General features: G+C 48.0%; 1 protein-coding gene across 2 annotated transcripts; it reads left to right on the forward strand.

The window, feature by feature from the left end:
* The first annotated feature begins 11088 nt into the window (after nt 1-11088).
* On the forward strand, nt 11089-23646 carry TRAF6 (TNF receptor associated factor 6). 2 transcript variants are annotated; one of them, XM_054400367.1, is made up of 7 exons: nt 11089-11381; nt 17138-17288; nt 18473-18631; nt 19866-19937; nt 21589-21666; nt 22765-22869; nt 22939-23646. In XM_054400367.1, the coding sequence occupies exons 1-7, from the start codon at nt 11089-11091 to the stop codon at nt 23644-23646; spliced, it is 1566 nt and encodes a 521-aa protein (XP_054256342.1). The 2 variants fall into 2 exon arrangements, with proteins under 2 accessions (XP_054256342.1, XP_054256340.1); XM_054400365.1 differs by having other exon boundaries at nt 22765-23646.
* The last annotated feature ends 46703 nt before the right edge of the window (nt 23647-70349 follow it).

The raw sequence follows: 70349 nt of genomic DNA on the forward strand, positions 1-70349 counted from the left end.
AGAAGGGATTCTGCCGCTTGACTCTGCTCTGCTGAGACCTCACCTCCTGCCTCCAGCTCTGGGTGTCCCCAGCATAAGAAGGACACAGAGCTACTGGAGCAAGACCAGAGGAGGCCACAAAGATGATCCAAGGGCTGGAGCAGCTCTGCTATGAGGACAGGCTTAAGGAGACTCCAAGGGGACCTTAGAGCTGCCTTCCAGTATCTCCAAGAAGGCTACAGAGGGACTTCTCATAGGGTGTCTAGAGACAGGACAATGGGGAGTGGTTTGAAGCTGAGGCAGAGCAGGGTTAGACTGGAGCTGAGGAAGAAGTTCTTCAGTGGGAGGGTGGTGAGACTCTGGAATAGGCTGCCCAGGGAGGCTGTGGCTGCCTCCTTCCTGGGGGTGTTCAAGGCCAGGTTGGATAAGGCCTTGAGTAGCTGAGTCTAGTTGAGAGGTGTCCCTGCCCATGGTGGGGAGGTTAGAGTAGATCAGCTCTGAGATCCCTTCCAGCCTGAACCATTCTGTGATACTCTGATACTAATTGCAGGTATCACTTTGAGTATAATTCTTGTGTGTGTTGTACATTAACCTTCAGCTTTTCCCAGCAGCTGGAGATTTCTGGAGCTCTGCCAGGCTTGCTTGAATGAGAAGTTGTCAAGATATAAATGGCTTTAAACATAAAGCAATATTGCTTTCTGTTTAAAATACGTACTACTAGATGTAAAAAGATAACACGAACAATAGATACTTATGTCTGCTGCTTTGCCACTTGTTGAACCTACATGAGTTAATATATCCAGAAGAATAACTTTGGTATCTCAGTAGCATAAACTAGCTCAACAAATATGAAAAAAAAAATAGATTCAGGCAGTGAAAACTAATGATAGAAAGTTTTGAGTTTAAAGCATGTCAGAGGGAAAATAAAAGTTAAATGCAAGGTAGAGTGAAAAGGAGAAATGTCCTTGCAGTTTGTATCATTTCAGTGCTTCTCATTAAAAAAAAAAAAACCAAAACAGATCTGGGTTGTGTTGTGTGAGTGCTGGCAGAGTGTGAGAGAAAGGACTCCCATTTTGGACAGAAAGAGAAGTGATGGGGGTGTTGTGAACCCTGTGCTGATGGATTCCACAGAAGAGTAGGGATCCTCTTACCTGGTGAGTAATCTAATTTGTAAGCTCAGGCCTGGCTAAGAAAAACCTTTCCAACTTTATTTGCAGCTCTAATTTACCTCTCATTCACCACTGAGGGTGTGCACAGGAGCAGTTAGCACACAGTGACTGACATGAGACAAGGATCTACTGGAGAGAGTCCGATGGAGGCTACAAGGATGATTAAGGGACTTGAGCATCTCTCCTGTGAAGAAAGACTGAGAGACCTGGGGCTGTTTGTTCTGGAGAAGAGAAGGATGAGAGGGACTCTGATCACTATACATATCTGAGGGGTGGGTGTCAGGATGAAGGTGCCAGGCTCTTTTTAGTGGTGCCCAGGGGTAGGACAAGGAACAATAGGTACAAGCTGGAACACAGGAGGTTCCACCTCAACATGAGGAGAAAATTCTTTATTGTGAAGTTGCTGGAGCCCTGGAGCAGGATGCCCAGCGAAGGTTGTGCAGTCTCCTGTGGAGACTTTCAAGCCTTGTCTGGATGTGTTCCTGTGTGACCTGCCTGACGTGATCCTTCTCTGGTAGGGGGATTGAAGTTGATCTCTAGAGGTCCCTTCCAACCCCTACCATTCCATGAGTCCGTGATTTATTTAAAATGCATGTTTAATTGACAGTTTCTTTTCCCAGGGTTTCAAATCGTTTTACTAATGATAGCTACAAGCTTAATGCTAGTTGAGGTAGCTGGTAATTAAATCTAGCCTGGTGACCATGCCTTGTGGAAGTGATGTTTGCTCATCGTCATACTTCTGCCTGTATCTTTCTGAAGTGCTTCCTGCCCTGATGTTTACTTTGGTCCCCATGTTGCAGCATCTTAAATTCTCTCCTGATCTTCTGAGGGTTATAGAAAGGCACGAGGCATACCTCAAAGCGGTGTTAGTGTGCAGAGGAATGGAGAGCAGAGGCCAAGAGAGCAGAGTCTCTTTCCAAGTAAAGACTTGGCCAGTGTTGTTTTCACTCACAGCACTTCCCTTCTCTTTGTTCATCTGAACAATTCTCAGTGAAATGGCTCTAGAAGGTGGGGAAATGGCTCAAGTTTGAGGGTGGTTTTTTATTGGTTTGGGGTTTTGATTATGGAAAAAAACATGGAATGGGTCATCTTTGGAGGTCTCTAACATTCTGTAATTCTGTCATTCGTAGCTTGCCTCATGAAGGGCAACAAGGCTGGTGAAGGTCTAGAGCAAAAGTGAATAGTGGCAGAGGGAGTTGGGGAGACCTTGCTATCTACAACTACGTGAAAGAAGGTTGGAATGACCTGGGTGTTAGTCTCTTCTCCCAGGTAACAAGCAACTGGATGAGAGGAAACAGCCTCAAGTTGCACCAGGTGTGGTTTAAATTGGATATTAAAACCTCTTCACTGAAGAGTGGCTAAGCCCTGGAACAGGCTGGCCAGGGAAGTGGTGTAATGGCAGTCTCTGGAATTGTTCAGAAGTATGTAGATGTAGCACTTAAGGACATGATTTAGTGGGGGACTTGGTGGTGTTGGGTTGACAGTTGGACTAGATAATTTTGTAGGTATTTTCCAACTTTTATGATTCTATTCTATGAATATTTTGGTGTTTTAACAGCATAGGGCACTTCCACTGCTCTTTAAAAATGGAATTTGATTGGATGTACTTAACTAGGATAAAATGTGGTCGCCACTGGGAGTACGCTACAACCTAGTCTCCTAAGTAGCACATCAGCATAGGAATACACATGTGGTTAAAGCCTGACAGCATTCTCCTCAAGCAAAGAGGAATCATAGAGTGGTTTGGGTTGGAAGGTGCCTCCAAAGGTCATCCACTCCACCCCTGCTGCAGTCAGCAGGGACATCCTTAACTAAATCTGGTTGCCCAGAGCCCTGTCCAGCCTCACCTTGAATATCTCCAGGCACGGAGCCTCAACTCCCTCCCTGGGCAGCCTGTTGCAGTGTCCCAGCACCCTCCTGGTGCAGAACTTGTTGTTCGCATCCAATCTAAATCTGATCTGCTGTCATGTCAAGCCATTGTCCCTCATTGTATCACAGTAGGCCTTTGCAAACAGTCTCTCTGCAGTCTTCTTGTAGCTCCCTTCAGGTCGTGATAGGCTGCTCTTAGGTCTGCTTGCAGTCTTCTCTTCTCCAGGCTGAACATCCCCAGCTCCCTCAGCCTGTCTTTGTAGCAGAGCTGCTCCAGCCCCCTGATTATCTTTGTTGCCTCCTCTGGACCTGCTCCATCAGGTCTATCACCTGGAAAGCTTCAGAAACCCCCATTAACAGGAGCTCTTCATAGTGTCTGACCTCACACACACACAAATCCTAAGTCTTTTAGGGTTCACAAGTTGCAGTTATAAGTGGTTATGCAGAAGGCTTGGAAGTTTTTAACAGAGGAAAAAACGTTGTTTCAACAGAAGGCTTGCAGTGTGCTTGCTGACTTGGATAAGAAACCAGAATTTGGGTTTTGCATTTCCAAGCTGTGCCCAAATCTATTGCTTTGGCTTGTCTAGCCATTTGATAGCTTTGACATGCAAGTGTTTAAGAGGTGTTAAAGGAAGTTGCATCATTTTATATTTTCTGCTTGGATGAGGCAGCTGTGATGGCAATTCCAAACCTCCTGATGGAAACACCATGCTTATCAGTTGTCAGTAGACCATTGCTTAATATGCCTAGGAATAAGTGTTGCAAGTATTGCTTCATAAACAGATTATCCAAAAGTCACTTCACTGGTCTGTCAATATGATGACCCAGAAATTTGTATGTACAAAACTGTTCTCAGCAAGGCAGGGCAGGAAAAGTTTGGCTACCTTTTCTCTCCATATGGAGCTGAAGGCATTTCCCCTGCTAGCTGTATGCTGGCCAGGCTGCAAGCATCCTGGGGTGTATGAGAAGGGCTGTGGTGAGCAGGTCAAGAGAGATTCTTCTCCCCCTCTACTCTGACATGGTGAGGCCACATCTGGAATATTGTGTCCAGTTCTGAGTCCCCCAGTTCAAGAAGGACCTCAGGGAACTGCTTGAGAGAGTCCAACACAGAGCCACAAAAAGCTGAAGGCAGTGCAACATCTGCCTGTTGAGGCCAGGCTGAGGGAGCTGGGGGCTCTTGAGCTTGGAGCAGAGAAGCCTGAGGGGTGCCCTCATTCCTGCAGGACAGTGTTGGGAGGACAGAGCCAGGCTCTGCTCAGGGATGTCTAATGACAGGACAAGGGGCACTGGAGTCAAGCTGGAGCAGAGGAGGTGCCATGGGAACAGAAGGGAAAACTTTGTCACTGTGAGGGTGCTGGAGCCCTGTAGCAGGCTGCCCAGAGAGGTTGTGGAGTCTCTTTCTCTGGAGACTTTCCAAACCCACCTAGATGTGTTCCTGTGTGATCTGCTCTAGGTGCTCCTACTCTGGCAGGGGAGTTGGACTGGATGATCTGTGGAGGTCCCACCCAACCCCTAACATTCTGTGAGTCTGTGATTCTGTTTGTGAGCTTCAAATAAGAAAAAGGATTTGAATTAGGCTTCTGTATTGATTTCCTTATTTATGCAGCTACTCAGTGTGAATTTTGTAGGAAAGGGCATGTGGAAGTGAAGTGTGTTCAAATACCCACTGATCTAATCCAAGCCAGGATGCCACTGGCCTTCTTGGCCACCTGAGCACACACTGCTGATTGATGGTCAGTTGACTGTCAACCAACATCCCCAGGTCCCTCTCCAAGTCACAGCTTTCCAACCACACATCCCCAGGTCTGTAGCTTGGTGTTGTTGTGACCCAGGTGCAGGACCTGGCACTTGGCCTTGTTAAACTTCATAAATTAGCCTTGGCCTATGGGTCTAACCTCTCCAGATCCTGATGTAAAGCATCCCTACCCTCTAGCAGATAGAAATGGCCCCCCGGCTTGGTGTCATCTGCAAACTTACGGAAGGTGGTCTAGCAGTGCTTTGTTCAAGAAGTGCTTTGTTCTGTGTTCCTGCTCTTGGAGGTGCCACAAGAAGCAGAAAAAAAGTACAGAATCACAGCAAACATCTGTTTGGAAGAGGCCTTCAAGCTCATCCAGTCCAACCTTCCACCCAGCACTGCAGGGTCACCTAAGCAGCAGGTCACCTAAGCAGCAGGTCCACAGGCTGCTGGAGCACCTCTAGGGATGGTGACTCCAGCACTGCCCTGGGCAGACCATTCCAATGTTTGAGAACCCTCTCTGGGAAGAAGTATTTCCTAGCATACAGCCTGAAATTCCTACTGTATTAATTATATCTTTTACAATAATTGTTTTCAGCTGTGGTCGAGCAATCTTGCCTTGGTCAATGGTCTGAGTAACAGCAGTGTACACTTGGATTTAGCAAATTGTACCTTGCTCCACATCTCCAAATATGTGAGGAGGAAGGAAGGTTTTCCTCACAGATGAGATTAAATGAATAAGAAAAGTAGGAGGAATCCTATCTTATAAAAAGGAGATGGAGGGAGGTGATTCTGCCACTTTGCTCTGGTGAGACTATGTGGAGTACTGCATCCAGCTCTGGAGCCCTCAACAGAGGAAGGACATGGACCTAGTGGAGTAGGTCCAGAGGAGGGCCACCAAAATGATCAGGGGGGTTGGAGCAGCTCTGCTATGGGGACAGGCTGAGGGAGCTGGGGGTGTTCAGCCTGGAGAAGGCTCCAGGCTCAAGGCAGACCTACTAGCAGCCTGCTAGTACCTGAAGGGGGCTACAAGAAGGCTGCAGAAGAACTGTTTGTAAAGGCCTGCAGGCACAGGACAAGGGGCAATGGTTTGAAATGAGAGGAGAGGAAATTGAGATTGGATGTGAGAAGCAAGTTCTGTACCACGAGGGTGGTGGAACCCTGCAACAGGTTGACAGGGAGGTGGTTGAGGCCCCATCCTTGTGGAGATATTCGAGGTGAGGCTAGACAAGGCTATGAGCAACCTGCTCTAGTGGAGGATGTCCCTGCTGACTGCATGGGGGTTGCACTGGATGACTTTGGAGGTCCCTTCCAGCCCAAACCATTCTGTAAATGTACAAAAGTTAAAAACCTGCTTCTTAATCACCTTAATTTGCCTTAATGCCACTGCATTTCCCTATGTAAAAAGAGCAGTCAATGATGCTTGCTCTTCTGTCTTTTTTTTTTTTTTTTCCCCTTAGGAACCCCCTCCTCATATGCAGACAAAAAGCTCCATGTGGGAGTGAAGAGTATCACTGAATAAGGGGATTTTTGTGTGAGACTGGGATGTTGCCTGGTTGCAGTGACTCACGCATTAAAATGACTCTGGGGTAGGATTTTTTCGTTCTGTAAACTGAGCGCACAAACCTGCTGTGTCAGTAGAGAATTCAGAGGGACCAGAGAACACCACTTGCACTGCATTCAGAGCTACAAAGTCTTCAGCTATTGAGATTAGAGTGAGTGAGTCTGATCCTGTTTTCTTCCTGTTAAGAAGAAATATTTTGCAATAGTGTTCCTAGGAATAGTCCCAGGGAAGAGTCAGACACTGCTTTGCAATTAACCTGACAGCTGAGTTTGGGTAAAGCTGTTGTATTTTCCTCCTTGTGGCTTCCTGATGTCCTTTGTGACATTTCTAAAGGAGTTCACAGGATTACAGAATGTTAGGGGTTGGAAGAGACCTCTGGAGATTTGTGGGTCCAGAGGTTCCTCTTCCCTTTTTTAGTCTTACTAAAAATAAACCATTGTGGCTTAGAGTAATTAGAATGTTTCAGTCCTGGGCTGGTCTATGGATTCCAGTCTCCTTCATGCCAACAGGATGAGAGGAAATGGCCTCACCAAGGGAGGGTTTAGTGGATATTAGAAGAAACTTCTTCACTGAAAGGGTTCTCAAAGACTGGAACAGACTTCTCAGGGAACTGGTTAAATCCCCATCCTTGGAGATGTTTGTAAGATGCAGAAATGTCGTGTTTGAGGACATGGTTTAACACCAGACTTGGGCTGGAACTAGATGATCTTCAGGGTCTCTTCCAACTTAAACCATTCTATGAATCTAACTGTCAAGATGTGCTTTGAGACTCTGTACCTTAATGGTATTTTGGAAATGTCAGGAACGCTGCTCTTCATAAAATCATAGAATCAACCAGGTTGGAAGAGACCTCCAAGATCATCCAGTCCAACCTACCACCCAGCCCTAACCAATCAACCAGACCATGGCACTAAGGCTTCTCTTGAACATCTCCAGGGATGGTGACTCCACCACCTCCCTGGGCAGCCCATTCCAATGGGCAATCACTCTCTCTGTGAAGAACATCCTCCTAATATCCAGCCTAGACCTCCCCTGGCACAACTAGAGACTGTGTCCCCTCATTCTGCTGCTGGTTGCCTGGGAGTAGAGACCAACCCCTACCTGGCTACAACCTCCCTTCAGGTAGTTGTAGACAGCGATGAGGTCACCCCTGAGCCTCAGAATCAGAATCACAGAATCAACAAGGTTGGAATAGATCTCAAGGATCATCAAAGTCCAACCTGTCACCCAAGACCTCATGACTACTAAACCATGTCACCAAGTGCCACGTCCAATCCCATCTTCAGGTACTTCTCATACCTTTGTCTGCCTCAACAAAGGGTCACATCACATGTTTACACAGCAGAGTGGAGATGCTTTGATTCTGGCAGTATCTGACTTAATATGGTAACTTACTTTGGTTTTGTTTGGTAGATCTGCTTCTTAGGGGATTGGGGTGTTTTGGTCTGGGTAAGTGGAAAAAAATAGCCCATAGACAGCATGGGCAGTATTGCTAAGTGTTCACTGTGGAGGTAGCCTAAAGACACCTTTTATGTACTCTTGCTTGTGCCCAAAATGTACTTCCAGTAAATGTTATCTGAGGCTTTATGTGATGAGTATTTCTCTTGAAGTAGTCTTCAGGTGTCATATAATAAGTACCGAGCATCCTGGCCTGGATCAGGAACAGTGTGATCAGCAGGAGCAGGGAAGTGATTGTCCTCCTGGACTCAGCACTGGTGAGGCCACGCCTTGGGTACTAGGTCCAGTTTTGGGATCCTCACTACAAGAAGGATACTGAGGTGCTGAAGTGGGTCCAGAGAAGATCCAAGAAGCTGTTGAAGGGTCTGGAGAACAGGGCTGGTGAGGAGCAGCTGAAGGACCTGGAGAAGGGGAAGCTGAGGGAGACCTCATTGCTTTTCTACAACTCCCTTGAAAGGAGGTTGGAGCAAGATGGGGGTTGGTGTCTTTTCCCAAGTAGTGTCTTTTCCCAAGACAGGATGAGAGGAAGTGGCCTCAAGTTGCACCAGGGAAGATCTATGTTGGATATTAGGAAAAATTTCTTTGCTGCAAGAGTGTTCAGGCATTGGAACAGGCTGCCCAGGGAGGTAGTGGAGTCACCATCCCTGGAGGTATTCAAAACATGTAGACATGGCCCTTCAGGACAGGGCTTAGTGGATATAGTGGTGTAAGGTTAGTGGTTTGACTCAGTGGTCTTAAAGGTCATTTCCCACCAAAACAGTTCTATGATTTCTATGAAATAAACCCACTTGCCTGTCCTCCTCCCGTCCAACATTGTGTGAACAATGACCTGTGATGCTCAGATTCTGGTAAACGCAGCAAAAAGCGCCGTTTTGTGAGCTTGTGGTCAAAGGAACTCCATTCGTTCTGCAGCCATATCTGCCCCCAGCTGCAGTCATCTGCAGCAGTGATGCACATCAACAATCCTTGCAGTTCAGCTCTTGGTTAATCCTTAGCTTCCCATCCCTAAAATGCTTTAAATGATATAATGGTGTTAGGGTGAACACAGCAAATGAGCATCACAGGAGGCCTTTACATGTACTGCTGTGCCGAGGAGCAAAGCAGGGCTTCCATTCTTGTATGCCTGGCTCTGTGATCCTCAGCCTACTCAGTGTCCTGCACCTGGTGATAACCTCTTGTGTTTCAGAGAAATGTCACTTGTAGAAAACTAACCACAAGATGATTCTAAGAAAATGGTTGCAACCATTAAAAAAAAAAATGAGGAAGAGGGAAATTTATTGGACTTTGAGATTTCATCTTTGGTGTTTAGACCTTTCTTGAAAGCTCCTTCATTCAATATAGAAACATTGGCGGTCTGTGTGGGGATGCCAGCATGGTTGTGATTGTTTTTTTTAATTCTTTCTTTCATACCTACGAGCTCAAGCTGCTTTGGGAGCAGTATTTTAAAAGCAGGCTTTACTTTGCCATTCACTTGGTCTTGAGGGAAATGTGACTTTTATCTTCTGTTTTTATAGTTGTATTCCTTGTCCTTGCTGCCAGCTGGACTGAAGGAGAAAAAGGAGAGCAAGAACTCTGAGTAAGAGTAGTTTGTATGTTGCTTTTGAGCTGTGGAATGACAGAATCACAGAATGTTAGGGGTTGAAAGGAATCTCTAGAGATCATCCAGTCCAATCCCCTTGCCAGAGCAGGATCACCTAGGGCAGGTCACACAGGAACACATGCAGGTGGGTTTGGAAAGTCTCCAGAGAAGGAGACTCCACAACCTCTCTGGGCAGCCTGCTCCAGGGCTCCAGCACCTTCACCACACGGAAGTGTCTCCTCATGTTGAGGCGGAACCTCCTGTGTTCCGGCTTGTACCCATTGTTCCTTGTCCTGGCACTGGGCACCACTGAAAAGAGCCTGGCCCCTTCATCCTGAAACTCACCCCTTACATATTCATAGACATTGATCATATCCCCTCTCAGCCTTCTCTTCTCCAGACTAAACAGCTGCAGGGCTCTCAGTCTTTCTTCACAGCAGAAGTGTTCCAGTCCCCCCAGTCATCCTCATGGCTCTCTGTTGGACTCTCTCCAGCAGCTTCCTGTCCCTCTTGAACTGGGAATCCCAAAACTGGACACAGTATTGCAGGTGTGGTCTCAGCAGGGCAGAGCAGAGATGGAGAGAAGTACCTCCTTAGCCCTGCTGGCCACGCTTTTTTTGCTGCACCCCAGGATGCCATTGGCTCTCTTGGCCACAAGGGCACATTGCTGACCCATGGAAGTATTTGCTTTACCTCATCTGTACTTTGTTACTCAATTAAAAGGCCTGTTGCAAACTTCTAAAATGTTATTAGGGCTGCTGTATTTCATCTGCAGCACAGCATCTGCTTGCTTTGATCAGAAACCTCTTCTGGGAATCACTGCACCCAGTGACTGCAAGGAAATTACAGAAGTAAGGTCAGACAGGAAAACTTGGCACATGCAGATTTGTTTGCTTGAGGAGTGAGTGACCATGGTGGGGTTGAGAGGCCTCCTTGGTAAATACAGCAAAGAGAAAAAGTATTTCTCTTTCTATTTTTTCTTCCATTAATCAGGTAGTGAGATGAAAGAGATTACAGAGAGGTGTTTGTGTTTGAACTCAGCTGACTGGGTGCAGGGCCACAGCCTCCCTGGGCAGCCTGTTCCAGAGTCTCATCACCCTCATACTGAAGAACTTCTTCCTCAGCTCCAGTCTAGCCCCGCTCTCCCTCATCTTCAAACCATTCTCCCTTGTCCTGTCTCTAGACACTCTCATGAGCAGTTCCTCTACTGCCTTCCTGGAGGATGTCTTCAACTATTGGAAGGCAGCTCTGAGGTCCCCCTGGAGTCTTCTCTTCTCCAGGCTGAACACCCCCAGTTCCCTCAGCCTGTCCTCACAGCAGAGGTGCTCCAGCCTTTGGATGATCCTTTTGGCCCCCCTGTAGACTTGTTCTAACAGCTCTGTGTCCTTCCTGTCCTGGGGACATAGGATGAGTGGCAGTGCCTTTGAGCTGGAAGAGGGGAGATTTAGACTAGAGATTAGGAAGAAATTCTTGACATTGAGGGTGTGAGACTCTGGAACAGGTTGCCCAGGGAGGCTGTGGATGTCCTCTCCCTGGAGGTGTTCAAGACCAGGTTGGATGAGGCCTTGAGCAACCTGGGCTAGTGGGAGGTGTCCCTGCCCATGGATGATCTTTAAGGTCCTTGCCAACCAAAACCATTCCATGATTCTAGATGAATAGTTGACATTAATGTATCTTTCTTTTTTTTTTTTTGTCGCCTTGCAGAGAACTTCCATGTAGCACTCTCTAAGCTACTATGAGTTTGCTGTACAGTGACAGCAGCTGTGGAGGCCGAGAGGCGGAAAGCGGCTGCCGGGCAGCCATGGCCAGTGCCTGCAGCGCTGCAGCCAAGGATGACAGCGTCAGCAGCAGTGGCACCGCCAACCCCCCGAGCTCTTTGACAGAGGAAACACAAGGCTATGATGTGGAGTTTGATCCTCCCTTGGAGAGCAAATACGAATGTCCCATCTGCTTGATGGCTCTGCGAGAGGCAGTGCAAACACCCTGTGGGCACCGCTTCTGCAAAGGCTGCATTGTGAAGTCCATAAGGTAAAGGAGAATGTGGGAAAGGGGCTTTGGAGGAGGAATTCCCTTAGCAAATTTCTTCCTTTAGGGCAAGATAAAGTGAGTGGCACTGCTTGAGGTGCTGATAGAGCTGCCAGGTGATTTTTGGTTGCTTAAAAATGCTTCCTTAAGATCACAGAGTCATACAATGGTTTGGGTAGGAAGGGACCTCCAAAGGTCCTCCAGTCTAACCCCCTTACAGTCAGCAGGAACATCCTCCATTAGATCAGGTTGCCCACAGCCTTGTTGAGCCTGAGTTTGAATATTTCCAGGGATGGGGCCTCAAATCCCTCCCTGGGCAACCTGGGAGCACCCTCATGGTGCAGAACTTGTTCCTAACTTCCAATCTAAATCTGCTCTGCTCTCATTTCAAACCTGGCCTTGAACACCTCCAGGGAGGGGGCATCCACAACCTCCCTGGGCAACCTGTGCCAGTGTCTCACCACCCTCACTCTAAAGAGGACATCTCCAATCTAAATCTGCCCTCCTCAAGCTTCAATCCATTCCCTCTCATCCTGTCACTCCCAGCCTTTGTCAAAAGTCCCTCCCCAGCTCTCCTGTAGCCTCCTTGATGTACTGGAAGGCTGCTCTAAGGTCTCCTTGGATCCTTCTCTTTTCCAGGCTGAACAGCCCCAACACTCCCAGCCTGTCCCCATAAGGGAGATTCTCCAGCCCTCTGATCATCATTGCCTCCTCTAGACCCATTTCAGCAGCTCCATGTCCCTCTTATCTGGGGGCCCCAGAACTGGAGTCAGTGATAGAGATAAGGGTCTCAGGAGAGCAGAACAGAGTCATCTCCCTGATCCTGTTGCTCTCCCTGCTTTGGATGAAGCCCAGGCTTACAAGTCAGTGTCACTGAGTGTTGGAGCACATTGGTAGGAGGCCACATCTTAAACTGCAGGGTTTTTCCTTCTCAGCATGTGGCAAATTTCTTCCTTAGGTAGCTCAAACATCAGAGTACTTTGGTAGGAATGTAAATTCTTCATTCTGTGTGACCTACAGAGAAGCCTGGATTATTTCCACCCTTGCTTTGCACTCCTTTGTGTGAAGATCATCAACCTGTCTTCAGCGTTACCATATAACATTGGGTTTTTTCCAGGTGTTTAGCATGCAAAGTGGACAGTCCTTTCCTGATTGGTTTTCCATGCCATTTATCCATAGTTTACTCCATTGCTTTTTCCACATGGCTCATCATTTGTAGCTCACTAAATTAACAGTACACCAACAACTGTGTTTTCTGAGCGCAGTGTTTTGCAAGGTTTGTGGGCTTCTCTGAAGCTTAGATACTGGTAGAGCTAGATACTGGTTGGACTTGATGGTCTTAAAGGTCTTTTCCAACTAGAAGGACTCTATGATTCTGTCACTATTTTATCTGATGCTTCTATACCTGACCTCATTGCAGTTTTGTTTGTACAACTGAAAGTTGTATAAAGGCCTCCTCCCTGGGGGTGTTCAAGGCCAGGCTGGATGAGGCCTTGAGCAATCTGGACTGGTGGAAGGTGTCCCTACCCATGGCAGGAGGATTGGAACTGGATGAGCTTTAAGTCCCTTCCAACCCAAACCGTTCTATGAATCTGTGAATCCCTTTTAACTCTAAAAGGGCAATATTGCCTTGAGAACACAAGCTTCATTATTTGTTTCCCCCTTCTGATAGCAAAAGAGGAGGCTATTTGTGGCTTTAGGAAAAAATTCATGGTGTGTATTTGCAACATTCTTCTTGATATCACTTTCAGCAATATTCCTGAGAAAAAGGATGAAAATTTGTTACCTAGAAAATGCAGAATGCCACCAGTGATCACCCATGAAAACTGTCTTGCCTGTGGATTCTGCGGAGGAAATTGAGAGAGCTTCAGTTCTCTACTAACCGTATCATGAGGTCACCCTGCTCTCTTAGTCCCTTGCTGTCTTCACCATGTTCCTCCTCCTGCAAGAAAAGTACATCATGCCTTACCCACCTGCATCACTCAGTGCAGTGTGTGTCAGCTGGCTGCATGGAAGGAGGCAGAAAAACCCCAAACCTGATCTTGGCAGGTTTGACTCTGATCTTGTTCCCTAGGTACAAGCATTTTGCTTCCTGTCTGGCCTTTGCTTTGCATGTTCCAACCTAAATTCTTTGAAGAAAATCTGCTCAAGGCCTCATCCAACCTGGCCTTGAGCACCCCCAGGGAGGAGGCAGCCACAACCTCCCTGGGCAGCCTATTCCAGAGTCTCATCACCCTCATACTGAAGAACTTCTTCCTCAGCTTCCTCAGTCTAACTTTGCTCTCGTCAGTTTCAAACCATTCCCCCTTGTCCTGTCTCTAGACACCCTCATGAAAAGTCCCTCTGCAGCCTTCCTGTAGGATCCCTTCAGCTACTGGAAGGCAGCTCTAAGGACCCTCTGGAGTCCTCTCTTCTCCAGGCTGAACACCCCCAGCTCCCTCAGCCTGTCTTCGTAGCAGAGCTGCTCCAGCCCTTGGATCATCTTTGTGGCCTCCTCTGGACTCACTCCAGCAGCTCTGTGTCCTTCTTATGCTGGGGACACCAGAACTGGAGGCAGGATTGGAGGTGAGGTTTCAGCAGAGCAGAGCCAAGGGGCAGAATTTCCTCTCTTGCCCTGCTGGCCACACTCCTCTGTCTGCAGCCCAGCACACAGCTGCCTGTTGGGTTGCATGAGGGCACTGCTGGCTCCTGGGAACCTTCTCAGCTACCAGCACCTCCAAGGCTCTTTCTCCAGGGCTGGTCTCAACCCACTTTGCATCCAGCCTGGATTTGTGCCTGGGACTGGCCTGACCCAGCTGCAGGACCGTGCACTGTGTCTTGCTGAACCTCATGCAGTTATCACTGGCACACCTCTGAAGCCTGTCAATATCCCTGTGATGGCATCCAGAGGATACTGTACATAATAAGAGCATAACGTCCATAATCTCACATGTGCTTGTAAGCACTGAATTGCAGCAAAGGCCATTAAATTTGGGAACTCCTTACTTGCTGTCTTTAGCAGTTGCAGGGGTTTTTATTCTTTAACTTGGGTGTTTCTGAAAGAAAGCAAATAAATCTTTAGGCCTTCTCCTGAGATTATGATGTTTCTGAATCCTGAGGGTAAATGAATCAATACATTAAGTACACTGAGCTTTAGAGGTTTCTGCTCACCAATCATTTCCCAGGCAACAGAATTTTCAGGTAGATAACTGAGGGGAAAATGATTAAACTTAAAATTGCGTGTCTCATTTCCAGTCTTGCGGTACTGGGTCAAAGGTTGGACTAGATGATCTTCCAAGATCTCTTCCAACCAAAGGTATTATGTAATTCTGCAATTTTTAGATCATAGAATCACAGAGTGATTTGGGATGGAAGAGACCTTAAAGATCATCTAGTTCCAATCCCCCTGCCATGCTCAGGGACATCTTCCACCAGACAGGTTGCTCAAGACCCTGTCCAACCTGGTCTTGAACACCTCCAGGGAGGGATCATTATCAGCTACAATTATCTTTTTTCCCAAATCTTTCTGCTACTGAGCTGCTGCAGAGCTTGGTTAGAATTTATCACAGGACTGAGTGAGAAACTGCAGCAAACTCATGCTCAGAACACATCATCTTATAGCAGGTAGAGAAAATTCCTTCTCAAATCCCAGGCGTTGCAAATGGTTTCTCTTCCTTTCTAAACTCAGAGTATTTGCTGTGCTCAGGTTTAGGTCTCTTAAGCAGTTTGAGTGACCACAAGCCTTTGCTTTTTTTTTTTTTTTACACCTCTTTCTTGGTTTACTTCATTGCTATCAAAGGTGTTGACTGAGTGAATGCTAAACACATGTGGACAGTTTTTTTTCATCTTGGAGACTACAGATCATCACTGTGATATTTCAGATGTTTAATTGCTGGCCTGGATCAGCAGTAGTGTGACCAACAGGATTATTCACCTGGACTCAGCACTGGTGAGGCCACACCTTGGCAGGGCTGCCCCTGAAGTGTTTGCCAACTCTTCCAGCTGCTAGGCTAAACTGCTCAGGTTTTTTGTTTAAAAAAAACCAAACAACAGAACAGATTTTTTTTCTTCCAATGAAATTATTCTGGCTTCACTTTGCACACCTAAATTTTAATGTCTAGTTGAGAGGTGTCCCTGCCCACGGCAGGGAGGTTGGAGTAGGTGATCTTTGAGGTCTCTTCCCACAGGAGCCGTTCTGTGATTCCATTATTATCCTTTGACTAATCAGGGTGACTGCAGCCAAGTTGCAACTATGAAAACTGCTCTGCAGCTTGCCTGCAGAGTGAGGGAACCTTTTTGGGTTGTGACAAAGATCAGCATGCTGATGGGATTTTCCTTTTTTTTTTTTTTTTTTTAAAGCTGCATTTTCTTTTTGCCACTTGTGGCTAGCTAGCTGTGACAAGCCAAATCTGGGAAAGGAAGTTCCCTGTCTCTTTGAAGACTCAACTTTACCCCCACTTCCTCTAACAGCATTGCTGCTGAAGATGTGGCTGAGCAATTATTTCCTTTTCCAACAAAGAACACTAATTCCCTCCTGGTCTTCACAGCCCACTAGGTTCTGCTTCTGCTTCCCGTCATGGTTGCAAGTAGTGGTAATGATCTGGCCTTTGATCTTTGTACCACAAACGCACTCTGATATTTTTCCACCTCATATTTTTCCATTCTATTGCTGTTTGCATTAGCACTTCAGATCAGCAGCTTCAATCCCTCAGGCCTGTTTAACTGTGTCACTTGCTGTGAATAGATCTGTTGACCTCCTGCCTTCAGAAATGAGCTGGATCTATGTTGTTGATTAAAATTGGGTGGCAGTGATCCCATATTTATTCCATTTCTAATGATTCATATAATGGGTTGTGCTGGAATCTGAGGTCTCCCTGAAGCTTTCTCTTCTCCAGGCTGAAAAGCCCCAACTCTCTCAGCCAGTCCCCAGAAGGGAGATTCTCCAGCCCTCTGATCATCTTTGTGGCACTCTCTGGGCAGCCTGTTCCAGTGCTCTGTCACCCCCACTGGAAAGAAGATCCTCCTCACATTGAGGTGGAGGATTGTATTGAAATAGTGTGTGAACTATTCTTTGATGTTTGAAGTATGTCCAGTCCAGAAATGGGACTGTGAGTTCTTTGTTTCTTTACATTCTTCTCAAATCTGTTTCTAGAGTATCTGTCATGGTATTTGTCCAAATAGAAGCTCTTGAGTGAGAACAGTGCTGCCATTCCAATCAGGGAGTCAGAGAATCACAGAGCATTAGGGGTTGGAAGGGATCTCCACAGATCACCCAGTCCAACCCCCCTGCCAGACCAGAAGCACCCAGGACAGGTCACACAGGAACACGTCCAGGCAGGTTTTGAATGTCTCAGAGAAGGAGACTTCCCAACCTCTCTGGGCAGCCTGCTCCAGGGCTCTGTCACCCTCACAGTGACAAAGTTTTTCCCTTGGCACCAGCTCCAGCTTGCCCCAAGTGCCCCTTGTCCTGTCCTTGGACATCCCTGAGCAGAACCTGGCTCCGTCCTCCCCGCATTGCCCTGCACACCTTTTCAACACAAATAAGGGCACCCCTCAGGCTTCTCTGCTCCAAGCTAAAGAGCCCCCAGCTCCCTCAGTCACACCACCTCTGGGGCAGTTTGTGTGTTGTCACCTTATCTGACATACAGCGCATCCTTTCTGGCAGTTGCCACACTAGTGCCTTTGTTTTCAAAGACTTTCTCAGCCCTTGCTGGTGTAAAAAAAAAAAAAATCAAACTGAAGGGCAAGGGAAACTTGGAATCTTTTTTTCTTTTCTGCAGAGATGCAGGTCACAAATGTCCAGTAGACAATGAAATTCTGCTGGAAAATCAACTTTTCCCTGACAACTTTGCGAAGCGGGAAATCCTTTCCTTAATGGTGAAGTGTCCCAACAAAGGCTGTGGCATGAAGATGGAGCTGAGGCATCTGGAGGTGAGAATTGCTTTTGAATGCTTGAAACCTTGTTTTCATGGGCAAGTCAAAATCAAAAATATCTTGACAGAGATGATTTTACTTGATGCTTCTTCATGCTGATTCAGTCAAGACTGCAGCTCCATAGATTTGGGATTTGGATGAATATTAAGTGGTATTTAGGTGATTCTCAAGACAACATCGTAGTACATGAAAACTGCTCTAATGCAGCTTTGTCTTTAGGATCATTCATGTCTGGCTGTATCTGTACTTGACATGTTTCTTAAGTCAGTGTGAGGGAAGATGAATTTATTTGTTGAATCAGCTGTTGAATTGGGGGTGTCAGATGATGACAGACTCCCCAGGAGCCAACAATGGTCCCTGGCAGCCCAGAGCCAGCTGTGTGCTGAGCTGCATCCAGGGCAGGGAGAGCAGCAGCACAGGGAGAAGATTCTGCCCCTCTGCTGTGCTCTGCTCTGCTGAGACCCCACCCCACTGTCTCCAGTTCTGGTGACCCCAGCATAAGAAGGACATGGAGCTGCTGGACAGGGTTCAGAGGAGGCCATGAAAATGATCAGAGGGCTGGAGAACCTCCCCTATGGGGACAGGCTGAGAGAGTTGAGGCTGGTCAGCCTGGAGAAGAGAAGGTCTCCAGGGAGACCTCAGAGCAGCCTTCCAGTACCTGAAGGGAGTGGGGAAGGACTTTTGGCAAGGGCTTGTAGTGACAGGGTGAACGGCAATGGCTTTGAGCTGGAAGAGGGGAGATTGAGGCTGGAGATAAGGAAGAAATTCTTGACAGTGAGGGTGGGGAGACACTTGAACAGGTTGCCCAGGGAGGTTGCAGATGTCCCCTCCTTGGAGGTGTTCAAGGCCAGGCTGGATGAGGCCTTGAGCAGCCTGGGCTGGTAGGAGGTGTCCCTGTTCATGGCAGGGGCTTGGAACTGAGTGATCTTTAAGGTCCCTTCCAACTCAACCAAAGTTAAAAGGATGAATATAAAGCTGAGTTTTGAGCATTCTCAAAGCTCTGGATTTATGAAGGCCTCGGTCATGGGACCATCACAGGTAAAGTCAGCAGAAAGTGTAAGGATTTGCTTGCCTGAAAGGAAGATTGCAGCTGGTTCCTTTTGTGCTGTGGTTGCCCTTGAAATCAGATGAGCTGATGGTACCTGTTTGTAGTGTCAGATCCCTTTTCTATCCTTGTCCAGGACCACCAGCTGCAGTGTGATTTTTCCACTGTGGAATGCCCACAGTGCCAAGGAGCCTTCCAGAAGAACCATCTGAAAGAGCATAGGACGCAGGAGTGTCCACGGCGCCAAGTCTGCTGTCCAAACTGTGCCACATCGATGGCCTATGAAGACAAAGAGGTACTTGTCAGGAGCCTCAGTTGTTCAGCTTTCATTGGTGTGGTTTTGCTTGTAAATGGAACATGAGTTAAAAACAAAAAAGGGGTGGTCTAGAAGAGCTTTTTGTGCTGCACAGCTGAGAAGCTACAAACTCATGACATGAGTCTAGAACAGGTGACAGATGGCAAGAGGATTTCACTGAAATGCAAACTTCCTGTGGTGTGAAAAGACTTGGGTTAGAATCATGGAATCATTCAGGTTGGAAAAGCTTTTTAAGATCATTGAGTCCAGCTGTAACCCAACTACTATGACCACTGAACTATTGCCTGAATGTTTTTGACTTTGCCATCATAGAGGCCTCTCTACAGCCAAAGTGACACCCAAAAACTACTGACATTGGCAGCCTGTATGACTGACAGAAAGGATGTGTCTGGTGTTAACACACCAGACCAAGATGTGAGGTGCTGCTGTCCAGTGCCCAGCAATGCCAGCATCAATAATCACATCAGAGAATGGTTTGGGTTGGAAGGGACCTTAAAGACATGCAGTTCAAATACCCCTGCCGTGGGCAGGGCCACCTTCCACTAGACCAGGTTCTTCAAGGCCTGATCCAACCTGGACTTCAACACCTCCAGGGAGGGGGTGTCCACAGCCTCCCTGGGCAACCTGGTCCAGTGTCTCCCCACCCTCACTGTCAAGAATTTCAGTGAGCATTTCATGTTTCACACAGCCTCAGCAGAATGAGGCTGCTTTACGCTGCTCTGAATTAAGGTGATTTCTGCATTCTTCTCCTGGCAGCATTTTTCACTTGGCTGATACTGAGGACAGTCCTTTCTTTTCTGAGCTTCCACGTCTTTCTCTGGATATAGTTGTGCTTTATGGCAAGGGCTAGTAATTGGTTTTGATATTATCCTGTGAAGTGTCAAACAAAAATACCTCTTGTATTCCAACAGTATCCTAAAAAAACCCACCCTAACACATTTCACACAACTCAGCTACTGCTGAATGTGAACTTCAGAGATTTCTTGGTAAATTCAGACTTTTTTGAAGCATGAGAACTTCAGGAAATAAAATATCTGCAATTTGATGAATCTCTTGTGTTCAAAACCAGTAATTATAGAAAAGATCTTATTGAGGGTAAAGGGATTGTCTTTGTTTCACAGTGGGATCTAGCTAAAAGCCAATTTTGGAATGGAAACCAAACCATAATGTCCTGATTCCTTCTTTCCTCTCTTTTTCTGTTTGATCACTTCAGCTCCATGACCAAACCTGCCCCCTGGCCAATGTGTTCTGTGAATACTGCAACACGGTGCTCATCAGAGAGCAGGTAAGAGGCTGCCTTGCTCTGTGCTTCAGCTGGGGCAGAGCTTTTGTCTGGACATAGATTCTTTAATCTGGAATTAAACTTGAAGACACAGGTTGTCTCCTGGCTGTTCAATCCCTCCCTGTCTCTCTCTGAAAATTTTGCCTCCACTGCAGTCTTACAAAGCTCTGCAGGAGTTTTGACAGCAAATTCCAGTGTTGAGCTCCACTGCTTTTTGACAGGGGTCATGCTGCATGGTTTGGATCTTGACGGGATGTTAAAGAATGCCAAGCAGCTTCCAGTGGCGATGACTGGTATTGGGAAGGCAAGGCTTTGGTTTGGGCAGAGAGGGAGAATATTGTTAACTGTTTTTTGTTGGAAATGGCCTTTAAGATTAAGTCCTACCAGTGTCTACCAAGGCTGATGCTAAACCATCAGCATCACATCTCTGCAGCTTTGAAACACCTTCAGGGATGGGCATTCAGCCACTTCCCTGGGCAGTCTGTGCCAGTGCTTGAGAACCCTTTCAGCAAAGAAGTTTCTTCTAATGTCCAACCTAAACCTCCCCTGGTGCAACTTCAGGCCATTTCCCCTCCTCCTATCATTTGTTCACAGGGAGAAGAGACTATCCCCCACCTGGCTGCAACCTCTTTTCAGGGAGTTGTAGAGAGCCATAAGGTCTCCCCTCAGGCTCCCTTTCTCCAGACTAAACAACCCTAGTTCCCTCCCCAGCCCTCTTCTCCAGACCCTTCACCAGCTTTGTTGCCTTTCTCTGGATACACTCCAGTCCCTCAATGTCCTTCTTAAAGTGAGTGCCCAGAAAAAGGCACCCAGTTCATAAGATGTGGCCTCACCAGTGCTGAGTCCAGGGGGACAATCACTGTCCCGGTCCTGCTGGTCACACTATTGCTGATCCAGGCCAGGATGCTGGGGGCCTTCTTGGCCACCTGGTCACACTGCTGTCACTAGGTGTAATAATCAAATCTGCCACTAGATATCATAATGAACTGCAAAAACAGAGAGCAGAGAATGCTGACCTGTGTGATCGGTTAGAATTAATGGTTTGTATTCTGCTTCATCAGGGAATCCCAGAATGGTTTGGGTTAGGAGGGACCTCCAAAGATCATCTTGTCCAACCCCTTGCAGTGAGCAGGGACCCCTTGACTCTGATGTTTAAAGCAGGCAACACACTGGGTTATGCAGGCAGATGTTCTGCTGTGACCCTCAGAATTATCCTTGCTCTCTGTAGGGCTGGCAAGGCCTCAGCTGAAGCTGTTCAGCTTTTGAGTTGCGGCATGGATAGGGAGAATTCTGAACAGTGAGGTCATGAGGTCTCAAAGACAGGGACCAGAAGAAACATCACAGCAACTTGGCGCCTCAGAAGGAAAGGAAAGGGACTAGGACCTGGTATGACCTAGCTTGTTCCAGCAAGAGAACCTGAGTTTGTTCTGGTGCCTGAGCTAAGAACAAAGGCCATTAAAGTCCATAGCAGGGAGGTGGAGAATATTTATCATCAGCTCAGCATTGCTGTTCCATACTGCTTTGCAAACTTGTATAGATCAGAAATGCTCTGACCTCAGGCAGCCTTCCAGAGTCCATCCAGCCATATTTTTGCAGGATGTTCTGAAAGAATGCTCTTGGTGGAAAGTTGAATTTCAGCTCTGCTTTGTTTTAGATGCCTAACCATTATGACAATGATTGCCCTACTGCCCCAGTGCCATGTTTCTACAATGCCTTTGGGTGTCCTGAAAAGGTAAGCCTCTGCTCAGTCATGAGCTGCAATCCTCCTGCATGGTTTTGGTGTGGTGTTTTTCATTTCCCCTTCTTGTCTCCATCCACAAGCCCAAATTCTCAGTTATTTGTAGGGTTTTTTTGTTTGTTTTGAGGTGTCTCAGTTCTAAAACATTCCCTTTTTCAGATTTAAAACACTGTGAATTATTTGCTTGATGAACTTATTTTTTTCAATCCATGAGTACTTTTCTTGTGGCAATAAAGTAGCTTCCAGCTACCTGAGCAACCTGATCTAGTTGGGAGTGTCCCCGCTTGCTGCAGCGGGGTTGGGCAAGATGACCTTTGAGGGTCTCTTCTGTGATGCTGTGATTTCTTCCAAAGTTGTGCCAAATACAGTTATGGCTCTTAGAGTTCATAGGTTTAGAGATTCATAGAATGGGTTGGATTGGAAGGGACCTTAAAGATCATCCAATTCCAACAACCCTGACATGGGTGGGGACTCCTCCCACTACAGAAGGTTGCTCAAGGCCTCATCCAACCTGCTCTTGAACATATCCAGGGAGGGGACATCTACAACCTCCCTGGGCAACCTGTTCCAATGTCTCACCCACCCCCATTCTGAAAAATTCAGTGGAAAAAAAACCTGAGAAGCGACATCCAAAGGACATCCAGTCCAAGCCCCCTGCAGTCAGCAGGGACATCCTCCACTAGAACAGGTTGCTTATAGCCTTGTCTAGCCTCACTTTGAATATCTCCAGTGATGGGGCCTCAAATCTTCAGTGATGGAACCTTGTCTTCTCCAGACTGAACACCCCCAGCTCCCTCAGCCTGTACTCAGTGCTAATGTAGAGCACAGAAAAAGTCTTCCCTGAATCTTTCGCAGTTTTTCCCCATGTCACTGTTTTGAGTCGAGCAAGATTTGCCTCCTGGTGCTTGAACTTCTTTTCTCAGTGCTCCAGTTTGGAGTCCTCCCTTGGTGCTCCTTTGTCCCATCCTCTGCCCTTTGATTCCTGTGCCAGCTGTTCTCACTCCACAGAAGCTGCTAGATGTTGTTTCATGCTCTTCAAAGGCACAGGCCATGGGTGGTGTTTTCCTCATTCCACACCTCTTTCAATCCTAGATGCAGAGGAATGAACTGGCACGACACATGCAGGAGTTCACTCAGGTCCACATGAGAATGATGGCCCAGAGCTTTCAGAACATCAGTGTCACTGCTGCCAACCCCGTGCCCTTCATCAATGGCCTGCCCTTTGAACCTGCCCTCTTCTCTCATGTGTCACATGCCCCATACGAGTGCAACCCAGATGTTGAAAACTTCAAAGAAACCATTCAGCAGCTGGAAGGTCGCCTGGTGAGACAAGACCACCAGCTGAGAGAGCTCATTGCTAAGATGGAGACTCAGAACGCTCACGTGGCAGAGCTCAAGCGCACCATCCGCAGCCTGGAGGGGAAGGTGGCCGAGCTGGAGGCACAGCAGTGCAATGGGATTTACATTTGGAAGATCGAGAACTTCAGTGGCCTTCAGAAAGCCCAGGAAGAAGAGAAGCCTGTGGTGATGCACAGCCCTGGCTTCTACACCGGGAGGCCTGGCTACAAGCTGTGCCTGCGGCTGCACATCCAACTGCCCAGCGCGCAGCGCTGCGCCAACTTCATCTCACTGTTCGTGCACACCATGCAGGGAGAGTATGACAGCCACCTGCCCTGGCCCTTCCAGGGCACCATCCGGCTCTCCATCCTGGACCAGTCGGAAGGTCCCGAGCGGCAGAACCATGAAGAGGTGATGGAAGCCAAGCCAGAACTGCTGGCCTTCCAGAGGCCGACGATTCACCGCAACCCCAAAGGCTTTGGCTATGTCACTTTCATGCATCTGCAAACCTTGAAGCAAAGAACCTTCATCAAGGATGACACCCTCCTGGTGCGCTGTGAGGTCCTCACACGGCTGGACCTGAACAGTCTGCGCAGAGAAGGCTTTCAGGCTCGCAGTACTGATGGAGCTGTGTAGCCTCTGATCAGAGAAGTCACAGAATGGCAGGGCTTGGAAAGGACCTCCAGGGATCACCCAGTCCAACGCCCCTGCCAGAGTAGGAGCACCCAGGGCAGATCTCACAGGAACACATCCAGGCGGGTTTGGAAGTTCTTCAGAGAAAGAGACTCCACAACCTCTGGGCAGCCTGCTACAGGGCTCCAGCACCTGTGAAAAAGTTTTTTCTTCTGTTCCTGTGGCACCTCCTCTGCTCCAGCTTGCCCCCCGTGACCCTTGTCCTGTCATTGGACATCCCTGAGCAGAGCCTGGCTCAGTCCTCCCGACACCTTCCTGCACATATTTATCACCAGGAATGAGGGCACCCCTCAGGCTCCTCTGCTCCAAGCTCAAGAGCCCCCAGCTCCCTCAGCCTGGCCTCACAGAGAGATGTTGCACTGCCTGCAGCAGCTTTGTGGCTCTGTTCTGCAGTCGCTCAAGCAGTTCCCTGAGGGGCCCAGAACTGGACACATTATTCCAGATGTGGCCTCACCAGGGCAGAGTAGAGGAGTAGGAGAATTGCTCTTGACCTGCTCACCACAGCCCTTCTAATACACCCCAGGATGCCTTTGGCCTTCTTGGCCACAAGTGCCCATTGCTGGTTCATGGGCATCCTGTCCACCCGATCCCTTTCCCCAGAGCTGCTCTCCCACAGCTCAGCCCCTACCCTACGCTGGTCCATGGGGTTGTTCTTTCCCAGACTCTACCCTTGCCCTTGTTGGATCCCATGCCCTTTCTCCCCACCCAACTCTCCAGCCTGTCCAGGTCTGGATGAATGACAGCACAGCCTAAGGGGGTGTCAGGCACCACTCCCAGTTTGGTGTCATCAGCAAACTTGCTGGCAGTGCCCTCTGTGCCCTCAGTGAGGTCAGCTGCTTTATCACCCCTACAGGCTGCATCTGGAGAAGGTCAGAGCTGCCGTTATCGTTGATCTTCACCTGAAGAAAACTTTGTTCGTGCTGCTTTACTCTTGGGGTATGGGTTTTGTTTTCTCTGAGGTCCTATGTTCAGTTGTTTGCTGGTGTTCTCATCTACTTATGTAGCAAGCTCAATGAAGTGTTGGTGATCAGAATTTAAGTGCCTAGAGGAAAATCCTGCTGAAGTGCCCAGACGTCTCCTTTTGGGAACTCTTCGGTCAGGTCAGGAAAGTTCTGTAAATCTTTTCACCTCAGTGCCTTGCAGTAGAGACTGTGGCAGGGAGACTGCCAGATGAGTCAAGGTGAAGAGATTTCTGTTTGCTTTGCACAGAGCTTGGCAAAGTTGAGACAGTTTCTGTGTAGTCTTGCCTAGAGTTTGGAACTGGCCATGCTGCTCTTGAACTCTGAAATCAGGACAAGACTTTGCTGACACCACCTAGGGCTGAGGTATTCTTGGAGCCTTCCCCGCTGCTGAATTAGCCTTCAGAAGTTGTCTATTGCTGTAGGGTTGGTCTCAGTCTCTCTGGAAGCCATGTGGTAGAGTTGTGCAGCAAGCTCTGAGCTGAGCGCTCTGCAGAAGTATTTGTGATGTGGGCTGAAAGTGCCCCCAGATTTTTCCCCTTCTTTTGATGACTCTCATTGTGTGTGCTTCAGGCTCAGGGTGTCAGCTATGATCAACAGAGGCAGAGCAGTGTAAGTTTGGGATGGTGCAGCTCTGTGTGGTGGGGTCTTCTCCTAAGGCTGGCCATGGTTCAGATTGAGTGGACACAGGAGTGCTGAGAGGGGAATGCAGAGTTTGTTTTACTGGGGCTGGAACCTGAGTTTGCACCAAAGCTGAGCTCATGCTCTCAATCTCTGTCAGTGATCGCTTGGTGTTCTGGGTGACATCTGATCTCTGTCGTCTCCTGTGACTCCTCAGTGGGCAGCTGGCTGGAGCAGCATCCAGCTGTGGTGGGTATGTCCTGTCCCATTAGATAACAGAGCTGGGCCAACCTCAAAGCTTTGGAGGGGCAGAAAAGCCTGTTCCTAATTAGAGAGTGTGAGGAGAAGCTGCAGTCGTGTTTGCCCTTGGGAAAAATTCCGTAGTTGTTAGGCCAGGTTGGATGAGACCTTGAGCACTCTGCACTAGTAGGAGATGCCCCTGCCCATGGCAGGGGGGTTGGAGTTAGATGGTCTTCAAGGTCCCTTCCAACTTACACCAATCTCTGAATCTCCCAAATACTGAATTCTCTCTGTCAAGATTCCCTGAGCTTCCTAATATTGCAGGACTTACCTGTGCTGATTGTGTGTGGGGTCAAGGTTTGGTTTGACCAGTCCAAAGCTGAGCAGGTCCAAGCTCACTGGTGCTAAAAGTTTGAACTTCTCATGTTGATAAAATTGTAAACCTTGTCATTAAAAAGAAGGAAAAACATTTTGGTCACTCCATAACCTAAGTCCTGAGCCTGATAGCAAGGAAAGAACTCAGCCATACCTAAAGTAGATCTGTAGAGTCTCTACAAGCTGCTGAAACTACCCAAGGACTTCAGACATTGCAGGATTCCAGGTTTTCAGCCCCATCAGAACAATCCCAAGGGGACCATCAGTCGGGAAGGTCCATCTGCTTCACAGCTAGAACAGTGATGCTGGTGTGTTGATTTGGGAGGATGGTCTGCCTGCTTGCATGGGACTCAAAGTTCAGGCCTAAACCTACCCCTTTGCTCATCCTCTCTAGATGAGTAAAATGCCTTTTGCAGACAGAGGCCTGTAGTGAGCTGCAGAAGGGTTGCGTTTAGTGGGACCTTGTGAACTTCCTGGATTATGGCAAACAGCCATATGGGGACTTTGGTGTCTTCTGTGTGAGCATGTGTGACTCAAGGCAGGAAAAGAGCCCTGTTTGGAAACTGTCTTTTCAAACCTCTGAAGTAGTTTTCATACTGAACAGCCTCTTCCTGTTAGCCTGGAGAGTTTTGGAGCGTCTTTGGTTAGAGCCTTCCTTGGAGCTGAACCATTCTTACCGCAGAGCTGTTTGTGGGCTTGGCAGTGCCCAGCACTGTACCCAGAAGACACTGCACACCAGTTCTCCAATCATTTCCAAGCTGTGGCAGTGATCCATGTTTTCCCAAGGTGCTCCCAGACTCCCATTCTCTTCTGTTTGGAAGTTGTTTTTTCCCTGGGGGGGGTGGGTGTGGGGTGTGCAGAAAAGATGCTTGTAATTTGAGGGCTGCTTCCTGCCACACTTCTTCTCTACCCTGGTGTTTTTAACAAAAATCTCCTTACTCTGTGTTCTGATAGTTTCTACCCAAACCCCACTCTGTGCCTTCAAGTCTGGCAATCCTTCTGAAGCTTTGCAGTGTGGCCTGAAGTTTAGCTTTGAGCCAGTCTGCCAGATCTGATGTGCTTCTGTCTTGGGAGGAAACTCAGTTTGGTGGCAGGTTCAGGAGCTGAAATGGTTCAGCTTTTACTGTTCTACAACAGCACAGCCCAACAGGGACTAGAAAGCTGCTGCCTGAGCCAGAGTCACATGAATGCTTTCTGTACTGCCCCTCTTGGACTGGGTTTGTGTTGGAGCAGCACCACAGAGAAGTCTGAATGATACAGATGGCAGAGGCTGGCAGCAGTAGCCTTTCAGAACTCTTTTGCTATCAGTTGCATCTTAACAGTCATGAGAAACTCTACCTGCTAATGAAGGATTTCTGCACCTCCTGGTTCCAGTTTCCTCTTTCTTCCTCCACCTCCCAACCTCCTCCTCATTTTAACTGCAGTTCCAGAGCTTTCTCTGACAAGAACATTGTCTGCAGCTAATGGAAGAACTTGGGAGTCTGCATTGGCCACATCCCTGGAGATATTCAAGGTCAGGCTCAACAGGGCTCTGGGCAGCCTAATCTAATAGAGTATGTCCCTGCTGACTGCAGGGGGGTTGGACTAGATGACCTCTGGTGGTCCGTTCCAACCCAAACCATCTGTGACTGTCACCACCTGACAGCACAATCTTCACCCACTGTTATCACTTTTATCACTTACTCAAACTTTTTAAGGTGAGCACAAAGAGATTCCTTTTCTATAGAAAGAGCCTCTTTTCCACTGCCTCCAAATCTCATCTTTGCCTTTGAGACATTGTTTTGCCGTTGTGGATTTGAGGTAGAATTGCTAGGAAGCAGAAAGGTCTGTGGTGCCCAGAGCTGTCTCTGGAACAGAGCCGAAGAAACCTGTGGATTGAACCAGTCTCTTGTGGAGTTTCTTCAGGAATGGGCTTCAATTCTGGAACTTGTGATGCTGTGCACCATTGCTGGGTCTCAAGAAGGTTTAGAAAAGTGACTTTAGCTTCTTTGACCTTCCAAATTTCTGTTGTTTTGAATGTATTTGAAGCCAGCCCCTCTTAGAATGCGTTGTTGCAAAGCTGCTATGGCACAGATTTGTCCTGTTCCAAGGGATTTTCTTCGTGCCTCTGAATGTCTTCCCCCTGCAGGGCAGGGACAGTTTCTTTAACTCCCGATGTTGGTCTGTGATGTCTATGTGGGAACTCAGTGTGAGTTGTACAGACTTGGCAGTGGGCTCATGATCTGCCTGCTCATGTTTGTTGTCAAGGGATTAAATCATGCTAATGCCATCAAAACATTAGCATGATGGTGGCCTTTATGCTCTTCTTTAGAGATGCTCTCATGGCAAATAGATTGAAGATGGATACAGAAGGCTGCTCTGGGGTCGTTGGTAAAGGTTTATTGTGCTGGTTTGCCTTTTTGAACAGAAGGAAAGTGCTCCTGTTCCTCGGGAAGTCTTCATAGATGGTTTAATATATTTTGTAATGAATGCCCAGCCAGACTACTGCCAGGATTGGCAATAATAAATGACAGAAACCATGCACTGGAGGCTGCAGCTTTGATTGATATAGACAGCGAGTCACAAAGGTTGTGACTCTAGTGAGAGAGGGAAAAGTTTTACTGTGAGGGTGCTGGAGCCCTGAATCAGGCTGCCCAGAGAGCTTGTGCAGGTTCCTTCTCTGGAGACTTTCCAAACCTGCCTGGATGTGTTCCTGTGTGACCTGCCCTAGGTGACCCTGGTCTGGCCAGGGGGGTTGTACTGGCTGATCTCTGGAGGTCCGTTCCAATCCTTGCTGTTATGTGATTCCATGAACTGCCTTTGGGCCTTTCACCATCCTTCAGCCTCCCACCCCCATTAATCTTCTCACCACCTTTCAGCCTGCAGCCTCCTTCTGGCCACCCACAACCCTTCAGCTTTCTGCCCCTTTTCACCCTGACACCTCCCTTTACCGTCCAGCTCCCTGTGTGCTCTCTGCTGCCGCCCTGTGTCTAAGTCCTGGTGCTGCAGCTCAATGACCTCACTGTGTGCTCGCTGCTGCTGCCCTGTGTCTAAACATCGGTACCCTGTGTCCTTCATGCTGGGGACACCGAACTGGTGGCAGTATTGGAGGTGGGGTCTCAGCAGAGCAGAGTCAAGGGGTGTAGGAGAGCCTTGGAAGGGTCAAAGTGTGGAAACTGCTGGCTTGCTAACCCCAGATGGATCAGAGCAATCCAATCAACAGGAATACTGCTAATAATAGTAATAACTCATTGGTTTGTAATGACTCAGGAGAGGCAGGCTGGGCTAAATCTGCTCTGGCTCTGGGCTTTCCTGGAACCCAAGGCCATTGCTCAGCTGGAGCTCAGAGCAGGTGACAACAGCACTGAAAAGAAGCTGCACTTCACAGCTGCTGCTCTCCAGGACACTGAGCTGGCTCTTCTTCTGGCTGCAGCATCTGCAAAGAGAAGAGGGAAGAGTCACTGAGCAGAGCTTGGAGAGCCAGGCTGAGCAGGGAACCTTCAGCAGCAGCCACACACAGGAACTAGGAGGGGCATTCCTGTGGACAGTCCTGCAAAGATGGCAGCAGGAGACCCTTCTGCTGCAGGCTGTGTTCCTCCTGCTGACCAAAGCCATCAGCACTAGCGTTGCGAACACACCCATGGGGACTGCCACTGGGTACCAGTGCCTACAAAGTGCCTGACCTTCCTTTTCCTGGCCCCTATAAACCCAACAGCCTCTCCAGCAGGATTCAGTTTCTCTCCTGTGGGTGGAGGACCCCAAGAATGAGCAGCTCTAGAAGCGCCTTTTCCTTGTCTGAGGAGAAAGGACTTTCCAGAGAGATGTCTCATGTGGGGCAACAGCCACACTGCTGGGGGCTGGAAAGGGGCATTTTAGGATGGGAGTGAACTCATTTGGAAAGTCACTGACTGCTGTCCCTCTGCTGGGCAAAACAATTTGGGTTCCAGGTCTTAACAATGGTTGAGTAACTGGGGCAGAGCCATCACCCAAGAGAAGTGTGTTGGACAAGGAAAGTCAAAACAGGAGTTCCTGCTGAGATCCCCACAGCAGAGAGAGGCCACAGCGAACAGCAGAGGATGGTTGGGTTGGAAAAGACCTGGATTCTTGTCGAGTCCAACCATCAGGCCTGTTCTCCAGACCCTTGGCCAGCTTTGCTGCCCTGCTTAGTGCAGACAACACTCAGAGCTCACCCCCAACATGCTAGGGGGGCTCCTCAGCACAAACAGCAGAGTGCTGCTGCTGCTCTGCACTCCAAAACAAGAGGTAGGGGGTTGGAAGTCCTTAAGAGTGCAAAGGCAGAAATAGAGCTCTGACCTCCAGGGAATGGGGATCTGCTCAGTGCTGACCAACAGCTAAAGGGGGGAGGGAGTAAGAGGCTGGGGCCAGACTCTTCTCAGTGATGCCCAGTGACAGGACAAGGGGCACAAACTGAAACCCTGGAGGTTCCATCTGACCAGGAGGAGAAAATTCTTTGGAGCAAGAGTGCTGGAGGCCTAGAGTAGGCTGTCCAGAGAGGTTGTGGAGTCTAAATCTGTGGAGAGATCCCAAACCCCTCTGGCCATTGTGATCCTAGTGAAGCTGCTGTGGGTGTCCCTGCTTTAGCAGGGGGTTGGACTGGATGACTCCAGAGGTCCCTTCCAACCCCCACCACACTGTGCAAATGTGTTCAAAACTGACCTCCTATCCAACACAGACTGCAACACTTCAGCTCTTGGCTTAGCGTTTGCCTGTGGCCAAAAATTCTCTTGTCAAAGAGACTTCCCCATCTTGGGTGAGCCCTCAGGTCCCTGAGCAGCCACCACTCCTCTAACATACCCTCCTGGTTCCCCTTCAGGGATGGATTCACTATCAGGAGGAGGAGGAGGGGCTCAGCCAGTGGAGATGGTGATCTGCTGCCATCAGCAGCTCATCTTGTGGCAACTCAGGTAGCTTTTGCTGCTGTGTTTCTCACCTTGACAGGCCACCTGGCACCTGGGGCCCTTATGGTATCCACCCACTTGATGGCATGCAGGCGGTTGTCCCAGTCAGGGACCTCCTCTGGTGGCAGCTGGAAGGAGATCCTGGACACCTGACACTTCACAGGGTGCCTTTTGAAGGTGACCTCAACTTCTGATTGCAAGGTCACTGTGATGTCCTTAGCACAACCAGCATGGAGGTGTCCCACCTAGGAGAACCACAGAGCCAAGCCCAACCTGGAATCACTGGCAAGGACAGGACAGGGTGTAGGGACAGGGTGTAGGGACAGGCTGTAGGGACAGGGTGTAGGGAGCAGCTGTGCCAGGAGCATCTCTGTGAGGAGAGGCTGAGAGGGTGGGGAAGAGCAGCCTGAGAGACATCTCTTAAAGCTTGTCAAGAGCTAGAGGGTGGGGCACAAGAGGATGGGGCCAGACTCTTCTCAGTGGTGCCCAGTGACAGGGCAAGGAGCACAAATTGGAACTCGGGAGGTTCCATCTGACCAGGAGGAGAAAATTCTTTGGTGTGAGGGTGCTGGATGCCTGGAGCAGGCTGCCCAGAGAGGTTGTGGAGTGCCCTGCTTTAGCAGGGGGATTGCACTAGATGATCCCAAAGGTCCCTTCCAACCCCCACCATGCTGGGATTGTGTCAAACTGCATCTTACTGAGGATTTATCTGGGCTTTGATAGAGAAGTCCACCACCAAAAGATGCTACCTCCCACATGGAGCCTCTTCTGGCCCCAGCAAAGCCAGGGATGGCATCTCCTAGGTGGCACTAAAAAAGGCTCTCACTGCTCTGTGGTGGCTCCCGGGAAGCTGCCCGGCAGGATCTGAGCAGCAAAGGCAGAGACAACCAAGTGCTCCTGGGGGGGAGAAGTGGAAGGGGGCCTCAGGCAGCCACTCAAAGCGCAGGGCCTGCACCCTGCTGCGGTTGGTGATGGTGAAGGTCATGGTGCAGGGAGTGTCAATGGGACAGAACACAAACTGGATGTGGTCTCCTGAGGCAGCTGTTGGCAATGAGAGTGAGAGGTCTCAGAATGCAGGGAGATCCATCTGCCCCACACACACCACAGGCACACAGGGCTCCAGCTCTGTCTTCTCCAAGTGCAGCCCAGGACGTGGCTGGGCCTGGGCTGAGATTTCAGTGCCAGCTCACCTCCAGATCTGCACCCTCCAGCACCCCCAAGTCCTTCTCTGCAGGGCTCCTCTGGGCCCAGCATGGACCCCTGAGGGACACCACTTGTCGCCAGTCTCCATGTAGACATTGAGCTGTTGATCACTACCCTCTGGATGTGACCATCCAACCAACTCCTTATTCACCAAGCAGTCCACCCATAGAGGACACAAATGATCAGATGTGCTCTCACAGCACCCCATGGGCTGGCAGACCTCCTTTTAGAGGTCCTCAATCAAAGGCTGCTCTCTTTGAGCCCTCCCTGCTGGCCTGCAAGCTTCTCCCTTGACAAGGTGCCTTCCCTGGTGCTCCCAAGCAAGGCTGCTTTGCAGGCTACAAACGGTGGCTGCTAAATCTGGGCCAGCCCTTTGCTGGCACAAGGTGACCCCAGCCATAGAGGTTCCTATTCCTTGCTCCACCTTGGCAGCCTCTCCTCTTACCCTCAATGATGTCTTCCTCCAGGCTGCTCTCAGGTTCTGCTCCTCCCTGTCTGCCACCAGTCCCTGGATATTGTCTAGGGTGAAGTCATCTTCATAGCCTTCACCCACCAGCCTGGTGGTGTTCTCAGAGGGGTTGTCCAGCACTGACAGGTGGACCTTCCCTTCCAGGCGCTGGGCCAGGGTGGGTTTGAAAACCACCTCAAACTCTGCTGCCTCCCTATGACACAGGAGCAGGAAAGCTGTGTGGAGCTTCCTCTCTGCACAGCAATGGACAGCAGGGACAGGTGACATTTCCATACTCCCAAAAAGGAAGAGGAGCTTGAAACCCAGCTTGAAACCCAGCTGCCTCTAAGCACGGTTTGGCTCCCCAATGCTTCCAGACCCTCCTCCAATGTTCACAAGGCTGTGACACCACCAGTGTGCTGGTTTGAGGCCAGCCAGAACATCTCTTGCCCCGAAAGGGACAAAAGAATGACACACACAAATGGATTGGAGAGTGATGGAAAAGTTTAAATGGAAAAGCAATTGGTGAAACTACAGAAAAACTACACAGCATAGTGGCAAAGAACATCCCAAAGCATACAGAGTCCCTTACATAGTACCCAGAGGCTTCCCAATCCTTCCCTCCTCCCACCTGAGGGTCTACCCAAACCCCCAGGGCTTTTCCTTCCCCCCCCTCCCACTGCTAGGCAAGTCTCAGGCTGGCCAGGTCTGAGACTGACCCCCCTCCATTCTCCTCCTGGCATTAGGCCTAGTCAGGCCTAAGAGGCCTTGAGGATACTCCCCCGGCATTACCCGATAAGAGAGGACATCTCCCATGGGAGCAGAGAGGGAAGAAAGAGGAAGAGAATGACTCTGCAGATGGCTTTATAGGGCGCAGGATTTATGGGTAGAAATACGCCATTTCCTGTGTCCACCTCTATTGGGTGGGCACCCAGGACACCAGAGGTGTATCTCATGCAGCAGTGGCAGGGGGCACCCAGTCTAACTTCCATAACCAGGAACATCCCTGGTAGTTGTCCTAAGCTCAGTGCTCAGCTCTGGCTCAAACTCCAGTCAGACAGCTCCTGCCTTAAGCAGAGCTGAGTCAAAGAGTGGTTTGGGCTTTTGCTGGGTGGCTGAGGGCTCAGGGGCTGCCTCCCTTCAGGCTGGGGACTCCCCACATGCAGCAGAGACCTCAGATGCTCCACTGAAGTGGTGATAACCCCCCAGGATTCAACCCACCATGTACAGAAGAACGGAAAAACTTCCTAGAGCTTGCTAGGAGGAAACCAACCCTGCAGTGTCCATGTGCAAAGTCAAGGGCACAGAGAGCCCCAGGACACAAACTAGGGCCAACATCTGGTTGCTGCATGGCCAAGCCAGCAGCAGGACACAAGTTTTCCCTGTGTGGGTGACCATGTTTCATGGTTGATGAATTTGCCTTCTCCAGCAGAGTCCTTCATGCCCACAGCTTGTTTGAAGCATTTTGTGGTAGGCCTGGCTTTCAAGAAGAAAACTCCCTCTTTGTCCAGCAGGTCCATCAGCACCTGGGAAAGGAGCAGGACCAGACTGGGGAGGGCACAGCATGACACAGTGACTGAGCCCACACTGCTGCTGTTCCACCACAGGGAGCCCAGCACGCTTCCCCCTCTTCCAACAGCTCTGAGCGTAAGGCTGGTGTGAAACCAGGCCAAACCCAAGTGTCCAGAGACACTGGAAACAGACCCAGGCAGGACAGGAAAGACCAAAGTGATGAGCAGAAGGCAATTAAACTACAGCTGAGTTTAATGAAAGCCTGGTAAAACGGGAGCAAATACAACGTACTGTCACCAGGACATCAGGGTGACATCCAATCCAACCAAAAGGTGAGAAGAGAGACTGGAGAAGGCCCCATCCTGAATCTCTGAGTTGTGTCTCCCTCAGAAGGCCCCAAAATCCCCTTTCCCAGAGGAACTCCCTTCCTGGAAAGCAGAAGTCAGCCAGGGGTTTCCAACAGAATTCCTGAGGCCCCTTACCAGGATCTTCCCTGAGAAAGGAACTGGCACAAAACCCAGGGGTGGGGCAAGGCTGGCAAGGACAACAGCAGAGGTTTCAAAGGAGGTGGAGGCAGAAGTGAAGGGCTGATGGCACCTTCCTGGAGGGAGCTGCTGAGAAACGAGCCTCTGCCCACTGCTTTGCCACAGCAGAAGGTCAGGAGGTTGTCCTCCTGCCACAGAGGGGCTCTGAGTACAAGCAAAGGGTTTCCTTTGGGCTTCAAGGGCACCCACAGAGCAGTGGGGCACCTGTCCATCCCCACCGGGTGTGCTGGGACCTCTCTTCCCCAGCACCAGCCCTTGTTCGCAGATCAGAGTTCCCTCAGCAGCTCCTCACCTGGGTAGGGACAGCTCCAGAGTTCTGCAGGACCAGGGGGAGCTTCTCCCAAGCCCCCAACAGGAGCCTCCTGAAGAGCAGCAGGGGGTTCCCTCTCCTGTCCTTCAGCACCAGGTGCAGGACCCTCACCTGAGGCAGGCTCCCATCTCCACTGATCTCAAAAGTCAGGCTTTGTGCTCTCACTGCTGCAGGACTGCAGGAGGGGGGCAGCAGCAGCATTGCTCACTTGGCAAGCAATGAAGCCAGGGCCACCTGCTGCATTTCTCCCTTGGGCTAAACTCCTGCCCTTCTGCAAAGCCAAACCTCGTCCCCATGGAGGAAGGTCCTCCTGCTTTTCATGCCCCCATGCACCACCTGTGGCTGTAGCTTATGGGCAGATAGGCTCCATCACCAGCTTCATGAGGATCATCAGGAGGATTCTGTGGCATCTTTCTTCTCCCTGCACTCAAGCCGGTTGTGCAGGCAGACAATAACCCAGGGGTCACAGAACGTGGACTTGTTTTGTTGGAAGAGACCTTTAGGAGCATGAAGTCCAACCACAAACCCAGCACTGTCAGGTCACCACTAAACTGTGGCCCTCAGCAGCACATCTCCATGGCTTTGAAGACCTTCCACCACTGTCCCAGGCAGTCTGGACCAGGGCTTGACAACCCTCGAGGGAAAGAATTTCTTACTCATGTCCAACCTAAATCTCCCCTCAAGCAACTTGAGGCCATTTTCTCTTTCCTATTGCTTGTTCCTAGGGAGAAGAGAGCAATCCACACCTGGCTCCAACCTCCCTTCAGAGAGCTGTAGAGAGCAATGAGGTCTTCCCTCACCCTTCTCTTCTCCAGACTAAACAACCCCAGTTCCCTCAGCTGCTCGTCACCAGCCCTGTTCTCCAGACCCTTTACCAGCTTTGTTGCCCTTCCCTGGTGTAATAAAATGTATATTTTTAGATATTTTATAATTAATATTTCCTGGCAGCGGTATCTTCAAACACCTCTGTAACTTATTTACAAAGTAAATTTACAGGTTCTATTTGGTTGTGGGTATTACATTCCATATATTACATTCCACAGTTAAATTATTCAAGCACAGATCTAACATTTCCAATACAGCAATTCAAATTGGAAATGCAGGCGCTGTGGTCTGTAGCTTTCCCACAAACGGGTTTCCGTAGCAGATTAGCCAGGGACTCACGACTTGCTTCTCTGTCCGGTATCTTCCCAGATGCTGTGGCTGTAATTCGAGCAGTCCTTGGCTCAGAGAGGGCTAAGGGTCTCTCTCTTGTGTGCTCCTTTGCCGGTCTGTAGCCTCTTCTGGGATTCAATTCTCTTGGAGCTTTCCCCTTTCTACCTTGGTCCAGGTGCAAGACCTGGGTGTAGTTGTTGCCTGTTAGGACGGGTTCTTCAGCTGCTGTTCAGGCTTGTCTCTTTGTGGTAAGAACAAGGCCCAGGTGTAGTTGGTCTGCTAGAGCAGGTCCTTCAACTGCTGCTCCAGCAGCATTTGGCTCTTGCTGCTGTCTTGGTGAGAACAAGGCAAGTTGCCTAACTTCTCAGCTGGTTTAAATACTGTCCCAAGACAATGCCCTTTGGTAACACAGAACCCTGATAACTGGACCTGTGGGATGGGGCACATCCAAACATGGCCAGAGACACACACAGTTCACATCTGCGTTGCAAAGTTAGTCACATGTGCTACCTGTTTATCTGGACCCCAGGAAGGTTCTGGGTTTGCACATTCAACAGGTGCTTACAAGGTTAATCACACGTGCTATACATTTTGCCTGGACCATCTGGACCCCAGGAACTGACCAGGTTAGCACATTCACAGGTGCTTAGTCCATTGTCTGGGGTAGGGCATGTTTTGGGGGTTGACCCTTCAGGACACCTGGACACGCGCCAGCACCTCAATGTCCTTCTCAGAGTGAGAGGCCCAAAACCTCACCCCCGGGTTCAAGGTGCATCCTTATAATCACTGCCCTGCTCCTGCTGTGCTTCAGTGTGAAGAATCCCTGTGGCTGCCCTGGAAGAGTCAGGGTTTTGAGCACTGAAGAAACTTCTCCTGGTTGAGCCCCTGGCAGAAGCAGGAGCTGAGGGACACCCTACCTGAAGTGAGTGCTCAGGTTGAGCTCCAGAGCCAAGGGTCTGTCGGTGACGATGGTGGTGCCGATGCCAACGGCCTGCATGGGGATGACGTAGCCATGGCTGTGTTCCACCAGCAGCTGCACCTCGGCCTGGAACTGCTCAGTGTCAGCCAGGTTTGTTGACAGACACAGACACCTCGCTCTCGGGGGGAATCACTCCTTGGCCGGGTTCGATCCTCCAGCACGAGCCTCTGCCAGACCGGAAGACAAGGCAAACACCAGCTGAGGCTGGAAACCACAGCCCTTGGGCTCTTGTGGGCTGAAGGAGCAAGGACGTGAGGGGAACAAATAAGAAAGGCTTCGTTTGCCTACAGCTGAGCAAACAGCACCTCTGCAGGAGCTTACACACCCTCTGTGCCACCTTCCTCTCACAGACTCCCCTCATTACCCACCACATCACCCAACCCAAGGGACACTCATCCTCAAGAGAAGGTTGTTTCCTCCTCCAGTCTCTTTTGGAGTGAGGGCCAAGGGAAGCCACTTTCTCTCTCCTGGCTTCCCCACAGTGGTGGCTGGCTTTGGACAAAGGCTGAAAGCCAGAGGAAGCCAAGACTGCTCTAACCCAGTGGGAGGCTGCAGGGGAATTGCAAACCTGGTCCCTCAAAGCCCAACCCCAAAGTCTTCTTACCCAGGGGTTAAACAGTGCTGCTCTACAGCTCCTGAAGGACTGCAGTACTTGGCTCCCACCCAGCAGCAGCTGCAGCCAGGTGCCCCAGGGCCCTCTGCTTTGCCAAATTCATCTGTGAATGGTTAGAGCAGGGCAGCAGAGCAGCAGGTAGAAAGCAAAGGGCAAGATGTGCTCTGTGGGCACAGCCTGGGCTTCCCAAGTGCTGTCTTCCTCAGCATTCTCATGGACCTCCCTCTGTGGATGGGGCAATAAAAGTGCTGCACCCCCAGCCCATCTAAAGAAAACTTGAGAGGGAGCAAGCTTGCAAAGGACTCCTGTAGGCAATGCACCAGGCTGATAGGAAACACACTGGCATGCAGATCTGCAGCTCTCAAGTGTCCAGCATGGTGTCAGTGGGACATGTTCCACACTTCAGGGCTGTGCTTGGACCAACAGGCCCTGCTTACCCCAAACTCTGCAGCATTCTAGAAGAGGTTTTTTTTCCCTTTTGAACAGAAAGCAGCAATGTGCTGGTAGGCTGGACACCAGCCAAGCACAGGCAGGATCCAGGTGAAGTCAGTTGGAGTTCCCAGCCTGTCAGCACTGAGCTCTCACAGGACACCTGTTCTAGATCTCCCTCTTCTAGTTTCAAACCAATCTCCCTTGTCCTTTCACAACGGCGGTGACCTGGCAGTGCTGGCAGTTGGACTGGATGATCTGAAAGGCCTTCTCCAACCAAAAGCATTCTGTGATCTCAGAGTTCAAAAACCATGACTCTCACAGTCATAGAATCATATAATTGTTAGGGTTGGAAGGGACCTCAGGGATCATCTAATTCCAACCCCCCTGCCATGTGCAGGGACACCTCACACTAGAGCAGGTTGCTCACAGCCACATCCAGCCTGGCCTTAAAAACCTCCAGGGATGAGGCTTCTACCACCTCCATAGGCAACCTGTGCCAGGGTCTCACTACCTTCATGGTGTAAAACATCCAATCTGAATCTCCCCACTTCTAGTTTTGCTCCATTCCCCCCAGTCCTATCACTTCCTGACACCCTTAAAAGTCCCTCCACAGCTTTCTTGTAGCCCCAAGAATCACAAGAAGGTCTCCTCAAAGCCTTCTCCTCTCCAGACTGAACAGGCCCAACTCTCTTAGTCTGTCTCCATAGCAGAGCAGCTCCAGCCCTCTGATCATCCTCGTGGCCCTTCTCTGGACACCTTCCAGCACCTCCAGATCCTTCCTGGAACAGAGGCTCCAGAACAGGATGCAATACTCCAGGTGGGGTCTCAGCAGAGTGCAGCAGAGGGGGAGAATCACCTCCCTGGCCCTGCTGGCTCTTCTTCTCTTGCTGCAGCCCAGGTTCTGCTTGGCTCTCTGGGCTGCAAGTGCTCACTGCTGGCTCCTGTTGAGCTTCTCCTCCACCAGCACCCCCAAGGACTTTTCTTCAGGGGTGGTCTCAAGCCAGCCCCTGCCCAGCCTTTATTGGTGCTTGGGATTGCCTTGACCTAGATGCAGAACCTTGCACTTGATCTTGTTGAACCTCATGAGATCAGCTTGTGCCCAGCTCTGCAGCCTGTCCAGGTCCCTCTGGATGGATCCCTTCCCTCCAGCCTGTCTGCTGCACCACACAGCTTGGTGTCATCAGCAAACCTGCTGAGGGTGCACTCAATGCTTCTGTCCATGGCACCAACAAAGATGTTGAACAAGACTGGTCCCAGCACTGATCCCTGAGAGACTCCACTTGTCCCTGGCCTCCACTGGGCCATGGAGCCATTGACAGCCACTCTTTGGCTGCAGCCATCAAGCCAGTTCTCTATCCACGGAATGGTCCAAACATCAAACCCAGACTGCACCAGCTTGGAGACCAGGATGTGGTGTGGGACAGTGTCAAAGGCTTTGCTCAGGTCCAGGTAAATGATATCAGTAGCTCAGCCTTCATCTGTTAATGTTGTGACCTTGTCATAGAAGGCCACCAGGTTTGTCAGGCAGGATTTGCCCTTGGTGAAGCCTTGCTGACTTGTAGGAGATTGTCCAGAGTCAGGACACGGACTCAATATGAGTTAAAGTCCTGCTCAGCCAGAGTCAAGACACCAGCCCAATATGAGTTCAGAATCTTGCTCATTTATTATTATAAGACACAGGCTTTTACAGTATTCTGTGCTGTCCACACGGGTAACATTAACCTGCAATTGGCTAACATACATTGTTCACACACCCGTTACTGTACACGGATTGGAATATGGTATCGGCAATGTTTTTCTGCCTTGCAGTTTCAACACCTGGCTTCATCTCCTGTTTACTGCTCTGCCAAGCTTTCTCTTATCAGCCTCTCAAGGACAAGTCAGCCTGTTTATAGTCAGTATAGCTTGGATTTGTGCAGCTTATGGCCTTTTATGTTCTGGCCATTTCTCTACAATTCCCCTGTCTCCTTTTTGCACAAGCCAAGCCTAATTGGTAATGTGAAATAATAAGCATTTTATACACGACAAAGCACAACTAAGGCATAGCAGACCAATTAACACTATTGCTAATATTAAGAGTCTAATATTAAAAGTCTAATCTGCACTAACCCTTTCAGCCAAACGCTCAGGCCCAGCCAAGCATCTAGATGTCTTGTTTTACCTTTTGAGAGTGGGCAATTAATTGCTGAATTTTTTATGAATAGATTTAGAGTGATCTTGCAGATCCATACAACACAATCCTTCAAATTTATCACACCCATACTAGTGGTGTTCACCTGCTTGACTACCCAGCAAGCTAGTCTTCCTAAATTTGATGTGTTGTAGCTGCTTTGGGATTTGCAAGGCCACTGTTGCAGTCAGCATCCAAAGGGTGATGAAGGCACTGGTCAAACCCATCTTGCTGGGACCCTATATGGTCCAAAACCTGTTGAGACACAAACATATCCTCCACCCCAGGTTATTAATTCACAGGGATCAGACCATTGACCTGTTTCTAGATCCTGAACTTTTACTTTGACACCTGATGGCACTACACTGGTGGTGGTGAAAGAATTGAAATGATGTATCATTGGAGTTTCCTGGGAATCATTCGAGAACTGCAAAAGGTTTAAAACATACCTAGCTTTGTTTAACCAGGCCTCTGGAGAATCTCCTGCCATTCCCCCTCTTTGTTTTGCAAAAGTTGCTTCAGTGCACCATGTAGGGGAATGGGGAATACTGGGAACATGAGTGATAGCCCACAATTGCAATAATGTATTAACTTTATCAGATACGTAGGCTGGGCCATTTGTCTGTTCCTGGCTAAACATTGCTTAACTGTAACATTTTGGTGACTTAACATATAAATGCACATAAACATATTCTCTAATTACATGACATTAAGGCACTGAGGCATTCAGTCCCAATGAGGTGTTTCCTTGGGGGACACTCGTGTGATCAGGTTCAGATTGACACTTCTGATCTCAGTTAAACAAGCACTGTGGTCAGACTCAGTGGTCAGCTGATTGTCAGCTTCACAGGCACTGCTGTTTGTCCCATCCTTTGAGTCTTGCACTGGGCCTAACCATGCTGGCATCAGGAAAACCTGTAGGTGGGAAAAGATGAATCCCTTTCCTAGCCCTGAGTTTTCCCTAGGGTAAACCTCTGTACCAAAAAAGAAAAAGAAAATTTTTTTTTTGGTCGCTTTTCATATTCTTACAACCTTATCTTAAAACCTTTATAAACACAAAAACCAAAACAACACTCTATAACATTCCTAAAATAAAGTCTTATGTACTGCTAATATCAAAAAAGGTCCTTATAACTTAAAATATTATGTGAGAATTAAACCATCAATGTAATGTGCAAGAAACCAACAAAAAAAAGATAATGCACGCTTTTCAAAACGAAAACTTATTTACCATATAGAGCTCTTTTTTGAAATTTGCCGGCACACTCAAAAAAAAAAAAAAAAGAGAGGTTTGAACCAGAAAAAAGGAAAAAAAAGAGACCTTAACCTATAAACTCATAAAACCAGTAGCACTTACACAGTATTATGCTTGATTAGAAAAAATACTTTAACACAATAACTAAAAGCTTATAAGCAAACTTCATTTTCTATAACACTTAATATACCTTATTAGCAAAGTACCAAATTTGTCATATGAGTGCTCATTGTGGAAACACAACAATTGCAAACACTAAAATAATAAATTTCCCAAATGCCTTACAATCAGAAATAATGATAAAAACAATACATATATATCAAGTTTGCATAAAATGGCGAGATACCTTTATTAAGAAAACTTAACACTGTTACTTTAAAATTAGAACACAGGTTTCTGCAGATCTTCAAGAGCTGCAAAACAAGAGAGTGAGATAAGGAGGGAGGAGGGAAGGAGGGGGGGAAAAGGTGGATGGGAAAGGGAAGGGAGGGGGGGAAGGAGGAGGGGAAGGTGGATGGGAAAGAAGGGAGGGAGGGTGGCGGGGGAAGGCACTTTTTTTTTTTTTTTTTGCTCTGTAGAATTCCTTTAATTGCAAAAGTTTGAAAGCTCTCATGTAAGTGCCTGAAGCCACTGCTGCCACCAATTCACCTCTGTGGGCAGCTGCAGCTGAGTCCTCATTGATGTTAGTGCTGGAACCTTTCTTGCCATTGTTGGCGGGGGTGTACTTTCCATATCCGAGTTCAGCTCAGAGACTCGGAGATCCGTTGCTCCTTCCTCTTTCAGAGTCTCTGTCCTGCCCTGCGCTCTGCTCTCCACCTCTTTGAGCTCTGTAGCTCTGCTGGCTCTGAGGATGCTGCTGACTGCTGTGCAGGTGCAGAAGGATGAGCAGATTTTGAGGGCTTTGGCGTAGTTTGCAATCTGCTCTCAGAGGGGCTCCCCTCTGCTGGGGCTGGCTCCGGAGGGAGGACAGCCCAGCTCTCCTCTGGGGGTCTCTTGGGAGCAGTGGGGTATCTTCCTTCCAGGTCTGCAGGGGCAGATTCATTCTCTACTGCTTCTGGAAATTTGATGTTTGCACAAGTCAGGGGTGACATCCCCAAGAACTCCTCTTCATCCTCTTCTCAGCCTGGCTCCTCTTGGTGAGTGCACTGACTGTATCAAATCACCTCTTCATTATTCTTCTGTCTCAGCAGTGCCTCCAGGAGGATCTGCTCCATGATCTTACCGGGCATAAAGGTGAGACTGCCTGGCCTGTAGTTCCCTGGGTCATCCTTCTTGCCCTTTTTGAAAATGGGAGTTCTGTTTCCCCTTTTCCAGCCTGTGGGGACTTTCCCAGACTGCCAGGACTTTTGGAATATTATAGAGAGGGGTTTAGCAACCTGATCCCCAGTTCCCCGTTTGGTGTATCTCGTTGGGTCCTATGAACACTTTCAGGTTCTTCAGGTGGTCCTGAACCTGATCTTCACTAAACATGGGCAGTTCCTTCTTCCAGTCCCTGCCATTATCTTCTGTGATCCCAGGAGTGTGGCTGGAGGCCCTTGCCAGTGAAGACTGAGGTAAAGAAGTCATTGAGAACCTCAGCCTTCTCCATGCCACTTGTCACCAGCTCTCCTGTTTCCTTTCTGAGGAGGCCCACACCTTCCCTAGGCTTCTTTTGACCATTAATATACCTATAGAAATGTTTACTGTTCCCCTGGATCTCCCTGGCTAGATTGAATTCTAACTGAGCTTTAGCTTTCCTAACCAGCTCTCCTGCTGCTCAGGCAGCTTCCTTACCTGCCCCCCTTCCAGCTGTCCTTTCTTCCACTCCTTGTAGAGTTTCTTTTTGAGTGACAGTGTGTCCACGAGCTCCTTGCTCATCCAGGCAGGTCTACTAGCATTCTTTCCTGCTTTCCTCTTTGTGGGGATACTTTGCTCCTGGGCACAGAGATGGTGATCCTTGAACACTGACCAGCTGTCCTGGGCCCCTCTTCCCTCTAGGGCTTTGTCCCACAGTACTTTGGCCAGCAGATCCCTTAAGTGATCAAAGTCTGCATGCCTAAAGTCCAGGGTTGTAAGTCTGGGATGTGCCCTCCTAGGTGCCCTGAGGATCTTAAATTCTATTGCTTCATGCTCACTGCAGCCAAGGTTATCCCTGAGTCTCACATTGGGCACCAGCCCTTCCCTATTGGTGAGAACAAGGTCCAGCACAGCACTTTTCTCATTGGTTCCTCTACCATTTGGAGGAGGAAGTTGTCATCTATTTATTTCAGGAACATCCTGGAATGTTGGTGCCTTGCTGTGTTGTCCCTCCAGCAGATGCCAGGGCGGTTGAAATCCCCCACCAGGACCAGGGCTTGTGCATGTGAAGCCACTTCCATTTGCCTGTGGAGGGCCTCATCTGCTTGGTTCTGCTGGTCAGGTGGCCTGTAGCAGACCCCTACAGTAACATCTCCTTCCCCTATCTTCCCTTTAATCTTCACCCATATGCTCTCAACCAGCTCATCAGCCTTCCCCAGGTGGAGCTCCACCGATTCCAGCCACTCACTGCTATAGAGAGCAACACTTCCTCCCCTCCTACGCTGCCTGCCCTTCCTAAAGAGCCTGTACCCATCTATGCCTACATTCCAGTCATGGGAATCATCCCACCAAGTGTTGGTAACAGCCACTGTGTCATAGCATTCCAGCAGCAGCACAGTGCCCTTAACTCGTCCTGTTTGTTGCCCCAGCTGTGTGCATTAGCACAGAGGCACTTGAGCTGGGCTGGCCCTGGCACCCTCTGAGATGAATCCCTCTTGACTCCCTTGGGGTGTCCCAGTGCCTTCCCCCTTCCAATCTAGTTTAAAGCCCTATCAATGAGCCCTGCTAACTCCTGCCCTACAATCCTTTTTCCCCTCTGGGACAGGTTCATCCCACATCGTCATTCCACAAAGGAGAGGGAGAACTTGGAATCATAATTCCTGTTGCTCAAACATCTACACAAGCTCTCTTCTCCTGAGGGCTGCCCCAGCTGAACCTGCCCCCAAAGCCAGGCTCCTCTTGCCACCTGTTACGGGGTCCTCCAACCCCCTCTTCCCCCACCTCCATCAGCAGAGGTTTTAATGGGGGAAGACAAAGACCCTCCCCCTGAGGGACAGGTAACAAGGCTCCCATTCTTCCCACCAGGGCAGAGGTCCCTCACATGTATTTACCCATGTGGGAACCCAGCTGGGATTTGGAACTGTGATTGGCTGGGTTCTTCACACCCAGTATATGATGGCACTGGACACATTGTCTAGGAAGGTCTTAAATAGAGCCACCAAGAAGCAGCCTGCACTCTCTTATTTTGGCACTCATTTGGATTCGCTCTGCTTTCGCTCAGAATTCATGGCAAAATTGGAGAAATCAGCATTCAGACCTGGCTTGTCCCTGGCCCTGCCTGCCCTGGGGTCCTGCTCCCTGCCTGCTGCTGGAGAAACCCTGCCTGCTGTAAACTGCAGCTCTTCCCTGAAACACACCAGCAGTATGGTTCTCCTTGCAGCGTTCAGACAGTGCTGCTGCACAAGTTTTGCCTTGTGGCTGCAGTGTCTAAGGACACTTTGATTTTGGCGGGCCCCTTTTCCTTTGGATTTGTGCCACGTTATCCACAAATCGGATTATGAAACTTACAGTTCTGGAGCCTGCCACTGAAGAGAGACTTAGGGACCATCTCCAAATTCTTGCTCCATCCTCATGAGTAACACTGGCATTCTCATGCTTCCCTAAGGTCCTGGCTTGCCTCTGATTTATAACTGGGGTAAAGCTATTTTGTGGCTTAGCCTTTTCCATTTTCTGAATTCTCTAAATTATACTTAAGTTGCCTATAAGCATCCTCGTAGAATTCATGACTGAATAGAACCTGTAAATAAATTTAATCAGTTTTGTACGTAATTTTGGGGTGGGGTTTTCAGGAAAATAAGGATAACTATACTTTTATAATTCCCACCTCGTTAATTTAATCCAAATAAAAACACCATCTTCTGATGGTTTTGCTTGCTCTCTCAGATGGAAAGGCTCCAAAGGAAAACTGAGCCCCAGCTGGCCACAAATCAGCCATTTCATTGAAACCCTCTCCACTCACTACCTCTGCCTGAAAGGCTTCAGGGATCGGGTCTGATTGCAGAGGTGCAGACTCCATGAGGCCTTCTGGAGAACTTCAGTGCTGCCAAAACTCATCTCGCTGGGCTGCACGGAGACAACTGGGCCTTCTCCAATGCTCACCAAATAGATTTCCTGCTCCAGCAAGCAGGAAGGAGAGAGAAAAGAAAAACACACTAGGGAAAGCTGACAAGGATTAGACAGCTCTGAGGCTACTCCTGGACAGGGGGCAAGCTCTGGCTGCTGGAAATTTGCAGTGTTGTAAGCCTGAACCAGAAGGCCTGGAGCAAGTGTGGGCTCTGGAGGGACCCCAGCCGAAAGCCACAAGCTTCTGTTGTCAGGGGATAAGAAACCAGTCTGCCCAGCCTGCAGTCGCACCAGCAGCTCTCCTTCCTCTGCCCTGTGCCTGCTTCCAGCCCTGCTGCTGCTCAGGCTTGCCCCAAACCACCTTCCCTGACTTCTGCTGCTGCACAGCCACACTTGGGCAGCAACTTCTTGAACACTCCCAAAACTAGCCCTTGAAAAGCAGCCCAAGCTGGCAGCCAAGCTGGCTCTGAAGAGAAGAGATCATGGAAGTTGGTCACCCCTGATTTGGGCTCTGGGGTCATCCTGGCATGACCAGAAGAACAGAATTGATGACATAATTGCAGGAGTATTTTCTTCTCTTGACCATCTGAGACCCAAAAGTGGTGTTCTTGCAGAAGTGGCACAGAGCACTAGAGGTGAAACATGGATCCCTTTGCTCCAGCACCTTCTCACCTCATCCCAAACACATCCTTTGCTTCAGCAGCACTCTGGGCTGCCCCTGTGTGATCCTCACCAAGGGCACTGGGAGGGACTGGGAACCAAACTTGGAGCACTGGAAGGTATTGGGAGTACCTGGAGGCACCATTTTGTGATGCCTGACACCATTTTGTCTTCCTCGCCCCTCCCTCCCTGATGCTGTGAAGGGAAAAGGCAGGAAAGCTGTGCCATGCACTGATTGGTCAGCGTGGCTTAGGTGGGAAATGCTCCCACTGGCTGCATTGGGTCTTGTTCCTCTCAGTTTGGACCCGATTTAGGCCCAGTTCCCTCCAGTTTAGGTCCAATTCCCCCCAGTCCCCCCCAGTTTGGTACCCAGGTTAGACCCAGTTCCCCCTGGTTTGGGTCCAGTTCCTCCCAAGTTGTCCCACTTTGGGCCCTGTTGAGGCCCACTTACCCCAGGTCAGCTTCAGTTCCCATGTTTGGGCCCTGTTGCCCTCAGTTTAAATCCAGTTTGTCCAAGTTTGTGTTCAGTTTGGACCCAGTTTGTCCCAGCTTGGGATGACTATCCCCTAGTTTATGTCCAGTTCCCACCAGTTTGTCCCAGTTTATGTCCACTTTAGACCAAGATTGTCACAGTTTGGGAACAGTACCTCCCGGTTTGGGTCCAGTTACCCATTGCTTCTCCCACTTTTTGCCCCCTTCCAGCTAGTTTGTGGTTATTCCTGAGTGCATCGAGCGATATGTTGATCCCGGACCTGCTGGTCTCAACATGGAGAGCAGACATACAACCAACAGACAGTTGCAAGGAGGCAAGCACTGCTGCACGGTAGGCAAAATGTCCCAGACCTGCAGAGCCAGTGACTATTTATTGAGACAGACATGAATGTTACTGCTCCACTTTCCCACAGCCTGCCTTGTTAAGCCACTGATTTATCATTGTTGTAACAGGTGCCCTTCTCCCCTGTTGCCTTCCCATGAATTTCAAAGATACAGCATTTGTTATTTTTTTACTCACATCCTTTTCCACATGGTTTCAAGGTACAACATCTCTTATCACCTCCAGGGCCTCCCAGACAGGAAAGCCATCTAAACATTCCATTATTATTCACTTTTTGGGTTCCCACAAGTTCCCCCAAATTTCTACAAGTTTCGTGCTGGTTTAGGCCCAGTTCCCACATGTTTGGGTGCACAATGGAAGTTCAGTTCACAACTACCACTTTCCTGGCAGGAAGTGCAACCACTCATAAGCAGTTTTGAAGCAGAGCCCTTTCCGGACTAAATAGAAACAAAGTGGAGCATTGGAGGGTAAAAACTAAAGGAAAGAGCCTAACACCAAACTCTTTTTACCTAGGGATGCGTTTCCAGGACAGAGTCTAAATGATGCTTAGAATTCTAGGCTAGCACTTTCCTGGCAAGAGCTGCAAACTTTCCTAAGCAACTTGAAGCAAATAGTTTTCTGGGCCAAGTAGACACAAAGCAAAGTGCAGAGGAGGTGAAAGCTAAAGGAAACAGAATAATGCCAGATTTCTTTTTCCTATTGGTGTGTTTTCAGGAGAGAGTCAGAATGATGCTTAGAATTCTGGGCTAGCACTTTTTTGGAAGGAGAAGTAACCATTCCTAAGTATCTTGAAGCAGATGGCTTTCTGGACCAAATGGAAAAAAAGTGAAGCACTGGGGGGTAATAGCAAAAGGAAACAGTTTGACCCAAATTTCTTTTTTCTCTTAGTCTCTTTTCAGGAGAGAGTCTAAAAGATGTGTGGAAAACTGGTCTAGCACTTTCCTGGCAGGAGATGCAACCATTCCTACGCAGCTGGAAGAAGTTAGTTTTCTGAGCTGAGCAGACACAAAGCAAAACAGTGGGGGGTAACAACTTAAGGGAACATCCTAGACCCACATTTCTTTTTCCTGTGGTGTACTTCCAGGAGAGAGTAAAAATGATGCTTAGAATTCTGGACTATCACTTTCCTGTCAGGAGTTGCAGCCATTGCGAAGCATCTGGAAACTGTTCACTTTCTGAGGCATATAGACACAAAGCAAAACATTGGGGGTCTAAAATCTAAAGGGAAGAGCCCAGCCCCAAATTTCTTTTTCCTTTTGATCTATTTTCAGGAGAGAGTAAAAATGATGCTTGAAATTCTGGGCTAGCCCTTTCTTGTCAGGAGTTGCAGACATTCCTACGCATCTGTAAACAGTTCACTTTCAGAAACTAATAGAGACAAAGCAAAACTTTAGAGGGATGAAATCTTAAGGGAAAAGCCTAGCCCCAAATTTTTTTTTCCTTTTGGTCTATTCTCAGGAGAGACTCAAAATGATGACAGAAATTCTGGGCTATCCCTTTCCTGTGAGGGGATGGACCCGTTAATAACTATCTTGAAACAGGTCACTTTCTGAGACGAATAACAGCAAATCAAAATATTCAGGGTGTAAAATCTAAAGGGAATGACCTAGCCCCAAATTTATTTTTCCTTTGGTTAACATTCAGGAATGAATCAAAATGATGCTTCTATTTCTGGGCTAGCACATTCCTGTCAGGAGTTGCAAACATTCCTAAGCATCTCTAAACTGTTCACTTTCTGAGACAAATAGCCTCAAAAGCAAAACATTGGGGTGTAAAATCTAAAGGGAGCAGCCTAGCCCCAAATTTCTTTTTCCTTCTGGACTATTTTCAGGAGAAAGTCAAAATTATGCATGTAATTCTGGGCTAGCAATTTGCTGTGAGGAAATGCAGCCGTTAATATCTATCTTGAAACTGGTGGCTTTCTGAGACGAATAGACACAAAGCAAAATATTAAGCTCTTCAGCTGAAATTCCACCTCGGCAGATGATTCCTGTTTGGCCAAAGGAAGCATGAGAAGGGGCTTCAGCTCTGAGTGAGTCAGAGTTCAGCTCCTGGGAGGTGGTCATGGGAATTGGCCAGGGTCATTGACATTGACTGCTGTGCCACTGCTGCATCAGTGCTGTGCCACTGCTGTGCTATTGCTCTGCCACTGCTCTACCAGTGCTGTGCCCACAGGTCTTTGTCTCCGGGTCTGCCATTGATGCCAGTCTCAGCACTCAGCATTTCTCTTAGCTGGTGCCAGTCTCCCACACAGCCACACTGGATGCCAGTGCCCAGAGCCTTCCTAACACTGCTGTGAGGCCACAGAAAGAACCAAACCAAGGTTTCATGTTTCTTGTAAAAGCAAGAGGGAAGTAGTTCCTCAGAAAATTGCTGCCACTGCCCACAGGAGTGGAGGCAGAGCCTGGATCTCATGGGGACTGGAGCACACTGCAGAGCTAAACTGTCCCTGTAGTGTACTTCCAGGAGAGAGTCAAAATGATGGTTACAATTCTTAGTGTTCCTAAGTGTATCAGTGTGAGAGCTGAAATCCCCTCCACCAACAATAACCAGGCTAGTTCAGTCTGGAAGCAAATGAAAGCTGTATTTACAAGCAAATCTACAAACTATGATGAAATGCAATGAGTATGTACAAATATACAAAATTAACAACATTTACAAATATATACAATCAACAGAAAAAGCACAACCAAGCTCCCTTTGCTTCCCCTCTAAAGGGGACCTTTCAAGGGGACTCTCCCCCAGACCCTTCTGGCAGCAAGCAGATTTAGTTAAAAGCAAAGAGGCTGTTAACGTAGCTCACTAAGGTCAGTGTGTTATCTTCAGCCAGAAGAGAAAAAGCAGCAGCAGCCAGACAGCCCAGCAAGGAAGCGAACTCCCCACTCTGACTGCCCCTACTTTGTTTTGAATAGTGGTTCTTTAACATTTCTATCTATCCAAGGGAAGTGTTTAAAACGATCACTACTTTGCTTTCTTATACCCAATAGTGACTTATTTACACTCTTTAGCTTTCTTTGCTTGAACTTTGAGAAGAAAAATTGAAGAGACAGTTTCAAACCATCACAGTCCACCCCTTCTAAACAATTCCATTAGCTGCTACTACTGTTAGTCTAATTTAAAACAATATTTACAACAATGAGTGAATGACGATCATAGTCCATTCCGGGTATCTCAGATGTAGATGATTCAAAAGGTTGAATCACAGGAAAAACAGCAAACAGCTTGTTTCCTCGCAGATGGAGCGAAGGAAGGAACAGGGACTCTCAGGTGACTCAGGGCTCTCAGGGTTCATGCACCGCTGATCTCATGGATTCTTCTCTTGAGCATGACGTCATATCTGCACAACACTCTGAATTTAACCTCTCTCAGCCAAAGTTAGATTTCTTTGTGGAACACACTGAATGTCACCATTCTCTTGCATCACACAATGGGTGTGACCAGGACCTTCAGCATAAACCACCCCACGGACAGGTTTGGCCTCTCCTGAAGGAGAAAATACCCAAACAGTTTTGCCTACAGATTCTTTGATAACAGAAACTCTATCACCTTCCTCCTTTTGCAACAAATCTGATTGGGCAGGTCCAGCTCGATTCACTGAACCTCTACTATTCACTAACCAGGTTGCTTGTGCTAAATGCTTCTCCCAGTTTTTCAAAGATCCACCCCCCATGGCTTTGAGAGTGGTTTTCAGCAAACCATTGTAGTGTTTGATCTTCCCTGCAGATGGTGCATAGTTGGGGATGTGGAATATCCACTCGATGCCGTGCTCTTTGGCCCAGTTTTTTACAAGATTGTTCTTGAAATGAGTTCTGTTGTCTGACTCAATTCTCTCTGGAGTTCCATGTCTCCACAGGATTTTTCTCCAGACCACAAATGGTGTTATGAGCAGTTGCATGAGGAACTGGATAAGTCTCCAGCCATCCAGTGCTTGCCTCTACCATAGTCAGCACATACTGCTTACCAGATCAAGAACGAGGTAGAGTGATGTAGTCAATCTGCCAGGCTTCACCATACTTGTACTTGGACCATCGGTCACCGTACCACAAGGGCTTGATCCGCTTTGCCTGCTTAATAGCAGCACAAATGTCACAGTCATGGATGACTTGCGTGATAGCATCCATGGAAATGTCAATGGATCTGTCACGAGCCCATCAGTAGGTTGCATCTCTGCCTTGATGTCCTGATGAGTCATGGGTCCACCGAGCTAAGAACAACTCACCTCGGTGTTTCCAGTCAAGATCAGGATCAGGATCAGAGTTTGTGTCCACCTGGGAAACTCTTGCAGCTAGATCTGCCTGATGGTTGTGTTGTTGTTCCTCAGTAGCTTTGCTCTTAGGAATGTGAGCATCGATGTGTCTCACTTTCACTGGGATTATCTCAATGCGAGCAGCAATGTCTTGCCACAGATCTGCAGCCCAGATAGGCTTTTCCTTTCCTCTGCCATCCATTCTTTTTCCAGTCTTTCAGCCAACCCACAAAGCATTGGCTACCATCCATGAGTCAGTGTAGAGGTAAAGCTTTGGCCATCTCTCACATTCAGCTACGTTAAGAGCTAGCTGCACAGCTTTTACCTCTGCAAATTGACTGGATTCTCCTTCTCCATCTCTCGCTTCTGCAACCTTGCATGTTGGACTCCACACTGCAGACTTCCACCTTCGCTTGTTTCCAACAAGATGACAGGAACCGTCTGTGAACAAAGCATATCTCTTTTCATCATCAGACAGATTGCAGTAAGGAGGAGCTTCCTCAGCACGAGTTACTCTCTCCCCTGGAGGTTTTGCACAGCTTGTGCCAGTTTATGATCACCTCCACCAAACCAGGCCTTTCAAGATTTCCCATTCAAGCTCTCTGTGTTATCAGAGCCATCCACTTAGACCAGGTAGCATCTGTTGCATGATATGGTGAAGAACCTTCGCCTTTGAACATCCAATTCAGAACTGGCAATCTAGGAGCTAGAAGAAGTTGTGACTCAGTTCCAGTCACTTCAGAAGCAAGTTTTACTCCTTCATAAGCAGCTAAAATCTCTTTCTTTGTTGGAGTGTAGTTTGCTTCTGAGCCTCTGTAGCCACGACCCCAGGCCAGGACCAAGAGGATGTCCTCGTGTCTCACCTGAAGCTCTTTGCCATAAGCACCAGGTCGGACCATTGTCACTCGTGGCCGTGTATAGAATGTTCTTAATGTCTGGACCAGTTCGGACAGGTCCCAGACCCATCGCTTTGACTACCTCTCGCTTTATCTGGTCAAAGGCTGCTTGTTGCTCAGGACCCCATTGGAAACTGTTTCTCTTTCGAGTCACATCATAGAGAGGTTTCACAATCTGACTGTATCCAGGAATGTGCAGTCTCCAAAATCCCACTATGCCTAAGAAACGCAGAGTTTCTTTCTTATTGATGGGATTTGCCATGGTGGAGACTCTGTTTATCACATCCATTGGGATGTGACGGCGACCATCTTGCCACCGCACTCCCAGAAACTGGATTTCTCTGGCAGGTCCTTTCACCTTGTCTCGCTTGATAGCCAAACCAGCTTGCAAGAGAATGTCAATGATTTTGTTACCTTTCTCGAAGATTTCCTCAGCAGTTTCACCCCAGACGATGATGTCATCGATGAACTGAATGTGTTCTGGAGCTCCACCTTTCTCCAAAGCATCATGGATCACTGCATGACAGATGGTTGAACTGTGAATCCACCCCTGGGGCAAACGATTGAATGTGTACTGAATGCCTCTCCAGGTGAAGGCAAACTGAGGCCTGCATTCCTCTGTTATGGGAATAAAGAAGAAAGCATTAGCAATGTCTATGGTAGCATACCATTTGGCCTTCTTGGATTCCAGCTCATATTGGAGTTCCATCATGTCTGGTACAGCTGCACTCATGCATAGAGTTACTTCATTCAAGGCATGGAAATCAACTGTCAGACGCCACTCTCCATTCTGCTTTCGCACAGGCCAGATTGGACTGTTGAAAGGTGAATGAGTTTTGCTGATGACCTTCTGAATCTCCAACTGACGAATCAAGTTTTGAATGGGCACCAAAGAGTCACGGTTGGTTCTGTATTGTCTGTGATGCACAGTTTGAGAAGCAACCGTCAGCTTTACATCCTCTATCTCATGTTGTCCCACAACTGCGGATTCATCTGAAAGCTCAGGTCTAATGGACAACTTCAATTTTCCTCCATCAATTTCTACAGTTGCTATTCCAAAAGCCCATTTGTAACCTTTGGTGTCTTTGAAACACCCTTCTCTCAGAAAATCAGTTCCCAAAATACAAGGTGCATTAGGTCCTGTTACAATAGTATGTTTCTTCCACTGCTTCCCAGTTAAACAGCAAGGAAGCGAACTCCCCACTCCGACTGCCCCTACTTTGTTTTGAATAGTGGTTCTTAAACATTTCTATCTATCCAATGGAAATGCTTGGAACCATCATTGTTTTGCTTTCTTACACCCAATAGTGACTTATTTACACTCTTTAGCTTTCTCTGCTTGAACTTTGAGAAGAAAATTTGAAAAGACAGTTTCAAACCATTACACTAAGCATGACCTGATTCTGCTGGAGTGCCAGTGCAGCACAGCTCAGGCACCACTGAGCACCTGGCTGTCCTGCACAGGATGCAGCACATGAGGGGCAACCAGGGGCTCAGGCCCAGTCATCTGGGGTTCATGAAAGGCAGGTCCTGCTTGAGCAATCTGATCCTCTTCCACAACAGGGTGAGTGGATGGGGGCCAGGCTGTGTCTGTTGTTTCTCTGGGCTTTAGCAAAGCGTTTGGCACTGCCTCCTGCAGTATTCTCCTGTAGAACCTGGCTGCACCTGGCCTGGGTGGGTGGACACTTGCCTGGGTGACAAGTAGCTGATGGTCAAGCCCAAAGAGGATGCTCTTGGCCTGCCCCAGGAAGGTCCTCGGGTGCTGGCCATGGGAAACTGCTCCCACAGCAAGGCCAGTAGAACAGCCATGTTGGAGCCAATGGCACAGGCAGGCCAGCAAAGGCCTCAGAGCAGGACAGCAGGAGCTGGATCTCAGCAGGTTCAGGCTGCTCCTTGGCTGTCCATGGCCTTCTGGAAGTCCTTGGTGGAGATCAACCCCTGTGAGTCTGTGTAGTGAAGGCATCATATACCCAGAATTATGCCCCCAGATACCAGCTAACTTGTCCCAACCTGTCTTCGGTAAGTCCCGTCTTCCACCCTCCTTTCAGGAGAGGAGGACAAAGGCCCAGGCGCCAACCCGTCTCCTAGGGGGTAAAAAACTGCATGCACCCATCTCATGGCATGCTTATGCTCTTTCCATCTAAGGGCATAATTCTAGCTTCACCTTTTCTATAGGTGGAAACAGGTTGTTGACGAGTGTGCCCATTGGCCAGATCCAGCCTCAAGAATCTATAAGTATTACTCCATTTGTTTACCACTTTGCTCTCTCCTTCTGCCTTCACTCGTTATGTAAGCTCATGATGCGTACGCTCTAAGCCTTCTCACACGCAAGCATACTGGAAGCCTCTGCGAATATGGAAGACAGCCCACCGAGCCACTTCAGGAACCCACAAAGGATGATCCCTTCGCTGAGAGGCATCATATACCCAGTCGAAAGGACTGAGGGAAGCCCCAAGAGAGGGTAAGCGTAAATCCAGAAGGGGAAGGACCAAGCCCAAACCAGGCAGTCCAGATTCTGCTGCAAGCTAATTAAGTAGCAATAAGCAGCCATAAGCAGAAATGCATCTTGCGTAGCCCCTGCCGTTTGCGGGAGAGAAAAGGAGCAGCTCACTGCAGCTGTTCCATGCCCTAAGGGAGCTGTAGCCGCTCCGCAGCCCCGTACCAGGGTGAAGCACCTGGAATTTCCCCAAGGCAAAGACTGCAGCATTGTAATTTAAATGGAAAGCAGTCACCGATATTTGGCAGTGTCAGCTCACTTCAAGCCAAGCCAAGGGGGAAATGTCACTTCACTGCACCCCACCACCAAAACCCGCCTACCGGGAACCGCTCCCCAGACTGGCCCTGCAAGCCAATCCTCCGTTCAGGGAGCTGCTCCAACCCTGCAGACCGCGGGAGGAGGAAGGAAAGCAAACCGCCCCTTCCCACAGACCGCAGGAGGAGAAAGCAAGCCTTGCCCCCACCCGCAGAGATGGGAGGGAGAAAGAAAGTCGCCGCCCAAATGGGAGCAGCCCGGGCAGATAAGCAGCAAGGAGCCAGCGTAACCCGGCAACTTGTCTCGCTACACAGAAAGACAGAATGTATCTTTCGTGTGTACAACATTCAGTAACATTCTATGCAAAGCGCCCACGCAGAGCTGTGTGATATCTCCAGCTTAACTTGCCTCGTGATAACATTATAAATATCTCTGTACATAGTTGCAAGCCGCAAGCGTCTTGTCGAGTCTCCATCTAGTGGACAAGTGGCTGAACTGCACCCTTTCGTTCCCTTAATTAGAAATTGACTGTAAATATTATAATTGGGTATAATTGTAAACACTGAATCAGTTATGGTCTATATTGTTACAACCATGCATCCGAATCAATATATATAAAGTGATTAATAGATATTCACAATTATAATAATTAATAAATAATAATTTTCATAATTCATAATTAATAATCACCATCCTCCATCCCTAATAATCCCCTCTCCACGACAGTCTGTCACGTAGGCGCGGAAGGTGTCAGAGGCCACGGTGTCCCCCAGCTTGAGGAACACCGTTGAAGAACTTGAGGGTCACGCCGGTCACCACGCTACCTGTTGGAGAGAGGAGTGTGAAAGGGGTTAGGGGACACCTTGGGGAGGCAAGGGACACCTCAGGTGGTGAAGTGACGCTTTGGGGACACCACGAGACCTCCACTCCATGCCATGCCCACCCCATAACCACCCCCAGAACCTCTCCAGAAGACTCGAGGTGGGTGGTGGACCCCCAAAACTTGCAACCCAAGCTTGGGTTGAAGGATTTAAGGGGGCTTCACGATGCTTGGGGTGGCATAGGTGGCAGTTGGGGGTGGAAAGGTCCATCAGAGGCTGGCAGGGTGTTGGTGGTGTCCGACGAGTTGATATGGGGCTCCTACCAAGGTGCTGTGGTGCATCTCCATCCTCAACAGGGGCAACGCTGATGTGCAACAGGTGGGGAGATGTGGCCAGGTGTCCCCATGGCCATGTGTATCACCATGTCCCCATGACCAGGTGTCTTCATGTCCCCATGTCCCCACACGTGTCCCCATTTCTCCCCCAGAAAATGCTGGACTACTTGAAGGAGAAGCAAGAGGTTGGCTTCTTCCAGAGCATCCAGGCCCTGATGTAGACCTGCAGGTGACATCTTGGGATCCCACCATGGGCTTTGAGGTCTGCAGATGGGCACTGGGGTGCCACCATGGACATTGGGTCCTATTATGATCATTCGGATCTCCAGATGGGCTTTGAGGTCCCAACATGCATTTTGAGGTCCCTACATAGGCTTCAGGGTCCCCACATGGGCTTTGGGGTCCCACTATGTGTTTTGGGTTCTTTATGGGTTTGGGGGGGTGGGCTAATTAGGGGCTGTGGGGCTAATTAGGGGCTGGAGTAATTAAAGCTGGAGGGTTAATGGGGGGTTAATTAGTGGTTAATTACTGTCCCCCCCAGAATTCTGGATCTCAACACCTTCGAGAGGTAGAACAAAGCAGAGGACCTGGGGATGGTGACAGAAGAAGGCATCAGTGAGTGGGTGGGGACCCTACAGGGGGTCTATAGGAGCTACAAGGCTAGGGGGTGTTATGATAGGGCCTATAGGCTCTGTAGGAGCTCTAGGGCTGGGGAACATTACAATGGGGTCTCTATAGGGGCTCTGCAAGCTCTACAGGGTCTCTAGGAAATTCTAGGAAATTCTATAGGGGCCCCCCGTGACCTCAACCCATCCAGTTGACCATGAGAACTACTCAAGGTGCTGGAGACAGCCTGAGGGACCACAGGAAGCCTTGCTGGGACCTCACAACACTCTTGAGGGACTCCACAGCACCTTGGTGGGAGCCCCATATCAACTTCTCGGGCACCACCAACACCCTGGCGGCCTCTGATAGACCTTCCCCCCCCAACTGCCACCTATGCCACCCCAAGCATCATGAAGCCCCCTTAAATCCTTCAACCCAAGCTTGGGTTGCAAGTTTTGGGGGTCAACCACCCACCTCGAGTCTTCTGGAGAGGTTCTGGGGGTGGTTATGGGGTGGGTATGGCACGGAGTGCAGGTCTCATGGTGTCTCCAAAGTGTCACTTCACCACCTGAGGTGTTCCTTGCCCCACCAAGGTGTCCCCTAACCCCTTACCCACCCCACTCTCCAAAAGGCATCTTTTCAGGAGAGAGTCTAAATGGAGCTTCCAATTCTAGGATAGCTCTTTCAGGTCAGCAGTTACAGCCATCTCTAAGCATCTAGGAAAACGTTCCTTTCTAAGCCTCAGTGGGAAAGCAAAACATTGAGGCCTTTAATCTCAAGGAAACCACCCAGCACCAAATTTCTTATTCCATTTGGTCTCTTTTGAGGAGAGAGTCTAAATGTAGCTTGAAATATTGGCCTAACTCTTTCACATGACCAATTACAGCCATCTCTAAGCATCTCGGAAAGAGTTGCATTCTAAGCTGAAGAGAGACAAAGAAAAATATTGGGGGATAACACACGAAGGGAATCAATTAGAACCAAATTTCTTTTTCCATTTGGTCTCTTTTGAGGAGAGAGTCTAAATGGAGCTTGCAGTTCTGGGCTAGCTCTTTCCTGTAACCAGTTACAGCCATGTCTAAGCATCTGGGAAAGAGTTGCTTTACAAGTGGCAGAGGCAAAGTAAAACATAGGGGGCTAACACATGAAGGGAACCAACAAGCACCAAATTTCTTTTTCCATTTGGTCTCTTTTGAGGAGAGAGTCTAAATGGAGCTTGCAATTCTGGGCTAGCTTTTTCCTGTCAGCACTTACAGCCATCTCTAAGCACCTGGGAAAAAGTTGCTTTCTAAGCCGCAGAGAGACAAAGCAAAACGTTAGGGGCTAACACATGAAGGGAACCACCAAGCACCAAATTTCTTTTTCCATTTGGTCTCTTTTGAGGAGAGAGTCGAAATGGAGGTAGAAATTCTGGGCTACCCCTTTCCTGTCAGCACTTACAGCCATGTCTAAGCATCTGGGAAAAAGTTGCTTTCAAAGTCATAGAGAGGGAAAGCAAAACAGTGGGACTAATACATGAAGGGAACCACCTAACACCAAATTTCTTTTTCCATTTGGTATCTTTTGAGGAGAGAGTCTAAATGGAGCTTGAAATTTTGGGCTAGCTATTTCTGTCTGCAGTTATAGCCATCTCTAAGAATCTTGGAAAATGTTGCTTTCTAAGCTGCAGGGGCAAAGCAAAACATTGAGCGCTAATACATGAAGGGAACCATCTAACACCAAATTTCTTTTTCCATTTGGTATCTTTTGAGGAGAGAGTCTAAATGGAGCTTGAAATTCTGGGCTAGCTCTTTCCTGTCAGCACTTACAACCATCTCTAAGAATCTGGGAAAATGTTGCTTTCTAAGCCGCAGGGGCAAAACAAAACACTGGGGCCTTTAATCCGAAGGGAACCATATAGCACCAAATTTCTTTTCCATTTGGTCTCTTTTGAGGAGAGAGACTAAATGGAGCTTGCAGTTCTGGGCTAGCTCTTTCCTGTCAGCAGTGACAGCCATCTCTAAGCATGTGGGATAAAGTTGCTTTCTAAGCCACAGAAAGACAAATCAAAACATTGGGGCCTAACACATGAAGGGAAGCACGTAGCACCAAATTTCTTTTTTCAATTGCTGTCTTTTGAGGAGAGAGTCTAAATGGAGCTTGAAATTCTGGGCTAGCTCTTTCTTTCTGCAGTTACAGCCCTCTCTAAGCATTTGGGAAAAAGTTGCTTCCTAAGCCGCAGAGAGACGAAGCAAAGCATTGGGGGCTAACACATGAAGGGAATCACCTTGCACCAAATTTCTTTTTCCATTTGCTCGCTTTTGAGGAGAGAGTCTAAATGGAGCTTGGAATTCTGGGCTAGCTCTTTCCTGTCAGCACCCACAGCCATCTCTATGCATCTGGGAAGAAGTTGCTTTCTAAGCTGCGGAGAGACAAATCAAAACATTGGGGGCTAACTCATGAAGGGAACCTCCTAGCACCAAATTTCTTTTTACATTTGGTATCTTTTGAGGAGAGAGTCTAAATGGGGCTTGAATTTCTGGGGAAGCTCTTTCTATCTGCAGTTATAGCCATCTCTAAGCATCTGGGAAAAATTTGCTTTCTAAGCTGCAGAGAGACAAAGCAAAACATTGGGGGCTAATATATGAAGGGAACCACCTAACACCAAATTTCATTTTACATTTGGTATCTTTTCAGGAGAGAGTCTAAATGGAGTTTGAAATTCTGGGCTAGCTCTTTCCCGTGAGCACTTAAAGCCATCTCTAAGCATCTAGGAAAATATTGCTTTCTAAGCCTCAGTGGGAAAGCAAACCATTGGGGGCTATTATAAGAAGGGAACCACCTAACACCAATTTTTTTTTTTACATTTGGTCTCTTTTAAGGTGAGAGTTTAAATGGAGCTTGCAATTCTGGGCTAGCTCTTTCCTGTAACCATTTACAGCCATGTCTAAGCACCTGGACAAAGATTCTTTACAGGCCGCCGAGACTCAAAGGAAAACATGGGGATTTAAAATCTGGAGGGAACCGCCGAGCACCAAATTAATTTTCCATTTCCTCTCCATTGAGGAGACAGTCTAAATGGGGCTTGAATTTCTGGGCTAGCTCTTTCCTGTCAGCACTTACAGCCATCTCTAAGCACCTGGGAAAAAGTTGCTTTATAAGCCGCAGAAAGACAAAGCAAAACATTGGGGGCTAACACATGAAGGGAACCACCTAGCACCAAATTTCTTTTTCCCTTTGGTTTCTTTTCAGGAGAGAGTCTAAATGGAGCTTGAAATTCTGGGCTAGGTCTTTCCTGTCAGCATTTAAAGCCATCTCTAAGAACCTGGGAAAGCGTTGCTTTCAAAGTCACAGAGAGTCAAAGCAAAACATTGCGGGCTAACACATGAAGGGAATCACCTAGCACCAAATTTCTTTTCAACTTGGTCTCCTTTGAAGGGAGAGTCTAATTGGAGCTTCAAATTCTAGGATAGCTCTTTCAGGTCAGCAGTTACAGCCATCTCTAAGCATCTAGGAAAACGTTCCTTTCTAAGCCTCAGTGGGAAAGCAAAACATTGAGGCCTTTAATCTCAAGGAAACCACCCAGCACCAAATTTCTTATTCCATTTGGTCTCTTTTGAGGAGAGAGTCTAAATGGAGCTTGAAATATTGGCCTAACTCTTTCACATGACCAATTACAGCCATCTCTAAGCATCTGGGAAAGAGTTGCATTCTAAGCCGAAGAGAGACAAAGAAAAATATTGGGGGATAACACATGAAGGGAATCAACTAGAACCAAATTTCTTTTTCCATTTGGTCTCTTTTGAGGAGAGAGTCTAAATGGAGCTTGCAATTCTGGGCTAGACCTTTCCTGTCAGCACTTACAGCCATCTCTAAGCACCTGGGAAAAAGTTGCTTTCTAAGCCGCAGAGAGACAAAGCAAAACGTTAGGGGCTAACACATGAAGGGAACCACCTAGCACCAAATTTCTTTTTCCATTTGGTCTGTTTTGAGGAGAGAGTCTAAATGGAGGTAGAAATTCTGGGCTACCCCTTTCCTGTCAGCACTTTCAGCCAACTCTAAGCATCTGGGAAAAAGTTGCTTTCAAAATCATAGAGAGGGAAAGCAAGACATTGGGACTAATACATGAAGGGAACCACCTAGCACCAAATTTCTTTTTGAATTTCACCTCTTTTGAGGAGAGAGTGTAAATGGGATTTGAAATTCTGGGCTAGCTATTTCTTTCTGAAGTTATAGCCATCTCTAAGAATCTTGGAAAAAGTTGCTTTCTAAGCTGCAGGGGCAAAGCAAAACATTGAGCGCTAATACATGAAGGGAACCATCTAACACCAAATTTCTTTTTCCATTTGGTATCTTTTGAGGAGAGAGTCTAAATGGAGCTTGAAATTCTGGGCTAGCTCTTTCCTGTCAGCACTTACAACCATCTCTAAGAATCTGGGAAAATGTTGCTTTCTAAGCCGCAGGGGCAAAACAAAACACTGGGGCCTTTAATCCGAAGGGAACCATATAGCACCAAATTTCTTTTTCCATTTGGTCTCTTTTGAGGAGAGAGACTAAATGGAGCTTGCAGTTCTGGGCTAGCTCTTTCCTGTCAGCAGTGACAGCCATCTCTAAGCATGTGGGATAAAGTTGCTTTCTAAGCCACAGAAAGACAAATCAAAACATTGGGGCCTAACACATGAAGGGAAGCACGTAGCACCAAATTTCTTTTGTCAATTACTGTATTTTGAGGAGAGAGTCTAAATGGAGCTTGAAATTCTGGCCTAGCTCTTTCTTTCTGCAGTTACAGCCCTCTCTAAGCATTTGGGAAAAAGCTGATTTTTAAGCCGCAGAGAGACGAAGCAAAGCATTGGGGGCTAACACATGAAGGGAATCACCTTGCACCAAATTTCTTTTTCCATTTGCTCGCTTTTGAGGAGAGACTCTAAATGGAGCTTGGAATTCTGGGCTAGCTCTTTCCTGTCAGCACTCACAGCCATCTCTATGCATCTGGGAAGAAGTTGCTTTCTAAGCTGCGGAGAGACGAATCAAAACATTGGGGGCTAACTCATGAAGGAAACCTCCTAGCACCAAATTTTTTTTTACATTTGGTATCTTTTGAGGAGAGAGTCTAAATGGGGATTGAATTTCTGGGGAAGCTCTTTCTATCTGCAGTTACAGCCATCTCTAAGCATCTGGGAAAAATTTGTTTTCTAAGCTGCAGAGAGACAACAGATAGGGTTAGAGGTTAGGGTTAGGGTGAGGGTTAGGGTTAGGGTTCGGGTTAGGGTTAGGGTTAGGGTTCGGGTTACGGTTAGGGTTAGGGTTCGGGTTAGGGTTAGGGTTCGGGTTAGGGTTACGGTTTGGGTTAGGGTTAGGGTTAGGGTTATGTTGAGGAATGGTTCGCAAAGAAAGGACATAAAGGCCTGATGGACTTTACTGAAGAAGATATACAGCGCCATAGGACAAGATGGGTTTAGCTGAATCAGTGTGACTTGCAAACTTGCAGGGCTGCGGTGTCCTTGGGCGGAGGAGGGAAATACTGCAAAGTACCGGGCCTGAGAAAAACAGGATGTTGTGATTAAGCCGAATGGAATGTTTAACCTGCAAGAGGTGGGTTTGACATCTAGCTGTAAGCCAATCAGTAGTTGACTAGTAGGCATAATTAACTGTAAGCATATATAAGTGTGAGCTTGGAAATCAATAAACGGATTCTGCCGATCATATTGGTCTGTGTGCAGCCCCTTCTTGCGGGAAATGGCGCCTGAACAGGGACCCTCAGATTGGTAAAGAAGAGCAGATCGAGCAGTGTCTCTTGCTGCCACGGCCCAAGTCGTAAGGATTCCAGCCCAGTCCAGCAGCGCCAGAGGTGAAAGAACACCCAGAAGCGAGGAGAGTGTTCCGCACCTTAGAAGCCTTAAAGGAGGTTCTAGCTGTAGACGCTGCAAAGCCTGGGAGACTGCTTAGCGCGCAACGGTGTAACAGGTGTGGATAGGCAGGCAGCGTACGATTTATTTAAGTGCTTTTTGGAAAAGCGTCGGGTAACAGGCATAGATCTGAATAAGGAAGTTGCGGGATTGCTTACATATGCAACTGCTAAAGGATATTTTAAAGATCCAAATGAAGTGTTTGAAACTGAGGAGTGGTGCAGAGTTGGAACTGAACTTTGGGAAAGGGTTATAGATGATGATAAAACAGCAAAGAAACTAGCAAAGCCATGGCGAGCTGTCAGAAATGCTTTAGAGCAACATCAGGCAGAGCAAAAAGCAGCAATGGCTGCAAGGTCGCGGCCTCGGCATGGCCTCACCACCAGCCTCCGGCGGCTGGAGTCCAGCCAAGGGTAGGGCAGCACCGACCCACTGCCGCTGCCACGGGCAAAGGACCCGGAGGCCCCCCGAGCCGAGAGAACTGCGCTGCAGCCCGCCCCCGAGGCGTGCGGCCCCGCAGGAGAAGCCCCCAGCCTGCATCATAGGAATCCACCTCAGCCCGGACTTGTACTTTGACACCTATTAAGGTGAGCCACCAGGAACATAATGGGACAGAATCTAATAAAAGAAAAGGGAATTGAGCTGGGTGTGGGGGAGATAACTGAAGCAGTGGATGACATACCAGCAGTCTCCGCAACCCCCCCCCCTAGCTGCCCAGCTGCTCTGTCAGTGCCAGAAGAAAAAGGTGCTGCAGAGTAGAAAATCCTCTTCCTAATGAGCAACTTAAAATCCTTATGAAGTGAAAAAGTCCCCAAGATTTTGTTATAGCAGCATCAGCAATAGCATTCACAGCACTTGATTCTTTAAAGAAATGTCACAGTCTTTTCATCAAGAAATTAGTGAAAAAGCAACTTCGGAGCTGAAGGCAGTGCTCAGCCAGTCAGAACTTTCACCTCAAAGCTTGAAAATCTGCACATTTCTGAAGATAACAGCATGCCAACAACGACAAAAAAAAAAAAAAAGTGTCTTCTCTACTGCCGTTTGACCCCCCGCCTCCTCTCCCCTCCTACCCACCCCCGCTTCTTTCCCATCTGCCTTTCCCCCCCTCTTTCCCTCCTCCCTCCTTATCTCACCCCCTTGTTTTGCAGCTGTTGCAGGTCTGCACAAACCTGTGTTCTAATTTTAAAGTAACAGTATTAAGTTTTCTTAATAAAGGTATCTCACCATTTTATGCAAACTTGATATATATGTATTGGTTTTATCATTATTCCTGATTGTAAGGCATTTAGGAAATTCATTATTTTAGTGTTTGCAATTGTTGTGTTTTCACAATGAGCATGCATATGACAAATTTGGTACTTTGCTAATAAGGTATATTAAGTGTTATAGAAAATGAAGTTTGCTTATAAGTTTTAGTTATTGTGTTAAAGTATTTTTTCTAATCAAGCATAATACTGTGTAAGTGCTACTGATTTTATGAGTTTATAGGTTAAAAGGTTTTTTTTTTTCCTTTTTTCTGGTTCGAACCTCTCTCTTTTTTTTTTTTTTCCGAGTCTGCCGGCAAAAATTTTAAAAAGAGCTCTATATGGTAAATAAGTTTTTATTTTGAAAAGCGCGCATTATCTTTTTTTGTGGGGTTTTTTTTTGTGTGTTATATTGATGGTCTAATTTTAGGTAGTTTTTTAAGTTTTTAGGATCTTTTTTTTATATTAGTAGGACATAAGATTATTTTAGGAACGTTATACAGTATTCTATTGTTTTTGTGCTTATAAAGGTTTTAAGATAAGGTTATAAGACTATGAAAAGCGACACAAACAAACAAACAAACAAAAAATTCTTTTCCTTTTTGATACAGAGGTTTACCCTAGGGAAAACTCAGGGCTAGGAAAGGGATTCATCTTTTCCCACCTACAGGTTTTTCCTGATGCCAGCATGGTTAGGCCCAGCACAAGATTCAAAGGATGGGACAAACAGCAGTGCCTGTGAAGCTGACAATCAGCTGACCACTGAGTCTGACCACAGTGCTTGTTTAACTGAGATCAGAAGTGTCAATCTGAAGCTGACTGCACGAGTGTCCCTGGAGGAAACATTTCATTTGGGACTGAATGTTTCAATGTCTTAATGTTATGTAATTAGGGAATATTTTTATGTAGATTTATATTTTAACTCACCAGAATGTTATAGTTAAACAGTGGTTACCCAGGAATAGACAAATAGCCCAGCCTATTTATCTGGTAAAATTAATTCATTCTTGCAATTGTGGGGTATCGCTCATGTTCCCTGTATTTTTCATTCCCCCACACAGTATACTGAAGTGACTTTTGCAAAAACTAAAGACATATGTATTACATTTTAAAATTTAAAATTTTTACAGCGTCCTAATGATTCCCAGGAAACCCCAATGACACGTCATTTTAATTCTTTGACTACCACCAGTGCATTAATAATCTCGGGTGGAGGATATGCTTGTATCTAAACAGATTTTGGACCATATTGGGTCCCAGTGCTTTCCTCATCCTCTGGATGCTGACTCCAACAGACGGCCTTGCAATCCATAGCATCGTTGATTTCCTCCAAGAGTGTACATTGGCGGGTGATGGACGTGCTTCTTGATCTAACGATATTGTGTGGTCCACAAGCAATAATAGGGGCTATCACTCAGCTTTTAAAAACAGCGGGGGAAAATGGGAGGACTGTAGTACTGGAGTGGTTGTTTCCACCTTTACAACCAAAAACAACAATAGTACAAAAAATTTCTGTTTTGGCTGGGTTGATCTGTAAAGGTCAGAACAGGTTATTACAGATTTGGGGAAAACCACCTGGTACTATTTATGTTCCCATGTTACAGGTTGATTTATAATGGTATTTACAGAATTCTGAAGCACTTCAAACAGCATTGTTGGAAATAGGTGCCAGTATCAATGTGTCTCCTCTTAAGGACAAGGTTCTTTCTTGGATGACAAATGAGTCTTGGGTTCAGAAACCTAAATATAGTGTTAATCCACTTCCTGAGGCTGTGACAGTTTTTACTGATGCAGGCAAACAATCTAGGTGAGCAGCCATTATGGGGAAAGATCAAGGGACTTGGAAACATCAAATATTAGAAGCAGAGGCCAGTGATTCATTGCAGACATTAGAATTACTTGCTGTAGCTTGGGCTTTGATGAAATGGATACATCTACCCCTTAATGTAGTATCAGACTCATTGTATGTGGTAGGAGTTGTCAGCAGAATTGAAGATGCAGAAATAAGAGAAGTTAATAATAAGAGGTTATATCAACTGTTTTTGCAAATACGTCAGGCAATCAAGCAAAGGACAGCAGAGTATTCAATATTGCATATTAGAAGTCATCTCTGGGATGTAGGCCTAGGTGAAGGTAATGACAGAGTAGATCGTTTAGTCTCACTTGCAGTACCAGTATCAGCAATGCAGAAGGCTAAGGAAGCTCATGCAAGGTTTCATCAAAATGCAAAAGGATTAGCCAAAGGCTTTAAAATATCATATGCTGATGCTAAGGCTATAGTCAAGGCCTGTCCGATTTGTAGTTTTCACAACAAAGGGCAAGGTCTTGGCCTAGGAGTTAATCCTCGAGGTCTGCAGGCTAATGAGATCTGGCAAATGGAAGGGTCCTGCAGTGGTTATATTTGTAGGACGTGGGTATATGTGTGTTGATTCTGCTTCAGGACCTACGTGGATACCAAGTCGGTGGATAAGACCTGCGCCTGAGGAAGGAAGATCTGCGCGGCCACTGCCTGAAGACGACTAAAAGATGAAACTGAACTTAATGATGTTTTGTTTAATAGTTTTTTATTGTATTAGAGATAGGGTTTATAGGATCATGGGGAACTTTTGTCCCTCCTTTTTTACTGAAGACTAATGTGTGGGTTACGCTTGATAAGCAAAATAATGCAACTAGTAGTGCACTTTCTAACGTTTTATTAGATGTTGATAGTGTTTGGCATGCTACACTACAAAGTAGAGCAGCGATAGATTTTTTGCTTTTAGCGCAAGGACATGGCTGTGAAAATTTTGATGGTATGTGTTGTATGAATCTTTCTGATCGTTCTGTGTCTATTTATCGTAGTATTCAAACCTTAGAGGATGGATTTAAAAAAAAAACTTGAGAAGAATGATAGTCCTTGGGAATCATGGTTATCATCTTGGTTTGGATCTTGGTCAGGATGGTTGTTATCACTTTTTAAGGAAGGTTGCAGGTTGTTGTTAATAATTTTTATTGTATTAATATGTTTAAGAATAGTGTATCAATGTATGATGAAACTAATTGGTAAAATGACACAGAATTTTGTTGCCCTTAAAAACAATCGGGGAATAGTTGAGGAATGGTTGGCAAAGAAAGGACATGAAGGCCTGATGGACTTTACTGAAGAAGATATACAGCGCCATAGGACAAGATGGGTTTAGCTGAATCAGTGTGACTTGCAAACTTGCAGGGCTGCGGTGTCCTTGGGCGGAGGAGGGAAATACTGCAAAGTACCGGGCCTGAGAAAAACAGGATGTTGTGATTAAGCCGAATGGAATGTTTAACCTGCAAGAGGTGGGTTTGACATCTAGCTGTAAGCCAATCAGTAGTTGACTACTAGGCATAATTAACTGCAAGCATATATAAGTGTGAGCTTGGAAATCATAAACTGATTCTGCCGATCATGTTGGTCTGTGTGCAGCCCCTTCTTGCGGCAGGGTTAGGGTTAGGGTTAGGGTTTAGGGGTAGGGTTAGGGTTACGGTTTGGCTTAGGGTTAGGGTTAGGGTTCGGGCTAGGGTTAGGGTTAGGGTTCGGATTAGGGTCAGGGTTAGGGTTCGGGTTTTGGTTCAGGTTAGGGTTCGGGTTAGGGTTAGGGTTCGGGTTCGGGTTAGGGTTAGGATTAGGGTTAGGGTTAGGGTTAGGGTTAGGGTTAAGGGTTAGGGTTAGGGTTAGGGTTACGGTTAGGGTTAAGGTTAAGGTAAGGGTTTGGGTTCAGACTAGGGTTAGGATTAGGGTTCGGGTTCGGGTTAAGGTTAGGGTTAAGGTTTGGATTAGGGTTAGGGTTCAGGTTAGCGTTAGGGTTAGGGTTCGGGTTCGAGTTAGGGTTAGGGTTCTGGTTAGTATTAGGGTCAGGGTTCGGGTTAGGGTTAGGGTTAGGGTTCGGTTAGGGTTCGGTTCGGGTTAGGGTTAGGGTTACGGTTAGGCTTAGGCTTAGGGTTAAGGTTAGGGTAAGGGTTAGGGTTCGGGTTCGGGTTTGGTGTAGGGTTAGGGTTCGGGTTAGGGTTAGGGTTAGGGTTAGGGGTAGTGTCAGGGTTAGGGTTAGGGTTAGGGTTAGGGTTCGGGTTAGGTTTCGGGTTCGGGTTAGGGTTAGGGTTAGGGTTAGTGGTTAGTGTTCGGGTTAGGGTTAGGGTTAGGGTTAGGGTTAGGGTTAGGGTTATGGTTAGGGTTCGGGTTAGGGTTAGGTTTAGGGTGCCGGTTAGGGTTAGGGTTTGGGTTAGGGTTCCGGTTAGGGTTAGGGTTAGGGATAGGGTTTAGGGTTAGGGTTAGCGTTTGGGTTAGAGTTAGGGTTAGGTTTAGGGTTAGATTTAGTGTTCGAGTTAGGGTTAGGGTTCGGGTTCGTGTTAGGTTTAGGGTTAGGGTTAGGGTTCGGGTTCGAGTTAGGGTTAGGGTTAGGGTTCTGTTCGGGTTAGGCTTAGGGTTACGGTTAGGCTTAGGCTTAGGCTTAGGGTTAAGGTTAGGGTAAGGGTTAGGGTTCGGGTTCAGGTTAGGGTTAGGGTTAGGGTTCGGGTTAGGGTTAGGGTTCGTGTTCGGGTTACGGTTAGGGTTAGAGTTAGGTTTAGCGTTCTGGTTAGGGTTCGGCTTAGGTTTCGGGTTAGGGTTCAGGTTCGGTTTAGGGTAAGGGTTAGGGTTCCGGTTAGGTTTAGGGTTAGGGTTAGGGTTTAAGGTTAGGGTTTGGGTTCGGGTTTAGGGTTCGGCTTACGGTTAGGGTTAGGGTTAGGGTTAGGGTTTAAGGTTAGGGTTTGGGTTCGGGTTTAGGGTTCGGCTTACGGTTAGGGTTAGGGTTAGGGTTAGGGTTAGGGTTAGTGTTAGGTTTAGTGTTAGGGTTCGTCTTAGGGTTCGGGTTAGGGTTCCGGTTCTGGTTATGGTTTGGGTTAGGGTTCCGGTTAGGGTTAGGGTTAGGGTTAGGGTTTAGGTTTAGGGTTAGGGTTTGGGTTCGGGTTAGGGTTAGGGTTAGGTTTAGGGTTAGATTTAGTGTTCGAGTTAGGGTTAGGGTTCGGGTTCGTGTTAGGTTTAGGGTTAGGGTTAGGATTAGGGTTCGGGTTAGGTTTAGGGTTAGGGTTCGGGTTATGCTTAGGGTTAAGGTTAGGGTTCGGGTTAGGGTTAGGGTTCGGGTTAGGGTTTGGTTCGGGTTCGGGTTAGGGTTAGGGTTAGGGGTAGTGTCAGGGTTTGGGTTAGGGTTAGGGTTAGGTTTAGGGTTAGGGTTAGGGTTAGGTTTCGGGTTAGGGTTAGGTTTCAGGTTCGGGTTAGGATTAGGGTTAGGGTTAGTGGTTAGTGTTCGGGTTCAGGTTAGGATTAGGGTTAGGGTTATGGTTAGGGTTAGGGTTAGGGTTCGGGTTAGGGTTAGGGTTAGGTTTTGGGTTAGGGTTAGGGTTAGGTTTCGGGTTAGGGTTGGGCCTTAGGGTTAGGGTTAGGGTTAGGGTTAGGGTTTTGGTTAGGGTTAGGGTTCGGGTTCGGGTTAGGGTTAGGGTTCGAGTTAGGGTTCGGGTTCGGGTTAGGTTTCGGGTTCGGGTTAGGGTTAGGGTTAGGTGTAGTGTCAGGGTTTGGGTTAGGGTTCGGGTTAGGATTAGGGTTAGGGTTAGTGGTTAGTGTTCGGGTTCAGGTTAGGATTAGGGTTAGGGTTAGGGTTAAGGTTAGGGTTAGGGTTAGGTTTAGGGTTAGATTTAGTGTTCGAGTTAGGGTTAGGGTTCGGGTTCGTGTTAGGTTTAGGGTTAGGGTTAGGTTTAGGTTTCGGGTTAGGGTTGTGCCTTCGGGTTAGGGTTAGGGTTAGGATTCGATTTAGGGTTAGGTTTAGGGTTCGGGTTATGGTTAGGGTTAGGGTTAGGGTTCAGGTTAGGGTTAGGGTTCGGGTTAGGGTTATGGTTCGGGTTCGGGTTAGGGTTAGGGTTAGGGGTAGTGTCAGGGTTTGGGTTAGGGTTAGGGTTAGGGTTAGGGTTAGGGTTAGCTTTCGGGTTCGGGTTAGGGTTAGGGTTAGGGTTCGGGTTAGGGTTCCGGTTCAGGTTAGGGTTAGGGTTCTGGTGAGGGTTAGGGTTAGGGTTAGGGTTTAGGTGTAGGGTTTAGGTTTAGGGTTAGGGTTTGGGTTAGGGTTAGGGTTAGGGTTAGGTTTAGGTTTCGGGTTAGGGTTTGGGTTAGGGTTAGGGTTAGGGTTCGGGTTAGGGTTAGGGTTCGTGTTCGGGTTAGGGTTAGGTTTAGGGTTCGGTTTAGCGTTCTAGTTAGGGTTCGGCTTAGGTTTCGGTTTAGGGTTCCGGTTCGGGTTAGGGTTAGGGTTAGGGTTCGAGTTCGGTTTAGGGTTAGGGTTAGGGTTAGGGTTAGGGATTGGGTTCGGGATTAGGGTTCATCTTAGGGTTAGGGTTAGGGTTAGGGTTGGGGTTCGGGTTCGGGTTCGGGTTCGGGTTCGGGTTCGGGTTGCGGTTAGCGTTAGGGTTAGGGTTTAGGGTTTAGGGTTAGGGTTAGGGT

Source organism: Indicator indicator, chromosome 4 (assembly GCF_027791375.1).
Source record: "Indicator indicator isolate 239-I01 chromosome 4, UM_Iind_1.1, whole genome shotgun sequence".
In the NCBI taxonomy this organism is placed as follows: domain Eukaryota; kingdom Metazoa; phylum Chordata; class Aves; order Piciformes; family Indicatoridae; genus Indicator; species Indicator indicator.

Excerpts from the sequence above, each read along its gene's own strand:
- TRAF6 (XM_054400365.1), top strand. The coding sequence starts at position 11,089 with ATGAGTTTGCTGTACAGTGACAGCAGCTGTGGAGGCCGAGAGGCGGAA. Across the intron at positions 17,289-18,472 it reads TGGAGCTGAGGCATCTGGAG|GACCACCAGCTGCAGTGTGA; the intron begins GTGAGAATTGCT and ends ATCCTTGTCCAG. Across the intron at positions 21,667-22,764 it reads CCTTTGGGTGTCCTGAAAAG|ATGCAGAGGAATGAACTGGC; the intron begins GTAAGCCTCTGC and ends TTTCAATCCTAG.